At 42.1% G+C, this 72,089-nt stretch overlaps 1 protein-coding gene across 2 annotated transcripts; it reads right to left on the reverse strand.

Moving 5' to 3' along the window:
- Window positions 1-8,035: 8,035 nt before the first annotated feature.
- tox3 (TOX high mobility group box family member 3) lies at window positions 8,036-57,991 on the reverse strand. 2 transcript variants are annotated; one of them, XM_019866812.1, is made up of 7 exons: window positions 57,326-57,990; window positions 28,620-28,685; window positions 19,672-19,923; window positions 11,857-12,120; window positions 11,523-11,753; window positions 10,695-10,775; window positions 8,036-10,605 (listed from the first exon to the last, which is right to left on the reverse strand). In XM_019866812.1, the coding sequence occupies exons 1-7, from the start codon at window positions 57,425-57,427 to the stop codon at window positions 9,835-9,837; spliced, it is 1,767 nt and encodes a 588-aa protein (XP_019722371.1). In that variant the 5' UTR covers window positions 57,428-57,990; the 3' UTR covers window positions 8,036-9,834. The 2 variants fall into 2 exon arrangements, with proteins under 2 accessions (XP_019722371.1, XP_019722372.1); XM_019866813.1 differs by lacking the exon at window positions 28,620-28,685 and having other exon boundaries at window positions 57,326-57,991.
- Window positions 57,992-72,089: the final 14,098 nt, after the last annotated feature.

The following is a 72,089-nucleotide window of genomic DNA, read 5'->3' on the forward strand; positions in this document are numbered from 1 at the left end:
CTGTCCAGGTTTCACAGTGCAGCTGTTCTCTCTAAGGCTCAAAACAATCGCTCACGTGCGTCTGGAACTAGTGTGGGCTTGTGATTTGTTACGCCAGCTCGCTCATCAACCAATGCGTGCAGTGTATTTGCATGCGCTGAAATACTGACGGCCACTCATCGACAGACTCACCGGACTGACGAATGTCCACCTCTTCGTCAATCATTACCCCAATGACGAAGGGCAAAGCTCAGTGTGGCCAATTTAGCGACTTTGACACCTTATGTAGCCACTTTAAGACTCCCTGAGGCACGAGTTTTTCAAATAAGTGACTGTCAAAAACGATGGAGCGACTTTGTGTGGTTTTACTGGAGATTTATGGAGATTTCGACGCTTTTCAAAGCATGAGATATTTACCTTTCTGCATCCAGGTTAGCAAAACGACAAGGCTGATTAATTAAACCTTATTTCAACAAAAGCAAGCGCCCATCAAAAGTTTCTTCTCTCAGAGAATGGCCGCAATGACACTTCAGCACGATTTTTTTCCGCCATGCAGATGAGGTCTGCAGGCACTGTTATGGCTACTGCTCAACCTTGTCAACACTTCCGTCAATCACGTTATTTATTAATTTATTCCAGTCATTTATCTTAAAATCATATCGGATATAAAGTATCCATTAAGTATATGACACATTATTAACTTATCGTAACATGCATTATAATTCAAACAGTGCACTAAATTTAAGTTATTATTATTATCATTATTATTATTAGTAGTAGTAGTAGTAAATGGCATTTTTTAGTTACATATCATCACACAGATCTCTATTCATAAGTTTTGTATATATACACGGCGTGAGCATCTAATGGGAAATGAACATCAATATAACATCAAAAATCAATCAATTGATGTCAAGATGATGTTGAATACAGATTACGTGCTTACTAGGTGGTGTATGACTATATTTGATGTATTTTGTGTATTATTTTATATATATTAGTTTGTTTTGTTTTGTTTTTCTGCTGAGGCGATTTAAAAAAAATCTTCTGATCTTCTGTTGTCATACAATTCATATATTTCAATGCAGTGCATTCGTGGTATGATTATTATTTTAATATGATGTATTCAAATGTGTGCACATCTAAGGGCATCATAATGTATTCGAATCAGAGCACACAAAGCCCGAAGCCTGATTGCCACTGGGTTACCGTAAATTAAATTTAATAAGTTCTTTTTGAATTCAAATGCATTCATGAAACATTTAGGGGATTTCATTTTTCTTTAATTGCACTGCAAATTAGAATAACCATTTTTTAAAATCTTTTTTGCAACTCATTTGGGAAGATTTAGCTCTTTATATTTATAACTTGATGATAGTTATTCATATTTACTCTACACCTTGCCCACTGACAGCTGGGCCAGCCCCCAGACAAGACAGACAGACAGACAGACAGACAGACAGATGTAAGGTACAGTATAATCACCTAGAGGATTATACAGTAGTGTTCAAAAGTTTGAAGTCACTGAATAATGTACCATTCTTGAAAGAAAAGCACCTTGACTGGATGCTTTGACTCTATTTCTAATTACTTTAATGCCACCTTCATTGAAAAAAAAACAAAAAAAAGTATTTTTCTTTCAAAAATAATTACATCTCAAAGTGACCCCAAACTTTTGATCTCCGGTGCATGTCTACCAATCATACAGTATATAAACAAACATACATATTTTTAAATACCAGTTTTAAATAATTTTTTTCTCTCTGTACAGTATAGATTGTTTTCTTTATTTTTACTCTCTTCTCTTTATTGGATCCATTAAAAATTCAGTGTGCACTTTGAACACAATTGAATCATCACCTTGCGCAGTTTTGAAACCCTTTAAGCATCCCTCCTCCAGCGCAACAGTAAATGTTTATAGAGCATACAGAGTAAATGAGTCATTATTGCTCATCTCTAACCTTTTCCTACCCCCACCACCTTTTGTTTGGCAACAGCTGTTATCATGGATTTTTTTTCCTCCTTCTTCTTGTTCTTTCTTCTTCTTCTTCTTTCTTTTTTTTTTTTCTCGGTCAGCTGCGATTGCTGGGGGGCAAAACAGGAGCAGATGGTGTTTTGCTATGCATGAATGGAGCGTTGGAGGAGTTTGCCTTGAATAGGGGCAACTTTTCAATGGTGTCTCCGCGCCACCTGCCTCTTGTGGCACGACATGGAGGAAAAAGAGAAACGCTCGCCGGGCACCGTCCGTACGTATCGATTATCATGGCGAGTGGTGGCGTAATGGCAAGTACACCGGGCTTTGACGTAATTGGTGGTGACAGGGCGCGCTTTTGTGTAATCTATCGCCGCTGCCGCCCTTAATCAGTTGAGTTGCCATAGAAACACGTTGGCCAAGTTAATGGCTTTTATGATTACCAGTCCAAGTGAGCCGCATTAAAAGGGAAGAGATGATAAAGTACAGATGGAACGGAGGTTGTGTGCTTGTGTTGTGCATGACTGCAAGATTTGTAGATATAGGGCCAAGATGGGCGATAGTGATGTTTCTTTAATAATGAATGTGGATGCATCTTTACACTGAAGAATTACAAGGAATTTGTGATCTTTAACACAACAAAATATATTATTCAGTTGGAACAAAATACAGCGCAGTCTTACTTGTAAATGGGCGCAGTTAGAAAGGGGCGTTTGCACTGTTGTGGGGATAAACACAGCTGACTTGCTTCCTGGCCAATGCCAGCGGCTCCTGTCATTTCCTTTGAATTCAGCGCAGGAGAGGTGCGCGCAGTATTTGACGAAGCAGAAGCGGAGATGGACTTGCTGGAGTCCACGCAGGAGATCAACATATGCAAAGTAAGTTTAGAAGGAACTGCAAGATCACCACATGCAGATGAAGTGAAGTTTGCAAAGGCCATCACAGATCGCCACTATGAAGTACTAAAAAGGATGCGCTCGACTTATCCAGGCATGAAAATCAAGATTCGCTGATTTTTACGCTAAGCGCACATCTGCCAGTCTACAAAAATAGAGCGTAAAAGAATGCAGCGATGCCCGTTGTTGTCATGTTTATGAATGAATATTTGCCTGTGCCCTGATCAAATTTCCTAAAACCACGTTAGGCTACCTGCACCAGTATTCAGACGTGGTCCGAGCAAGCATAACTTAAGATTTCTCAGATTGTTGGTTAGCAAGATGTCAGCAAAACTATTTCCACAAAAAATCTAGAACGTGTGGTACACTGGCAGGTATCTGCAAAATTTGCTTTCAATGAAATGCCAAATAGAGTATATGCATCATAAAATTGTTAAATCTGAAGAGCTTCGTGCTGCTGCTTTTTTTAGTTGGATATTAATTACCGGTAGTTAAAACCCAAGACATCGCAAACAGATGAAGATTCTTGGTTTTGCGGTTTCCCACTGTGATCTGTTTCAAGCGGAAGAGAAACATGAGCAGCGCAGCCGTATTTCTTGGCCTCCATTGAGTGTGTTAATGGTGAACTACTCTGTGGAGAGTGGTGCTATTTGCTCTCATTAACAGCAGGATGAAGCATATTAGAGCACTATCAATCACCGCGCCGCTATGTTCCCACGTGGCAGCGTTGCTCTTACATTAAGCAGAAAGCTGAACACGACATCAGAGCAGTTCCATGAACTGACATGACTGTCGTCATCATCAAAATCATCAAAACTTTGACATTCGTCCTTGTTAGGTTGGAGGATCCTTTCTAGTTGGTGAAATCCAACAAGTGGGCGGTGGCATGATGATTTGCTTGCGACATACATCGAGGTTGTCCAAAGATGCATTTGAAGAAATAAAGGCTTTCTACAGACACCGCTGTAGGTGGCACGGTCAGTGCAAGAAGGAAAGTCTTTTCATTCCAAAAAGCTGAGAACGCCAGCCTAGCCAAAAAACATTTATGGCTGTAAAGCAGGTTTACAAGACAAACTAGCTAGGCATCTACCTGCAAAGAAGAACGTCACTGATGTGAACCTGGTGCTCTTGTACGCCCCCCTTTGGTGTGGCTGTGTGGCTGCCTGCCACAGTGTGGAGGAAGCGGAGACAGAATCCTGTCTGCCTCCCTTTCACACTGCTGCGTTTTATGTCATCGGCAAAAGTAAATATGGCACACAAATATCAAAGGCACTAATCTGACCATCGAAAATTAGAACGCGTATTAGAAGTGCCCAAAAATATTAAATCGGAGATGTGAACAGAGACAGAATATGTACTGTATTTGTCAATTTTCACTTCTGCAGCAGTACAGTAATTGAAACCAATAGATGGTGGCATTGCTCATTGTGCTTTTCGTGAGGGGTTGCGCAATCTCAGGTGAGGCGAACAGCTCGCTGCCGCTGTCTTGCCCATTTATTTGAACAGGAAATATGCAAATTCTGCAACTTCCAAAGGAAATCATGAATACCCTTGGAGTCAAAAAGAAAATCATGATAAAGCACAGACCAAAGAGATAATGTCGTGATACTACAGCACACTAACATAGAAAATAAATGTGTTTATTTATTTGTGTGCAGTATATATATGTATGCATTTATTCTTCACAAGCAGGTGAGGCCCTGCCTCCCCAGACCCCGCATCCCTGGTATCTGTCCGTCCAAACATGCATCTGGACAAATAATGGCCTCTCATCAATAAATACCTTACAGATAACAAATGCCTGGTCCACCAGATGCCACCGCTTTACAAAATTTGGTGGAAATCTGTTTTTGAATTTTTGGCATTATCCATCTGAATATTCCTCATAGCGGCTGCTCCTCTAACATATGCTGTGTCTCAATTTAATGCACGTTATATTGTATAATATATGATTTTGATTACATGTCCAAAACTGATTAAGAACATGTAATTTCACATCAAGATGATTTGTGTAACTACACTCCTCCACTCATCCCTCCAATAAATGCCTGGTAATTACTGCAGTTGAGTAAATAACCCCCCGGCTGCTTTTTGACAGAATAGGGTCTGTCTGTCATTGTAAGTAATACAATCACGGGATGACCTAATTATGCCCTCCCCTCTCCCCCACTCCTTGCACTGGAGAGTGAGTGCAGAGTCAGATGTGCAGGCAAAGGGATTTTCTATTTTAATGATTTATTTCACTCTTTTGTCGCTTTCCCGTCCGGCGCACACAAACAAAGCGATTTGCCACAAAAGCCCTGCTGACACTGACCATCTGACCACCAGTCCCACGCCCACCCGTTGCCCTGCTTGCTCACCGAGAAACTTCATCACAACATTGCTAACGCAGCGTTTTGTTTTGTTTTTTTGCTGCTGGGGAGGGTGCGCACAAGCCGGTTGCCCCCGTAAGTCCAAAACACTGACTGATGTGCTCTACAAATGGGACAGCTGAACACTGACATGAATAGTTGAGAAGAGAAGCTCAGGCATCCGTTAAGGGTAAGGTGTTTACTTGAGGTAAGGCATTTATTTGGCCAAAGGCTTTATTCTTAAGCTCTACCAAGAGGGGAGCTGAAGTCCGACATATTGAATATTTAACTGCAGAGGGGATCTGGCGTCCATTGGGGGTGTGGCATTTAGTAGGAGGAGGCCTGTATTTGTCCCAAGGCTTCTTTGCTCAACTGCAGAAGGAACCAGGTGTCAATTAGCGGTGAAACATTTATTTGCCCAAATACATATAGATATTTTCAAACACACACGCTTTCTACAGCTGGAACTGAGTTAAGGGAATTATAAATCGTTCCAAATACCAGACAGTGTGAGAACAAAACAGTCAGTTTTTTTTTCTCTTGAAAGCAAATAAGTTATCAGAAAAAGCCTACTAGAACATCAGAACTTGAATAGGGAGAAATGAGTAAATATGCTCACATCTCGCAGGTCTGTGTCTATGCGGCCCGCTACCAAATCGGCCGTGGCCCGGTACCGGTCCGCGGACCGGTGTTTGGGGACCCGTGCACTAAATTGTCCTTAGGTGTGAGAGTGAATGGTTGTTTGTCTGTGCGTGCCCTGCGATTGGCTGGCAACCAGTTCAGGGTGTCCCCCGCCTAACTGCCTGAAGACAGCTGGGATAGGCTCCAGCTCGCCCGTGACCCTTGTGAAGTTAAGCAGTTCGGATCATGAATGTAATTACCTCTCTGTGAAATAATAAGTTAAGGGACCAGAAGGAGCGATTAAAGATTTTAAAACATGCTTTGTTTCCGTTTGTTTGTGGATTTTTTGCAGTGAGGCACTCGGCCATTAATTGAGGAATGTGTCAATGAGAGCGGAGGAAACATTCCTCTAGCAGAACACCTTTTTTTTTTTTTGTTTCAAGGAGATTGTCATTGATAGTCCTTTATTTATTTTTTCATATCTGTGTAGTTGACTCAAATTGTGCGGAGTCAGGTATTGGGAAGGAAGTGCATTTATTCATCTGCTCAATGCTGTGTTTTGAAATGGAGCTGTAACCTTTTGATTCGGGTAGCTGTGAGATATTTGTCCACACACTGACCGGCTCGGCTCTAAGGGCTTCCAGGAGCAGCGAGGAACTCTTCCATGCATTATTTATGGGGCCTCGGCTGTGAATCCGCTCGGAATAATAATAACAGCCATTTCCCAGAGGCTCATTATTGTGTGTTTTTAAAAAGCGTGCGTTCGGTCTCCATGGACACCGGAGCACCTCCGTCCTCTCTCCCTCTCTCTCTCGATCTTGCATTGACATTCAAGTCACGTACATTGGCCCTTTTAATTTTCATCACATCATAAGACTTTTTTTGTGTGTGTATGTGTGTCTGTGCGTCTGTGTGTGTGTGTGTGTGTGTTTGCCCCTTCACCAATTATGGTGAAAGAAATTGGCCTTTTTATTTTATCCCCCCACCCCCCCGCGCGCGCGCGCGCGCACACACCCACACACACACACACACACACACACACACACACACACTCTCCATCCATCCATCCATCCATTTTCTGATCCGCTTTATCCTCACAAGGGGTGCTGGAACCTATCCCAGCCGTCTTTGGGCAGTAGGCGGGGGACACCCTGAACCAGTTGCCAGCCAATCACAGGGCACACAGAGACGAACGGGTTGATGTGTATTGTTATTATGATGATGAAGACAAGTAGCAGTTACATGCTGACCTTGTCCAGGAGAAAACACAAATGATGTCCATAAATGTGACGAAAACTTACAAAAACATTAGAATCATCAATTGTGTCAAAAAAAAAAAAAAAAAAAGAAGCAAGGTCAGCGCGGTACACTAGCGGTGAGCACATCCCTCTCAAAGACTCCGGGTTCTGGGTACTCCAGCTTCCTCCCACATTCCCAAAACATGCAACTCAGTTTCTCTCTCTCTAAACAGCCTTTTAGCACCTGAGATACTGTACAATTCCAAATTGAAAGGTTGCCTGCTCCAGGCAGATCAAGAAAAAAAACTTACCCATGCTTTTATCTCATAGTAGACTTGATTACTGCAATGGTCTTCTGACTGGACAAAGGAGCATCAAACAGCTGCAGACTGTAAAGAGATCACAACACATCACTCCAGTACCGAGGCTTTACGCTGGCTCTCAGTCAGCTGCGGAATAGATTTCATAATTCTGTTACTGTTCTATAAATCGCTGAACGGTTTTAAGTCCTGATTACATTGAAGAAATGCTAATACGAATCCAGTAGGGCTTTAAGGTCTGCAGAGTCGAGTCAATTAGTGGAGCTCGGGGGTTCAAAGCAAACGTGGCGAAGCAGCATTTAGCAGTTATGCCGCACTCAAACGCATTAAGATGCTAGCAGAAGTTAAGTCAGTTCCAAGCGTAAATGTATTTGAACATACAGTAAAAAGTATGCAAGCACACAATGTATAGAAAACACAAAGTATTACTGTGTTTGGGTTAAGTGCCTTTAAGAGGCGGGTAAGTTTCCTTACTATACGCAACATGGATAAAACCATGACTTAAAACTAAGGTACTGACCAAACTGTGATTGTTTGGGGGTTTACTGTTACCAGGTGTTGTCACTGAAAGTGGTGAAAGAGAAGTAATGCAATTAGTTTACTAATTGGAAATTTATCGCAAACATTGAAAAATGGTTAAAAAAAAAACATAACAAAATTGGGCTCCAATCACTTTCAGCAGTGTATTTATTTAGTAGCTAACAATAAGATAAAAGGCATAGTAACTCCTGAAACAAAAGGGATCCCGTCAAATAAATATTTGCGATTGATAGTTTAATTCTGAACACACACAAATATATAATACTTCATACAAAAAAAAAATATGGCTACTGTCATATTAGGTGTGATGGAATGTCTCTGGGATGCGTTGATGACTTGTCTACTTGTATGGCAAAGCGAAGGTAGAAAGAAAAACGTATTGTTGCTATTGTAACTCATAAAAACAAAGTAGAAAAAGAGCAGAAAACGCATTATGCGATATAGCAATCCACAGGTCATTTGAACAATGTTTTCATTAAAGCCTCACATATTAAAACTTTACAAGTGATATGAAAAAATGTACAACAATTTCTTTTTTGTGTGTGTTTCTGACTTACTTTAGGGTCTACAGTACAGCTGGCAAAAAAAAAAAAAAAAAAAAACCTCCAATGCCTTTTGTATTTTTAGTGAATTAATTTTCAGTTGGCTTTGGCAGTGCAGCAGCAGATCGGCTCTGCTTTATTTGTAGTATTTATTTATTCATTCTTTTTTTTTTTTTTATATTTGTTGTCACGGTAAAAATACATCACTCTCCTCCAAAGCGTCCGCCTGGTGAAATGGATTATAAAATATCCCCTTTTTTTTTGTTTGACAAAAATAAGACAATTTACTTGTTTCAACAACTGACGTGAAAAGTAATAGACGATTGGATTTTGAGGGATTAGATGGGGGCAGTAGCAGCCCCGTCTCCACAAAAAACACGTACAGCAGATAACAGCGACACTTGGACGACACGGCGGCAGAAAAATGATCTTTCGGGTCTTGAAAACGTCCTCCCAACCAGGGACCAGTCCAGTCAGTTACATGAGTCCCTTCCATTTGTCATCGCCTCTGGCCATAAATAAAGCTTTTGCATTAAATAAAAACAGTGACAGACACATGGCGTACCCATAGATATCGGAAAGACACCACAAAACAAAACGAGTACCGGCACCCCCTTACTTACGAACGTCAAACTCAGGATATATTTTGGACATGAATATTTACGAGTTTGTTAAAAAAAAAGAAATTGAATTTTGAGTTGCGTGGCTTCAGTGTTCAGCCACAAACCATGTCAGGCAGCACTATGGACTACTGGAAGAATTGCAGTGAAATGAAAAGCAAGAAGAAGAAGAACCTGTTTCATCCAAGATGTTTCAGATGAAAATTACATTTTGTCTTCCGGACAATTTTTTGAGCATCAGGATCCCGACATTGAGCTATTCTCAAAGGTTACAACGTCACTCACAAAGACAAAAAATGAGTCTGATCATTTCTTCAGACTGTGGTCGTCTACCTCGAAAGTCCTTTTCGATGTTAAAGAAAGGCACGCCGAAGAAAACGAAACGAAATCACGGAATTTGTGATTAAAATTTGTATGAGTATTTCGTAGTGACTCTTTTAAACGATTACGGTAAGCTAAGAAATACGTAGCAACAATTAAAAAAAATAACTAATGAAGACAGGAAAAATCTTCTGGAACGTAACTTGTTCGTAAGTGAGGGAGTGTCGGTCTACGCCATCCGAGCTTGGACGAAACCCCATCAACCCCTCTCTCCCTTTGGCCTCACATTTCTACGCGAGTGCATGTCCGTCTATAACAATCGACACCAGTTCTTCTTGTTACAACATTCTAAATTGTGACACACTTGTTAAGTGCAACGCTGAAAAGCAACCTGGACCGATGCTTTTATTCTAATGTCCTTGTTGGATTTTGGCTCAGAAAATGCTGACTTGGGAAAGGACCTGGGCGTGGGCCTGGATCTGGGAGGGGTGTTGCGGCGGCGGAGGGTTCTGCTGCTGGGGGGCTGGCTGGGGGCTGCCGAGCGACGCGGAGCCCACAGAATGGGGCGTGCCGGGAGAGTGATGCGGCGGCGAACACTGGGACTGGTGTTGTTGAAGATGTTGGATTTGCTGCTGATGCATCTGCTGCTGCATTTGCATGTGCTGCATTTGCAAGTGCTGCTGCTGCTGCTGCTGCTGCTGCTGCGTTTGTTGTTGTTGGTGGTGGATGTGGTGCTGTTGGAGCTGCTGCTGGAGGTGGTGCTGGAAGTGCTGATGCTGCATCTGCTGCTGGATCTGCTGGTGGTGCATCTGCTGCTGCTGCATCTGGTGGTGCTGGAGGTGCTGCTGCATTTGCTGCTGCATGGCGTGCTGCTGCTGCATGGGCGGGCTCATCTGCGACACGGCCGTGGAATGCGCCATGGTGCCGCCGGAGCCCATCTGGCCCAGCATTTGCGGCATCGCTGGGGACATGTTCTGGTGGGAAACGGTGACCGAGGTGACGATTTGACTGCCCCCGAGTCTCATCTGCAGGGGCTTGGGGGCGATGGCTCGGGGTAGGACTTGCTGAAGAGCCTGGGAGGCCGACGGCATGGAGGGGTGCTGATTGAGGGGCGAGGGCAGTACCAGGCCTGGAGAGAGGCTGGTGGAGGCCAAGGTCTGCTGCACCGACCGGATCGTCTGCGCCTCTGCGGATTCCGCTGCGGCCTGGAAGCAGGAAGAACAAGAACAAGAACAAATCAATCAATTGAGGTGTCCTCATGCAATATTTTTGAGGATTAAGAGAAATATCTCACCTTGGAGACCAGACTAGCGCGGTATGCTGCCAGGGCCTTCAAGTACTCTTTCTTGGCAGCCTCTGTTTTGCTTTTGTACACCTGCAACGACATGACAACAGATATCAATGATCAACCAGTTTTGGGCGTAAAGTTAGAAAGATGCTAAAACTCCAATTCCGCCAAACGGTACAGTTATTAATCAAGGTCTCAGAACAGACCACCTTTACCATCTATTCAAAGAGCTCTTTCTTCTGGAGCTAAACACACTTCTCTGCGACAAATTTATGTAGTTTGCAGTCTCATACGGCTGGGCGTCAACTCTTAGCGGAGCATTTGAAGGAAAAAAAAAAAAGGGTTCTTTCGAGAAAGAAAAGTCTTTGAGAAGAAACATCTGGTTCTTAAAAGAGTCTTTGCTCGGGAATGTGTTTTTCCAAAGATCTTTGAGAAGGAAAAACTACTTGCAAGTGTCTTTTAGAGGAAAATGTCGTTGAGAAGAAAGATATGGTTCTCTAAACAATCTTTGAAAAGAAAAGAGTTTCTTTCTTTGTGAAAAGAAAATATTTGGTTCCGAGAAGCTTCTGAGTGGCAACAAACCAGAAAGAGTCTTTGGGAAAGAAACAGCAGGTTCTTGAATGTACTGTGTAAAGGAGCTGTACTGCCGCCAATCAGGTTTGCGAAATACTTTAGGAAAGCGTATCAATCTATAAACAGCCAAGCAAGGAAGGGAGACTGACAAACCCAAAAAACAATTCGAATGGTCGAGGATGCGCACTGTAGATCTGAACTACCGAGCGAGATCACTGCTTTCACCGTCAATGATGACGGTTCAGAATCTGTTGGGCGTACCTGTTTCTGCTCCTCCCCGAGACCGTCCCACATGGATGCCACAATCTTGGACACTTCGCCAAAGGTGGCGTTGGGGTTCTGACCCTTGATGGCGGCCTGCGTGTCTCGGAAGAACAGGGCATATGCCGACACTGGCTTCTGAGGCTCGTTTGGATCCTTCTTCTTCTTCTTTTTGGGTGTCTTGGGCTTTTTCGTGGGATCGACGGGTGCCGGTCTCTTTTCGCCCACCACCTGCAGTGATGGAGGACGATCGATTTTGCGCAGATACGAATACATATTCGCAGATATGTCTTGAGATTCAATCTTTTTCGAATACATCTGATGACTTCCTCACCCTGTTGCCGTCATCCTGGTCATCTTCGTTGATGGAGCTGGAGGGCGACGGCGTGGCGGATTTGCTGGCCGGTGGCGATGGGGAAGTGTGGGCAATTTTGGCTCCCCCCGCGTTCAGGTTCAGCTGCGTGTTGAGATGTGACTGGTTGATGGTGGTCAGCTGATTCCGCGAGACCATCCCGTTGGGGACGCTTATGTTGCCGATGGACTTCATCAACATGGCTGGGTTAGCTGAATACTGACGGAGATGGGCCGGTCCAACATTCTGCGAGATTGACACCAAAGGAAAATAATATGGTCATGCAGTATTGATCCTCGGTTTTCATGTTGCGTCTGCATCTCTTTTCATGAGAGGAAAAGGGGGGCAAGGATGGTGGTTTTTTGTGTGGCAGTGTCACAATGCAGATTTTATAAATAACTTGGTTACAAAGCTGTGACGAATTATTGTAATGTAAGTTACAGTGACAAATCAGACAAATCTTATTTGATTTTTTTTTTTTTTTGTATTAAAAACTCATGCACTCCCAAAGACGTTTTTATATGTCTTTTCAGACTTGGTTTAGAATGGGCTGGTACTGAATGAGTTAAAATCTGCAACAAAGCTCTGAAGGAGTCCTGGTCTTGCACAAAATAGTTACTCCTGTTTATACCTAAACACATGCGTGGTACAATTGACAAGTGAAAAGGGAGACGTTTGGAAAAAAAAGTCTTGTGCAGGGAACAAGTACAACAAATGTAAGTGAAATCATGTAAGACTGAACAAGTTCTTGAAAGAGCTTGGCAAGGCACAATTTGTTCTTGAGAGTCTCGAGGAATCCCGTGCTCTTGAAAGAACGTCTTTGGTTCTTGAAAAATGATCTTTAAGAAGGAACAATCTGTTCTTGAACAGAAGATCCACATTTCCCGAGGTAGTCTTTGAGAGTAGTGTTTGCTGGAAGCCTTTAAGAAGCATCGACTGGTTCTAGAAAGAAACTTTGGACTCTAAGACAAAGCACCTGGAACTTGAAAGACTTTGTGAGCTTTAAAATGGAACAACTGTCTCCAACGTCAAGCGATTCTTGAAAGTGTTGGAGACCGAACTTGGAGAAGGAACATTTTTTTAAAATTGCCCCGTGCAAGGTGCACGTTTGCACAGGTTGGCATTGATTGCCGCTAGTTTGAAACCAGCAGCTGTCCCTGAGGGCTGCCAGATCAGAGAGCTGACATGGAACAGAGGAGGGGATGTGAGCGCAACACAAGAAGGTGATTTGTTCCTTCTGGCTGAGTCCATCTGGTATTCAGCGGCACAAACTCAATCTCCACCTAAATCAACACATCATAAAGCAATGCATGAGGCTTTATTGAACTCGCCCATCTTGCAGAAATATTGTCACACCTTTTAAGGACACAACATATTGTTGTCACTGCTCTCATCATGAATACAATTTGTGGAGCCACGGAAGGGCTCTATCTACATGTGACAGGAATGTGCTGTGAAAAAGCGTTTTGTTTTCTCACAAATGAGAAAACACACACACACACACATACGCACATGCAAGCTTGCGAGCATATTTGCATAGCCAGCTCGCTTCCAAGTGCTTTTGTCGTTACTGAAAACATGACGGGTTGCCGTTTGCGCCGTAAAAAAGACGCATGCTGAGCTCATTAGTCGCGGCCATCTGTATGGCAATGATGCAGGCCGGGCAATGGGCCGTTGCGCCCGTTTGTTTGGAATATGCTGATTACCTCAAAATGCTCCTTAAACATTGATTTTTTTTTTCCTTTCTCTTTTAAACGCTAACCAGTGCAGTGAAACCTAGAAAGTCAACTTTTAACCGGAGTTGGCAAAGTTTTAGTGCTCAAGGGCCACATTTGTTTTGGAGCCAGGTTATTTGTTGACGCCCTTAAGACAAAAAGTCATATTTATATGAAGTATTTAATTTTGGCAGTAAAATTGAGAATGGATTTAATTATTCCTAGTTAACAAATGTGTATCATAAAATGTTACATGTAAATCTAAAATACTGTATTGTATTCATTTTTTATTTATTTTAAATGATTCAACAAATCAGTTATTGAAGTAATACATTTTAATGAGTCAATTGTAGAAAAAAAAATGCAAAAGAAACAATACAGGAGTCTTCATGATGTAAATGGCAGCTCGCTGGGCCGAATTACAGAACTGTATTGATGACTAAATTCACACAGCGGGGCTTGATGCCCAACTTGGATTATTTAGTTAAATGTGATCTTCTTATGTACTCGTTGCGTTACAAAATCCAATGCAAATTTTGCCAGGTGCATATGTTGCAGCACGGTCAGTTTTCTGGTCTATTTGGGTCAAACAGGGACCAATCAATAATAATTGACACACATTTCTGGGCTGTTTTGAACCAAAAAAAAAGACAAAAAAAATGTCGTTTTGTACAAAAAAAAAAATGTTTAGTGTAAAACAACCCACACATTTGGGTCAAATTGACCCAAGTGGCAAGTTGGTCCCCTTTTGACATAATGATCATGTAGTTTCAAGTATCATGGGTGGGTCTGGAAAATAACTACCAAGATGATTGTCACATCACTCTCCTTTTATGAACTATTTGGAGATAAGAATTTTTCTGACGATTCGGGTAAAACGGACAGTTTTTTTTCCATTTTTAAACTTTGGAGGCAAATATAAAAAGGTCATGATGGCATCAGTTTGGCTCTGGAACATCCATCCATCCATTCATCCATCTGGAACAAATCATTTCTATTACAGTGGATAACTGTTGGGACAAAGTGTCTTGAAATTCCAACAAATTGGAACAGATGTACTAACTTTAGTGCATGTGCATTATTTGCATGCAGATTGGAGCGACAACAACAAAATACGGGGTTGCCTGACTGTAATCACCGCGTAACGGTAACGGCTAACGGCTAACGAATCATCTTGGCTCGCAGTCGCCTCGAGTACGCATGAATGGATGGCTGCCGATGTACGGCGCCCGCCGCCTCTCGTTTGCATTTTGATTGCGGCATTGTCAGCCCCGCAGACGAGATGTTTTGATAGTCATCGTCAATCTGCAAATGCGTCCTTATCTCTGGCTCTCAGCGGCTAAACAAGATGCAATGTCTCAAATCAATAACCGTTAATCCACTTTGTAATATTCCTCACATAACGTCGGAGAAAGGACGGCGGGGAAAAGTCGCTTATTTGATGCATTTCTGTTGCCGCGGCGCCATAAAATGAAAGCCATCTTTCTGGGCTTGGATGACACTCGCGTGATGATGTTTTTGACAAAGATATCACAAAAATAAAATCGAAAATCTGAATTGATGGAGAGTTTATGAACAGTGGCCGTGTGCGCTAAGCTGTAGGAGCACTGAAAAGAATGTTAACAAGTTCAATTTCCATTCAATCAATGGGCAGAGCTCTTGGAAATGTTCTGTGGCAGCAGAGGGCTAAAAATCATCTATATGGTAATTACGGGTGGATGAATCCCCCAGTAACTTTCGCCAGCATGAAAGGTCAGTCCTATTAAAGATTGTTTATCAGCGCTCTGCACATATTCCTTTATTGGGCTTCTAAATGGTGACATCATTTTTATTTTTAACACACACACACACACACACACACACACACACACACACACACACACACACACACACACACACACACAAACACACGGCCCCTCCCCTCCCATCTTCAGCAACTGCGCTTAAGCCAAATGAGAAAAATGGAATTGTGAGTAATGGTAAAGGCTACAATGCAAGGGAGGGGGGTGGGGGGTCTTTCAGTCCTTCAAAAGCAGAATACATTCATCGAAAAAAATATAATGTAACGATTAAACATCATGAATTATTATCGGGAGGATAACTCGATACACTGCCCATGAAGTAAAATAAGTTTCAGAAGCCACTTTCACACTTCTGGCACTGAAATGAAAATTCCAGGACAAAGTCAGCCTGCTGATTTGATCCCCTTTGGAGAATATATCAGAAGTCCCGTTCCCACTGCCTTTAAAAGCCGGTGTTTTCTATCTTTTTCCGTGTCCCTTTTTGGTATACATGGGAGCAAAATGGAAGAGGAGGAACAAAGTCGAACTGACATTTTTCCGGCTTTGGAAGTAACAACAGAAGCCCGTTTTAGACCGTCTGTAAAAGCTGATTAAGGGCATCTGATACTACCCCAGGAGGCACTTTTTTTTCACTGCGTCACTGTTCTGTACTGACCCGACAAACCGGGGGAACAAGTTGATCTGAAAAAATTCCGCCTTCTGAGGTAGTATCAGGAACCCTTTTCACACTTCCTGTAAAAAACTTTTTTTTTTAACCTTTTATCTGCGCCGCTGTATTGTGCCAACAGCACCAAAATGGAATGGAAGGAACAAGGTTGAGTTGGCAGTTTTACACCTTCAAGTAGTGTCATAAGCCTTTTTTACACAGCCTGTAAAAGCCGCCATTTTCAACCTTTTTTTTTTTTCACGTCACCCTGTTCATCAAAGTTCCATGGGGTTTTTTTTCGGCCTTTGAGTTAGTATCAGAAGCCCCTTTCACACTGCCTTTGAAAAAGCCAGCATGTTACAGCCTTTTTCCTGTGTCAACACCTTTGAATGGAATAGAGGCCATTTTCCCCCTCCTGACGTCGAATTGCAGGTCCCTTTCAAAATACCGGCGTTTAAAGGTGGTGTGAAAGGGCCTTTGCGGGGTTTTTTTCTGTACGACCAGCACAAAAACAAGTTGACATGGCAATAAGCAAACTTCTAAGGAAGTATCAGAAACCCTTTTCACATGACCGGTTAGAGTCCACATTTTTCTTGCCCTTTTTTCTTCTCATAAGCCATAACAAGGTGTGAAATCAACTTGGCAATTTTAGGCCCTTTGAGGTGGTATCAGAAGCCCATTCTACATTTTATTTTTTTAAAAATTGTATTTTGAAAGCAATTTCTGACACGGCCCCCGGAGGTGTGTATTTTTTGCTGCTTGAAAAGCGGCAAAATAAAAAGGCGGGACAAAGTCAACCCGGCATTTAGTAATGCACCAAAAGTAACAGTTTCACAATATAGATGCTACACAGGCGTATAGCGAGAAGGATAAAAAGTCATTGCCATGGCAACGCCAAATAACCCACAAAGGCCGTAATATTGGCAGACCGGCCAGGACACCTATCGTGCTATGTTAGCATCAATGCTAATGTCAAAGGAACTGTTCAGTGCCTTGGATTAATACTCTCTCTTGACAGGTGATCAGGCCAAGACGTATCCCCTCTTCTGACACCATATTCCAGTTTTCCGGTGACCCTGAACAGGATAATCCGTACAGAACACGCAGGGTGGACGGACATGACATTGGTAAACAGAGATTGCATTACAAGACAACAACTGTATGTTTGTAATCCAATCATAAAAGGACAGACTGAGGCAATTTTCTCTGTGTCCTTGCACATGTGTGGACGCGGCGAAGGCACCAGGTGTTCTTTGGAAATAGAAGCCCGGGACCCTCGCTGTGCGGTAGAGGACATGGGGGGGGGAGCAGAAACTGTGAATGTACTGAAGCTACGCTGGCAAGCTGTGGGCTCCGGTACGATTGGGTGTGAGCACAAACTCGGGTAAGGGAACACTCTGGGAAACATAAAATGAGAGTTCGGAGCTTGTTAGGAGAGCGGATTAAATAAATAATGATTTTGCATTCAGGCGTTGTATTGCCGACCCGGGGCCACATTGTGATCGTGTCGGACCATCCGAACTTCACTGACACTGGCTCGACTGGGCCAGCACCAATTTCATGAATAAATCGGATGAAATCAACACGTACTCATTTTGTTTTTGTTTTTAAATATTCAACATTCAGAATTGTATCCATTTAAAGTTATCGAGCATCAGAAATCTTTTTACTGCACTGTGAACATTTTTGGAGGAAAATGACAAATGCTTAATAGATTGTTTACCGAAAAAAAACCCATGAAAAAAAGTAACGGGAAAGAAGTATTATTTTCCTTAACGGCTTAAATAATACAATATAAAGATGCTAAATTTCTGGCAGGGCCACCGCAACTTGGCTCACGGTGGCCCCGTGTAGGCTTCACGTAGGACCCCAGGAAGCCATATGGCCGCGTGAAAACGCGCACAGCTGCAGTCATACAGCGCCTTGACCAAGTTTTCGTGTTAAAGGCACGGCTGGATGAATGCCGTACTTTCTGTTAGGGCTCCGCCAGTGCAATTTCGCATGATTTCTGGATAAAAGTGAGCAGGAAGCAAACAAGACAAATGAAAAATGTAATTGCAATATTGTGCCGTTTATTTGTTGGCCCCTGCGGCCATAATGAAGAAGTGAGCTTGTAATCATGTACATAAGCGTGTCATTCCGTTATCGGCGTGCTGACAACAATGACAAAACACCCCTCCCAGGCCCTCGTAAATCACTGTCTGCAAACTGAGAACAGCACTTATCTTGTTTCAAAAGTTACCTCTTGGAGATTTGAAAGAAAAAAAAAAGAATCAGGTGAAAGGAGTGACGATAGCCATTGTGGCAAGACTTTGGGGGAATCAATCCCATTTCAGGAGAAAATGAAGGGCCGTGGCCATTTTTCTTTTTCCTCGCGGAAGAATGTGCGATGGCCGATAACGAGCGGCAACCTACTTTCTCAGCTTTGAAATAAGAGTCCAATCAGACACATGAGCCATGCAAATGGTCTTTAAGGAGGAATAAATGCCGGGGAATCAAAATCTAATCCTCCAGCAAGTCGTGAGAATGGTCCAGAATGTAATTGTGTCAAGGTTCCTCCAGATGTACCGAGCTTAACTGACCGTGAAATGAAAATTCTTTAGGCACAGCCCTTGTGGGGCCCTCACTTACTGTATGGGATGTTTTAAAAAAGCGGCAATTATCTCGTGGGCCCCGGAGCAAGGAGGCGGGGACGGCGAGCTCTTAAGAGTTTATAGCCCTTCTCCCCTTATGGAATGTAAATAAATGCAGTGGAACCAGGAGAAATATGACTCCAAAGTCAAACGATATTTGTACTTCAAACCGTCGAAACGATGAAGACGTCAGCATCTCAAGGAGCTCAGTCGTTTGGCTTTTTTAGGGACGTCACCGCATAAAGTTATCAGCGATGACGTGTGAGACAAAAACCGAATCAAGAAAATATGGTCTTGAATGTGACATGATACGGAGGTACATAATAATTTTCGCGTGGTGACACCTCAGAGGTTTGTCAGTGATGAAAACAAGGAAAAATGTGCCCATGATAGCAGAAACGGACTTTAGTGCGACATAGGAAAGTAGTACATATCTTATGTCTTTGTCCTTAGTACAATATAGCTTAGCATACTCCTGCAAGCTTCCCTTCAACCCATTTCTGATATTTACACAGAGGAAAGACATTAAAATGGTTGACGGCAACTCAATATTATCATTATCTGGACCAATCATGTTTTTGTCCTTTTGCTTCTACTGCACTAAATGAATTTCTTTTTTTTTTTCTTTCTAATAGACAAGCAGTCTCCCGGTTGACATTTTCCATTTTTCTTTCTCAGTGCTTCTTCTACCCACCGTGGCATTTAAAAGAACACCTTTTCCCAACCAGAGACAACAATCTCACGGGCCTGCCTGCTACTACTCCGCAATTGACCGTCTCATGTTGGGGAAAAGCATTTACGTTTCGATCACCTCTTACAACCTGAGTTTTGCCTTAAACTCTACAATTTACTGTACAATGGTTTAAAAAGTGAAAAGTGACTTCCCTTGTTGCCATAGCAGCCGTTTTATCGGATGAAAAGAAGCGCACTGGGTAGTTGACGCGATGAAACAATATTTTCACTGTGTCGTTCTGGCAAAGTAGAAAGGCGGTTTTGCTCACCGCCGCTTGGCCGTTGCCGATCGAAATCCCATCCTGGTCCATCATGTTGCGCGAGATTGTGATGGACGGAAGATCCAAGCTCTGAGGGGGGAACTGAGGGATCAGGGAGCCCCTGTGCTGGGTTGGAGGCTCCGGCATGATGTGGAAAGGTGAATCCCCTTCAGACAGGCCGAGGCCGGACTCCATTTCTGGCGGAGGTGTGATGGGAGGAATCTCAAACTCCTCGTCCCCAAGGCTGGGTGTGTGAAAGGTCTGCAAGGGGAGGCAGGAGACAAAAAATTGGTTGATCCGACGGAAGTTGTTTAAGAATTGGTGGAGTGTGGTAACACAACTTCTAAGTCTTCTACGTTCACTCAAGTGTCATTTTTTTCTGAAGCTATTAATGCGCTGAAGGCATCCGAAGGGGGGAAAAAAAATGAAATGGCAATCACAGGAGAGCAAGAGCATGCACGATAAAGGCACTTATAATCTTTGGGATGCGAGATGTTAGGTTGAAGTGCACTGAAAATACACGTTACAGACTAGAAAGCTTGAAAAAAGCATTTTCAAAGATGATTACACATGACCAGGAGTATTTCTTTTTTGTTCCCCTCGCCTGCACCCTTAAATCTGCTCATCAAACAGCCTAATCCTTCTGCCTTTGGAATTAAAGCTTTCCGACACGCTTAATTTGCTTATGCGCCTTCGCCGAGATGGGAATGTTCACACACTTAGGTCTTGTTTTTATGTTGCAATGTTGCCTTAAGTCACTCTGCGGAATGGCGGTGTATTCATAAGCTCACGATGACCGCATGAACATCAAAGGACGCGCACGGTGTCAAAAGTGCTTGTCGGTCCTTTTGCAAAATAATGATTGATTGAAAAGCGACAAGAAATCTGAAGCCGTGGATCATATCCACAAAATGATTGAAGTTGGTCTAACCATCCAAAAGCAATTGGGGGTCACTTTTACAGGACGGCTTCCTTTCAGAGCATCCTTGACATGACTGTAATTGGTCTTGAAAGCCAAAATAAGGCATTTATGATAATCATGAAGGCCTCTCTTCAAACGCAGTTTAATTTTCAAAGAACTGAGATGAAATGCACCGTGGCAACCTTGCAACCATTTCACCAGGCAGAAGTCCCCAAAGATCTGGAAACATGATTTTTGGCATCATGAAACAAACGGAAATAGCCTCAGAGGTGGGTCAAAATACTACCATGGCATATCACAACGTATCAGTACATCAGCATCATACAAAATATTTCAACTTGTCACAAAACTATTCATAATCTTAGTGGACAATTCTGCAGAAACACAAACTTTTGCACCATTATCGCGGTAAGTTCTTGGACAACCTACTTTGGATCGAATACGTATAACCAATTGTTGATTAATACTGGGCTTCTAAAAAAAGAAGTCCAGCAACCAGTAGAGGCGATGTTGATTCACTTTCAGCTTTGCTGGCTTCAGAAGTAACAAAGTCCGCTTTAGGAAGTTCAACGACATTCAATATCAGCAGTATTAATCCATCCAAATAAACATTTATTCTTTGAATTTCATTTCTTTCAATTTATAAAATGTTTCACACACTTATGAATAGAATTCTCACATAAATCCTGTACAAGGGTTGCTAATGCTAATGTTTTCCAATGTTGAACGTTTGTATTACCACCTGTACCTAACATCCGTTAGCCACTACGGGCATCCAAATCAGCATCTAATAACCAATAACCATCCAGGGGCAGAAACTGTTAAGACCATTTTCATTCAGAAAACAGAGCCAGTTCACCTTCAGTTCACAGGAAGCTAAAGTCCAATTTGTCAAAATGCCAGCCTGTGGCTGCCTGTGTGCTGAATAGATGACAAGCACTTCCAGTCGGAACCGTTCGCTTGGAGCTCTCCGTAGCCATAAGCTTCAGTCCACTCAAAAAGTCCCAGCGATGCCAACATGCCAATGAAAAAAAAAATACAAATGTGTCCAAAAGTTAATAAACTCAACTGCCATAAGTCAAGAGAGAGGAAAGCTCCGGAGATCCCCCCCATCCTTGCCGCGTTCATTCATCTTTTCCGACTTCCCCTGCCGAGCCGGGTCAAGCTGTATGCTGGCGTGGAAAACTTGTGGTCTCGGTCTCATCTGTATTATATAACGCAGCCATCGAGATTTGCTTTGACAGCAAAGTGAGGCACAGCGAGGAGACGACGAAGCTTTGGGCACATTCCCAAACTAGTAGTAGCATTAATAAGCCGGTTTATGGAAGTTTTTTGTGTTTCAACATACGGGGCAGAAACAGTACAGATGACGGGGTGTGACGGAAGGTTGCATTCGGGCCGTTTTCAACGATATTTGGCACATTTAGTGAAGTGGGTTCTGGTTTGTTTGGGTTCCTATGGCAGCAAAGTAGCAAAAACTGAGTCTCTCATTACACACATTGCTGAAGTCATACTGACAGTATATTATACGTTTGTAATCACGAGGAGGTTCGCTGTTTAGTGGATATGTCACTGCAGCTTCTGTGCGAGTCAGGAGACCTCTTTTGCAGAGTTTTTCCTTCATTTTATGATGAGCCTGACATACGGCGTTTTGAGGTTACGAATGGCGCGCAATGAATCGGTTTGTGCAGAATTGTGACAGGACGCTTGTAGGAGAAGTGCTGTACTTACTGTTTTTTCAATGACTTTTATTTGTGGCCCGGTAGGGTTGCCTGAAAATTGGGCAGAACAGGATATTGGAGCCCAACAAATGGGAAGAAGGCTGGACCAGAATTGTACTCATCTATTGTCAGTGGTTTAATTTTTTTATGAACAACAAGGAAGTTGATAACATGCAGTGATGGAAACAGGCACCGGGATTACTGCTGGCCCATCTCCTCTGTACCTTAATGATGATACAAATTACAATATGCACCCGAGGCCTTCGGTGCAGTCTGATCTCATTTGAAACAAGGACTGTTGAAATATGTCTCCTGTCCATGAGGAAAGACCCTTTTTAGGATGTGTGGGGGAGGGGGAGGGATGGGTCTGATCCTACTGGACGTAGCAGGGTGTCACGGTGTTGCCGCGAGTCATTTCCAATAAAGCTTAGCTGATTCCAGACCAGGAGCAGCTCAGAGGGGGCCTGTGATCGAAGATTAAGAAACGTCTAATTTCTTTTCATCGCCGGTCTGTTTATGTATTCAGACGGCGCCGGATAGCTCAACTGAGCCAAGTGCCAAAACAACTGCTGGCACGGGGATGGAAGTGCACGTTCAGGTTAAGTGGGCAACATTGGCAGCTAGCATTAGCACTCTTGTGGATGGAAAAGGACACTTTGGAGTCCAAGAGGGCTTCAATCATCAAGGATTCTTCCTAAAAGTGTACAACAACAATGCACAACAGCCGAATATGGCATTTGATTAAATACCTGTGGGTAGGAAGTCGTACTCTAGGTCACAGAATAGTGGGCACATGGGTCATTTTCCTAGCTCACCCGCTTAGTGCCCAAATCCAACCATATATGGTCAATGCAAAGCAATACACATGAAAGAGAAATTCTGGTCAATGTAATGTGAAGGGTGAATCATGGTGACAAGCGAGGACTTGACCCCCCCCCGCCCCCAAAGTGTTGTAAATATAAATCTTAATAGTTTAAAACACAACTATGCCGCACACTACTGTATAACCCCAAAACCACTCAAACTAATTTTACATTACCCTTAAAAAGGCAATAAAAATACGTAACCTCGTCTAACACCCGGCTGATGTTAGATTCTCATACAACCCCCCCCCCCCAAAAAAAAACCCATGCTAGCTTCTCAGTCGGAGATGTATTGTGTCAACATACGGGTAATTTCTTGTTAACAAACTGCTTTGTTTGTTGCAGGTTGTATTCCTTGTTTTGACCTCGTACAATCTCAGCTTTAGCATTTATTTCCCATTTTTCTCCAACCCCACGGATCCGACTGAACAAAATGTGATGGGTCAACGTATAATGCACATTGTTTAAAAAGCAATAAGAAAATTACAACAATGCCTCCCGAAACAAACATAACAAGGTTGAATTTTTATCAGTGTATTGTTATTGTTGTTGTTATTATTATTATTATTTTTTTTTCATCAGAGTGCCTTGGGCTGCTCTTTCAGGGAGAGAGAACAAAAAGCTTTTCAGGCAGTACTCCCAGCCCTTCAATAAATGTACTAATGCGATTCACAGACGCAATAACCAAGACATGTTGAAGGCAGCAGCATGTAATTACTGAATGTAGCCGGCCTGCGAATCAATGGCAGGCAGGATTAAGGATCCAGTTTCAAATCAGCAGAAAGCCAGAGTGCAACTACTCAAATGACAACATCAGCCATCAAAAGCCCTAATCAACATTATTTCAAATTTGTAGTCCATTTCTACATATTTATAGTTCATTAGATGTCTCTAATGTGATTGGCTAAGTAAAGTGATACATCTGGGTGGAAGACAATCTTACCCGGACTGTATCTTTTACTTCGAGAGAGGCAGTCAAAGCTATTTGCCAGCGAGGGATGTATGCTTTAGCAGGCACAACCAGGTCATCTTATCTCATCCTCTAAGTGCATCAGGTAAATGATACACCGGCCGTCAAAACGCCACAGCTCATGCAAGATCACTCTATATTATATGCAACACATTGGCAGCCAACTTCGGCGGGATGGAACGCTTTATTACCTGTCCCTCAAATAAACGCCTCACATTTTCCATCAGGAAGAAAGATTAACTGCCACGAGAATTAAGCCATTTGATCGGTGTTGCTAACCCAAACTATAGGACTTATATGGCGTCTCAGAGTTGGTGAGATTGATTGGTTAGTGCAGTATTAAAAGAGACTTTTATTACCGGTAAACTGAACATCTGCCGCAATTGCTTTGGGCACTTCACGGTCTCTTTCTGTCTCTGATCGTAGATGATATCGTTCACACAAGGATATTCGGCCCCAATTTTTGGGTCCACAGCAAGCGCATTCTAGCTGTGCGCATGGGTGGAGTGTATGGGGGCTTTTTTTTTGGTATTTTTGTCGACAAGCACAGGTAGAAAGGGAGATTTTCACTATTGTGGGAGTGAAAACAGCCAACTTACTTGTTGGCCAATGAAATCAGCTACACTCCCTTTAAATTCAGTGGAGGAGAGGCATACACCGTCCTTTGACATTTGGGAAGCAGAAATAGATTCGCTGGAGTCCGTGCAGAAGATCTCAGCGTGCAAAGTACGTTTACAAGGAACTGCAAGCAAGCCTCTACTTGCAGGTTATGTAAGGTCGGCTAGGGCAACCCTTGTCCATTATTTGGGGAGATACAGTGTCTCAAATGGGCAAAGTCCTACTTTTACATATACAATGCATATTAGAGTAGCTTGAAGAAGCCTGACAATGAAGCCTTCATGCTTCGTGTCCTGAATCTCTTTACCTCCCTCTGTCTCTCGGCCCTCCTTAGTAAGGAGCAATACCATCTGTGCTCAAAACACTGGAAACAGTTGTTCCTTTTGATAAAGTGCAAATGAGTATTGCTGCCCCCCCCCACCACCCTTTCTGTAACTGAAGGAGCGATGACACCCGTTGACCAAACTCACCCTTCCAGCTCATCCCACACCCCATTTGACTGAAGTGGCTGATTGGGGAGCTCGCAGTTAAGGTCTCTCGTCATCCGGATAAACCTCTGCATAAACCCGTTTTTCTGTGCCATGCGATTATATACTACAGTTCTTTTTTTTTTTTTTTTATTGTGGGGCAGGGACAATTTCTCTCAACAATATACGGCGAGACAAATGATTGTCACGTATCAAACTTCACAACCTGGTCCGGGCTTTCGATTGATTGCTTTCACACAGGTCTCTATTCCAGCTCAGAAAATTGCTGGGTTGACTCTGTCACCCCATTCCGCGACCGGACCATAGCCACAAAAATAGCTCCACAGCCAGGAGAAAATTGTCCATTACGAGCAGTGTAAAGTATCCATGGCATCTTTTACACAGAGATCCTGCAAAATTGGCATTAAAAGATCTGTCATTTAAAAAAAATGTTTGCTCTTTGCAAAGGAACCCAGCAAAGCAGGCTTTTGACCCAACTGTGCGTGCTTTTCACACAGCGACACAGCCTCCCACAATCAGACATTTGCGCCATTCACACAAAACAGTGACCTGGTTAAAAAAAAAAAAAAAAGAGGTCAGCTTTTCACTGTGTTTTCTTTGAAGGTGGGATATGATTGGGATTACTCCATGCCTCCCACTCTTTGTCAGTGCTGGTTATACAGGACAATGTGTTGCTGTTCTGCATGAACAACACTGACATGGAATGGGCGGGGAAGAAGTCGACCCAGCAATCTTCTAGCTATGGAGGTAGTAGTAAAGGCAAAAATGAGACACCGCAAAATGTAATTTCTTAGAGGTGGCGGTTCTATGTGAATGGCACTGACATGTCATGGGGGGCGGGGACCAAGTTGACTTAGCAGTATTTCACCTTTTAAGAATGTAACAGAGAAGTAAACATGCGGCAGCTCTCAAAAGATGGGGAAAAAAAACCCATAACGCCGCCCTAATTCCATGTCAGTTTTGTTGATACGGAACAGAAACAAGAAAGAGGTTATCTTCCTGTTCCATGTAAAGTACATCGACCCACAATGGGAGGATAAAGTTGACCTGTGTGATATTCTTACTTCTTTGAGGTTAGTATCTGAGTGAAAATTAGATCTGTATTGTCCTTAAAGAACAGATTTGAGAAAAATGCTTAAAAACTGTCAGCTTTTTCCCGTGCCACTCTTTCGCGTGAATACGAGTGACACAGGATCGAGGTGGCAAAGTCAACCTCGCAGTTTTCTGGCTTTGGGCGTAGTATCAGTTTGGAAATAAGGCAGAATGCCAGAATCTGAATCAGAAACATCTTTCTTGGCTAAAAATGTTAATACACACAAAGTGTGAAGCTGTCTTTGTACCTCAGCAATCAAGCTAACATCACAAAATGTACATTTGGAACCCAAACACAAAATTACAGGTCGTCTGTAGAGCGGGAATATGGAAGGAAGTGAGATCTCTGTGTGAAAGAAGCACCAAAGCACAACACAATTTCAGATTTTATGCCAGCGGGCAGAACTGCAGAACCTCTTTTCAGCTTCTTGATTGTCTTTGAGAGGTAAGGCAGGCATGTACATTGTCGTTGTCAGTAGCAGACAATGCGAGATGTGAGCGCTAAGCTACCTGCGCTGTCTCTGGGTCTCGGGACAAACGACGAGGCACAAATGTTTCAGGCGCTAAAAATAACAGAGCAGAATGGAGTAACAGGAATTCATCCATATGAAAAGTAGAGAAGGCTTCATGGATAGTGGGCTTATTATATTGGAATTGATGCTTCGAAGTGGTGAATTATGAGTCACAAAGGAATGAAAAAGAGCTCTATTATTCATGGAATAGGGCCAATGAAAAGAATGAATTGAATGGGAATGATACTGAAGGATTACCAAGGAAGGAAAGCTATGTTTCTTCTTATTATTGTTGAAATAACACAAGATTTCAATTTGATAGACTTGTCATCACACAACCAAAAGAAACGTACTTCTAAATAAAGTCGAAATATGAAAATAGTGAAAACTACGCCTTAAAAGTCACACAAAAAAATCGAGGTTGAAGGGCCACCATGAAATCTCCCAAGGGTATAGATCATTGGGCCTCTGACTGATTAACTCCAGAAGTGCATTTTTGAAGACCACGACAACAGAAACCTGGTGATGGCAAAAAGGAAAAAAAAATATCTGAAAATGGCAAAGCAGTACATACTGTTGTTTTGGATGCTCAATTCAACATGGTTGCAACAACAACAGGAATTCAACAATCCTGGGTTATTCTCAGAAATGGTTGTCTGCCCGACGCCACAGACGTTAACCCAAATTGAGAGTCAATCTTTTTTTCCCTTTATCAATGAACGTATGGCCTGTGGATAAAGGCACTCAAGAACTAATTTCTAACCCTATCCAACCTGGTCACTCCTAAAGAAAACCTCAACATTTACATTTCCACCACCACGCTCCGCTTCCTCTCGTTTCTTCAGTGTCACTCTGTAATCTGTCCATCATGGCCAGCCTCACCACTGTCTTTTCATCCTAGCAGAGACTCTTTGATCACATAAGTCCCCTGACACAGTTTCTTTGTCTTCTGACCATGTTCACCGATGCTCTGGACTGTTGAGCCTATCACTAGTGTAAAAAGAAAGGGGCTCAGAATTGATCCCTGCAGTCCCACTTCCACCTTCAACTTCTCTGTCACACTTACAACAACACCTCACCACTGTTCTACTGCTCTCATACGTGTCCTGCGCTGTTGCAACATAGCCTTTTGCCACTTCAGACTTCCTCATGCAGTACCACAATTTCTTTCTGGGTATCCTATCCTATACCAAAAAAAACCCCACAAAAAACAATGCAGCAACTTCTGACCTTCTCTGTACTTCTCCATCAGCACTCTCACTGCAAATAATGCATGTATAGAACTCTCCCGAGGCGTAAAACCATACTTTTGCTCACCAATACTCACTTCTTTCCTGATTCTAGTCTCCGCTCGTCTTTCCTACATTTTAATTGTGCGGCTCATCAGCTTTATCTCTCAAGAGTTCCCACAACGCTTCAGATCGCACTAGTTCTTAAAAATGGGCACATGTACACTTGCATTCCTCCGGTATCTTCACACCCACGAGAATTCGACTGAACGTCTTGGTTAAAAAACAAACCAAAATAAATAAATAAAACTCCTCATTGAAGTAAAGAAGCACAGTATATGGTAGAAAGCCACAAAAAAGATCTCTAAGAACCACAAGTTTTGGTAGCAGACAGACGTTCCACCCTCAAAAAAAATTTAAAATCTACCAGGGACGTAAACGGTGAACCACGTTAAGATGGTAGGAACACCGTATCCTTAAAAATGAAATGTGCTGAGTCTATTCATTGATTAAAATTACGACTCAAAGTCATGTATACTTACATCACTAGCAGTCAGCAGGGCGCCATTCGCTTCTGACATGTTCATGTAGTTGTTGTTGTTCTGGAACTGAAAGTGGAAAAGAAACAACAAAAACACCATCAACTTGCTGCTCTGCTAAGATTGGATAGCTGTCACTCAAGCGCACACACTGGCCTTGAACCACTTTTTTTTTTTTATGAGGCCACACCGCCACTTTGGCCCCTGATGATTGTGTCAGTCGGAGGCCTGGGTTGATTCAGTGCAAGTGGAAAGTAATGAGATGCCACTCTGTCTATTCAGCGGCTTCGGCGATGACAATTAAAAGCGTTTGCATGACAAAGACAAGTATCAAGATGCACTAGCGGCTTATTAACTTCACATAACCTGTGGGCGAGTAGCGATACCACATGAGGTTGAGTGTGTTATACATATGGGGGCGCGTATGACACAGGGTAATCAGAGCGAATTAATGCGAGTGTTGGCAGTCATAGCTGTTGATCTTCGAGGAGCCCTTCTCAAACTCCCACAAGCCACGCACACCCTTCAACAGTTGGCGCACCCTCCTCCCTCTTGCACCCACCCCAAAAAAGTCCAATAAGCTTTTATCGCAAACCAATTAAACCATGCACCGCCACGACAGAGCTCATATTGGTTGGTCAAGGTGTCATTTTTAACACATGTAATTTTATGCACCCGCAAAAGGACATTCAACATTTTTTGGGACATTCCTACATTAAAATAATGGAGGCTGTAAATGCCACATGTGTGTTTCAGCGACTAAAATGAGGCACTTTGCAAAGAAATGTTTTCACAACCCCTGAAACCCCCTTCCTGACCCATGCATCGTCTGCTCGAAAAGTGGCAGCCACTTCCTTTCTTCGGGGACACAAGCGTGGTGAAAGGTTGGAACAATAGGACATAGAATGAAGAATTATGGGCTAGCAGCTGGGTCAGGCAGCACAATGCACCTCTGTGTGAAGTGGGCTCGACCCACGCAAGACTCGATTTGGGTTGGGGGTGGTGTAAGAATCGCGGGTTCTTCGTTCAACTTACGTTTCATCGGTCTTTTGTGTGTGTCTTAAAATAATGACCAGGAACTGCAGTTGATGAGAAGAAGAAGAAGAAGAAATAAAACGATGTCTTATCGGCGGGGGGTGAAACAATGGCGTGAACAAATTAAGATCAGAGCCTACGCATGAAGTGCATCCATATATTTTCCAGCCTTTTGTGCCCGTTTTTTTCCCATCTCCTTTTATTTCGAGCAGTTAGTATGCGAATGTAATTACCGAAAGGACTTGGGCTAATCAACTAGGAATGGTATCCATTAATTAGTCTGTGCCGGAGGGAGAGAGGGAGTGAGTGGAGGATGGGGTTGGGGGGCTATGTTAACAGTGTTCCGCATCAACGAGAAGTGGTTGTCGGAGCAGGTGGTTCGCAGCCTCTGGTGCCATCACCCCTAAAGATGTCCTGCTCAGACCTCGTTGAACTAGGAGTGTTGCGCATATGACACTGCCTCGCTTATCAAACTGGAAATTAACCCAAAAGAGGAACTTATCTTGGGAAGTGTTATTCTGCCACTTCGATGGCAAACTGGAGTCTCAGAGATGTCCTCTTGTCTATTCAGACAGGAGGAACATTGATCTGAATGCGGCAGCGGTAAATGGATGGCAAGAAGCAAGTAGTATCAGAAGGTCAACCTTGCAATTGCCCACTTTCTGAGACAATTCACACCTCTTTCATGCCGTCAGAAATAAAAAACCCAGCAGTTTTTCTGCCTTTTTCCATGTGCTGCTTAAAAAGTTGACCTAGAAATGTTATCTTTTTGGAGGTAGATTCAGAAGTCTCTAGCACAATGCCTGTATAAGTCGAAGGCACATTTTTCAGTTTTCCTGTCATGCTAATTTATGTAAGCCCCTCCGCACACCCCACTGGAATGGAGCATCACGAAAAAAAAAAAATTGTTAACTTACACTCTTACACTGACTGATTGATCCCTGCTTATCTACTTGATGCAACAGGAAACTGCGGCACTGGTTTTCAGGCTCCACATACTGTTAATTGAACTGTAAGACTTTTATTGAACCACAAAAACATGCAGTGATTGTCAATAACGAAGCAGGTAGCCCAAAGGGAGGAGGTGGGCGAGAATATAATATTGTGAGGCTGCCTCGACCCCTTCACTGACTGTACCCGGCGTGCTTTGTACATCGCTGGCATACATTTTCGCAACAGTCATTGACACTGCCCACTCTAAGCACGTATGAAAATATAAATTTTGTTAAGTATTGTTGTAAAACCTAATATTTGTACCCTGTGTATGCTGTATTTCTATGGCTTGGCATTGCCGCCATGGCTGTAAATCAAGTCCAACATTTTCTTGACAATAATGTGTTCATTGCACACCCACTCGTCTCAACACGGTATTTTGATTAATATTGCATTTGTAGAATATGAATTATGCAGCAAAACCCATCTGTTTTTATCCATCTCAGAGGGCAGCCATTTTGCCACTTTCTGTCGACTGAAAATGACATCACATTTCCTAAGCGCTCAGCTTGCGAACATCACTGACCAACCCCTATAACAGGTTGAGCTGTGACGGTTGTTAGGTGCAGTGACTTTTCCCCGGTGGCCGACCGTCTGTCTGTCACTCATGAAAACTAGTTGCTGGGCCCCGCTCACTGGGCAACAGTTCAGTCAGGTTTGGCCGCATTGCTGGGTGTGCGGCTGGCTTATAAAAAAAAAAAAAAAAAAGACGTGGAATGAGGGGACAAAGTCAAGCCATTTTCCACTTTATGAGTTAGTATACAGTAAGTCGCTTCCACACTGCCTGTAAAAAGCCGATATTTTTCCACCTCCCATTTTGCTGTTCTGTACAAATGTCACGAACACAAAATGGGGTGGCAAGAATCTGCAATTTTCCTTGAAGTTAGTCCCAGAAGCCCCTTTCACACTGTCTGTAGAAGCCGGATTTTTTTCTGCCTAATTTCTGTTCTGTACACAGTAAATGGCACTGAATGACATTGAAGCGAAATAGGGGATGAGGGGGCTAGAGAGGATAGGGGATGGAGTTCTGCAATGTGACAGGGGTGAAGTCGCGATAATTAAAAGGTGACGTAGGGATTAATAATCTTTTACTGGGTATTAAAAAAAAAAAAAAAGCTTACATAGGAGCATGACCAGTTAATGAAGATGGCAACTTCATGAGCACGGAAGAGTTTATACATCAGTAAGCCACGTGCCATAAACACAAAAATCAACAGACGAATACGGTTGAGTTGCACGGCAAAAGAGGGACATTGATCAGGATCGCCAAAGTGATAATTAGCGGTGTAACGTCCCCGAGGGGGTTCTGTGTTTTTATTGGCTTTCAAGGGGTTCCTCTCTGAGAAAACATCCCCTGCCACCTGCATCAATCTTCGCCACAAAAAGCTGTTTCGTGTCCCCGAGAAGAAGGGGCCGTAAGACCTCAGTGGAGGTTGGGATTGTTTTTCCCAATTCATTTTTTTCAACGAGGAGGAGGAGGCGCTTGGTGTTCTTGGAGTCCAATGCCAGATGAAATTAAGTGTGATTGGAAGTGGTTGTGCAGCTGACGGTAAATTGGGTCAGGGCAGACAATGAAGGCTCTGTAATTAAAAATGATGGGACGAATGAATAGGCGTCTCCATGTATGTAGAATGGAAAGCATTCTGTTCGATCGAACTTAGCTTGTAGCAGACGTGTGCACGTTTTCAGCATGACGTCTCTGATCCAGAGGTGAAAGGACACTTTGATTCTCTCCTCTTTCATCTACAACTGCTTCAAACAACAAAGCGTAGGCAGAAAAAAGTGGTTGAGATTGCACGACTGTCTGTGTCTTTGTGTGTTGGGTTGTACTATTGTGTTATTTTATGTTAACTGTTCTGTTGATGGCGGCGCGGGTACCCGCAGCGGCTCCTCTCTCTCCTGTGGTGAGAGGAAAGAAATTTGATCTGTGCTGTATGTTGCACATTGAGCATATTTGACAATAAAAGCTGACTTGACTTGAAGTGATTTTTATTGCTTCGACTTTTTAATTGTTCATTACTGGAATCAACGTCTGTCTTACCCAACCTGTATTGAGCCAACCCACATATTTTTACACACGAAAAAAAAAAATCTCAAGGTACACCAACAATTTTCTGCATGTGATATGCAAGTTGAATATTGCACTCTCGATATTATTGCTTTTTTTTTTTTTAATGACAAGTAAAAACTTTCTTTAAACATCTTTGCAACCATTTGCCACCTTTAGGGAACCCTGACGAACACCCCAAATTTGCTATGCGAACAAGCATTCACTGCCCAGGTAAAAGATTAATGGGATGATTAGCCTCCGGTGTGGGAGTGTGTTGAGAGTGATTGTTTTCCCTGCCAATCTGCAAATGTAAATGATGAACCTGTTCAATACTTAACACGCGCTCATGTGTTACTGACCCTGTGATCGTGACTTGAAACAGAATGATGCCTAAGCAGGAAACAACCTGCAGTTGGCGCCGTTGCCAGACACAAACGGAGGAGCAACTGGATGTGTTGAGTGCTTGTATAACTTGTCCGAAATGTCAATAGCCAGAATAGAAATTACAAGGGAAAGAATTTGCAACTACAACGTAGTTGAAATAACAGAAGATAACAGCTAGCCGAGCTTCTTCAGTTTCTTGTTCTCCTACTCCAACTCTTTCTTCTGCTTTGTTGTTCCCCCGAGAGAAACACTGAGGAAAGTCGATTTATTTTACATCGCCGCTTCTTAAACTCATTCGGCTGAAATGTCAAGAGGCAACCTTACGTGCATTCAATAAAAATGCATGACTCTTTTAATAGAAAACGGTCGCTTGTGTCAGATACGGTTGATGAAATTCAGCAGCATAAAGGGAAATCCGCACAGTGTTGATATTCCTCTTTGAGCACAAAGCCAATTCCTGCAATAAGAGAGTATTAAGAGCTCTACACAGATGCCGAGCTCCATGTGAACAGACAACAGCGTCTGTCGCATGAAATCACGTCTATTTTCTTTTGTCTGTGTCAATTTTGAGATGTTTTCTTCCCTTTTCTCACCTCTTCTTTAAATCCCAGTGCAGGAATATTTGTGTGAAAGAAAGAAAGTCCAGTGGGAAATAAGGCATTTTGCAGCTATTATCCCGCACAAAATTATTTCAACCTTTGGGGTGAACACAATATTGCGCCGATATAACCCCACCTCACCCTAAATCCGATGGAGTAACCACACATCAGCAAACATGAGCGAGGAACGTTAAGCTCTGACGCTGAGGACCATCACTGTCTGCATGCGTTCATGTCATCTGAACATCAAATATGGGGTTGTATATTGTGTACGCGAGATAAAATGTCACAGAAAACACGGTGTGGCTTCTTAGAACTTTTATATTAGCTTTAGCAGTTTTTCAAAAGGGCACAATAAAAAAAAAAAAAAACCAACAAAATAAAACAAAACAGTTTAGCTAGCTTAGCTTTAGCTTGGAAACCACTAAACTACTTCAACTCAACTAATTCAACTCCCTGATTTCCACCATCACCTAAACTGCTGACAAGCGATTTTATAGCTGAGCCAAGGCTTCCGGAACGTGACACTTATGCTAATATGACTGCAGTATAGGGACGGCAGTTTAAAACACACACTATGGGATTCCTTACAATTTCCTTTAGAGCTCGACCCAACGTGTCAGTGCCTCCCATTCGGGAAAACTCTGAAACATCAAGGCGTAAACTTCCGATACACGTATCTTTGTTATTATCTGAAATGTTTCGGTATGAGAAATATTGCACTTAACATTACTATTGCGCACCTTTATAACCAGCATTTACCAAACGTTTTAAGCCACATACCTTACAGATATGTCTGTCAATTCATTACTGTATATGTTTTTATGTTCAATAAACAATAAACAAACAAACAATATTTCTCTCTTCCTCTCACACACACACACACACACACACACACACACACACACACACTAAAAAGATAAAACTAACTTCACTAAATTTAGTACAGCAAAACATAAAAATGCTCTTTTAATTTGTAAACAGGACCTCATATTAGTCCTGTAACTGCTGAGAAAGCAAAACAACGTATTTTGAACAGGTGATTTGATGAATAGCCAGCCACGAAATGGGTGGTTGTTCACTCATAAAAGAAGGAAACAAAAAAGAGAGTGTACTAGAAAGGAAGGAAACACTATTATTTGGGAGTTGCCTGTATGCTATGATGTCACGCTATTTAAATAGCCAACGCAGCTATCGTCACCCCGCCGACAAACCGCAGGATTTAACTGACACAAATCACTTGGCGCCAGCGCGGATTTAAGAACACGTTTCAAATAAAACAGCCAACCTTGTTACATGGGGAGGAAAGAAAAATCCCGGTGGTGATACACTACCAGATTTCATCTCCCAAATCTGCGTTCGTCTCCAAGCTCATTCCGCGTAAACACTGTGCAGCTGCTTCTGTGTTGCCCTCACAGGGCCCATTCACGCCCAGCGGGCTACCGCGGATGCAGTGCTGAGCTGACACGTATGGATGTATCTCCTCATATGTGTGCGTATGTGTGGAGGGGCTACGTTTGGTAAAGCAAGTCTACAGAACAGCACGTCTGCACAGTGGGCCGCCGCTGAATCAATAGTTAATTCAGTTTAAAGCTAAAATCATTACTCCCCTGGCCCAGCACTGTCTTCCACTATTAGAGAAGGAGCAACGCCAAAAGGGGAAGTTGGTTCTGAGTGTTACTGAATGTCATTTCAGTCGTGGGGCTTGGACTCGAAACGACGATGGTTTAAGTTCAGTTCTGGTCTTATCGTATCGAGCGAGCGTCATCGCAGCCTATAGGCGGTAAATCCACTTGGGGGCCAGGTGTCAATGAAATCCACTCCTTTGATACGTCAGAGCAAGCTCAACTAACAAAATAAATGCATTTTTAAGGGAATTATTCTTTATGACAGTGTTGAAGGTATGCTATTGTTCGCTTCACTATATTCCTTGGGGCTGAATTTAAATTCACTAGACACGGTAGACTTGATTGATGAGATAAACGAATGGTGGAGAGAGAGTATTTGTAAGATATTTTCCGTTTCATTTAACTCAGAGTAAATACATTTTGACAAACTGCCGCTTGTCTTTACTTCCTGGGGGTGTAACGATGACACCCGGTTACTGGGTAGAATTTTCAGTCGGATATTCAAATACCAAAATATAAATAAACGTACAATGGAAAACGACAGAGGCAGAACAGGTGGTGGTGTGACATTTTAAGCATTTGATAACGAAACAGAATACTAGGACATATGGAGAAAGACCGTCTAACAATACTTACAGGCATATATTCTTTATCCTCTGCAAACTAATACTCAGCATACTGAGAAGCCAAGAGAGGAACTGAGCCTCCAGTATGTTGTATCAAAATGTCGGTCTGATACTGCTTTTACTTAATTGAAGTATGATATTACAAATGTTTTGTTACCGAGTCCCACTGTACTGTATCTCATTTAAAAAAAAAAAAAAATTACAAAAATGTCTTGTCATTTGGGGTATGCTGGAATGAATTAATGGCACTTCCATTCATTTCAATACCTAAAAATGACTCCAGAGGCGAGTGTTTTTAGTTATGAAGCTAAGAAACAAACAAGAAACAAGTTATGAAGTTAAGAAACAAATTGAACTCATATTTCAAGACACCACTGTACAACAGCAGTGCTTTATTGTTGTAAAAGGGGAACTATACACACTATTCTTACTCAAAAATTGTTCATGTTTTAATTTCAATGGCATTCAAGGGTACACATGGTTGTCATGTTTAACTTTCATTCGGATTTTGAAGGGACTCCTTGAAACATCTCTTCCCTGTAAGGGTTTGCTGGATTCAAAACCTATGCATGTATTGTAGGAAGCCAGCAAAAAAAAAAAAGCATAACAGACATCCCAAGTCAATTTAATTCTCAGACTAACGTTTTGTGCTGTTTGCACGTGTCATGAATAACAGCTGTTCAATCACCAGGGTTTTTGGAAACCTTAAAGGCAAGTTATGGTTCAATTCCCCAATTGTTTGACTTACAAGATTCTACTGACTGTTGTTGGCATGGCTGACTCGTTAACTATCAGCGTTGTTTGTGCTGGCCCTGTTGCCTGAGCTCAGTATGTCAACACTGCGGTGGTGTAGGTCAACATCCAACATCCCTTTTGTTCCGTGCTGCCTCCCATCCTTTAGATGAGGCCATCCTACAAAAAAGCTACCAGCTAAATGGGGCGCCATCTTTGATCTTGCGGGGTGCTCAGCCATTGGCCGGCGGCCACAAAAGAAGCTTAGGAGATGAAGAGGGTCTCAGAAATATGGTGTAGCCTTGTCACAATGGCTGCTGCAAGTGCAAGAACACTGAAGCTCAAGTGGCAGTGTCAGGAGAAGCCCGACGGTGGGCTCTTGTCGCAGATTGAGCCCCCGCGTCGACTTCAGGCTTTTTGTTTCTAGAAGCTTTGAAGAAACTCCAAGATGCTCTCAGTGTATTTGGACTAAGCTGACTTGGCTGTGAGTTTGAGCGGAGCTCAACGTCAACCGTGGGCCAACTAATTAGTAGGGGTGTCACAATATTCACAAGACTGCGGTATCAAAAGTGCCTCGATACCATTGTGGTTTTATATCGGAATAAGCGGTTGGCCGTCGGCGGTAGGTACATCGTTCCGCAGCGCCCCCACAGTGCTGCTACAGGTGATCTCTGATGCGTGCCTCGAGTTTAGCACTGTTGCTAGGTTTAACCGCTGAAGAAGGTCACTCAAAGGAGGCGCTTGTTCTTCGCCTTTCGTCCTGGGACACTCACTTTTTGACTGATATAGCCGATTGTAGTTTACCCATCCACAGCTTGCAACCTTTTGTGAATATTTAGTGGTGGTTCCCGTTTCAAAGTAAGAATTTGAACTGACAGGCATCTCTCAATGACATAATTTCCAAAATAGCTGACAGGAAGAGGAGAGGCTTAAGCAAAACTTTCCTGAAATAAAATTTCTCCAAACTGCGAAAAGTTCTGCGAAAAAAAAAAAAAAAATCAATTAGTTGCTTAAATTAAGCAGTAGTTCAAAATATTTAGAGGAGTTTCCCACATAATTAAAAGAAAAAAAAACATTGTTAATGGTTTAGTCAAATGCTATATTGGAAACAGGACTTCTGCTTTTAAGTGGGACTAATGGTGACCCCAGTTGTACTCCTGCTGTTTCACTGGGCAGCAAGTTATGGATTCAGATAAAGCTCCAATTGCTGGAGCAACACACACACACACACACACACACACACACACACACACACACACACACACACACACACACACACACGCGAGGATGTCCAAAGTAAGAATTTGAACTGACAGGCATCTCTCAATGACATAATTTCCAAAATAGCTGACAGGAAGAGGAGAGGCTTAAGCAAAACTTTCCTGAAATAAAATTTCTCCAAACTGCGAAAAGTTCTGCAAAAAAAAAAAAAATCAATTAGTTGCTTAAATTAAGCAGTAGTTCAAAATATTTAGAGGAGTTTCCCACATAATTAAAAGAAAAAAAAATCATTGTTAATGGTTTAGTCAAATGCTATATTGGAAACAGGACTTCTGCTTTTAAGTGGGACTAATGGTGACCCCAGTTGTACTCCTGCTGTTTCACTGGGCAGCAAGTTATGGATTCAGATAAAGCTCCAATTGCTGGAGCAACACACACACACACACACACACACACACACACACACACACACACACACACACACACACACACAAGTGCTGGCATGTTGGTCTCTCCCCACTCTGCTATTATTGGCTAGTACACCTTTTATAACAGGTTTACAGAATGTGAAATCGACACATTCCACTAGTCTCAAAGCCTGCAATGCAGGAAGTAGTGAAGAAGCAAGATTTTTGTCAACCTATTTTTAGTATGTGCTCATTTGGGATGCAAAGTCATGTTCAATCCAGTTAAACTTGTTTCGTATGAAGTGGGCTGCTGTGTTTGCTTTGAAGCACCATTAAGGGTACAGGGTGGAAAGAAAAAAAAACCCACACAGAATATCAATAAAAGCATTCCGTTCTCATCTGTTTCTCTTTCCTTTAGTGAGACAAAGCCCTGGTGCCGCCCGTGTCCTCACTGGTATTCAAAGCATAAACCTGCAGCAAACATAAACACGACCAGTTGTTCAATCTCAATAAATCTGAAACACACAAACTGCTGAGTGACGACTCGTATATCAGTCTCTTATATAGCGCCGGGCTCGACTGTATTAAACAAATTGCTCGGGCCTGCAGTTGGAAAAGAGAAGCAATATGGAGAGAGCAGAGGTTATTGTCTAATTTAAATCCTGGCAGCGTTCCCAGAGCTGCGCCACATTCCAATTTGTGGCTGTGTTGCTTGGCACTCCCCGACAGAGGTCCGGCACTGCAAATACTCTCGGGCCGCTCTCCAGAAATGTGTCTTCCAAAAACTGACAATCTACAAGTTGGCAGGGAAGGAACGGCAACAGCCGGGGAAAATTAAAGTGAAATTACGACTATGTACAAAATGCAGATTGTGTGACACAACTTTTTCCTGCAAGTGGCTGGAAAACATCATCGCCGCATCGTTCCAGTCAGTAACACCTTGATAAAATTCCAAATGTTTTGTAATTACCGTTTTAATTTTTTTTCTCATCATAAATTCTGGAACCGCCGCATGTCAAAAATGTTTTTCCGTGGAACCTGTCCTCAGCTTGTATTCTTTCTGAAGCACCAAAGTTCTGGCTCATAGGAAAGTAGTAGTTGGCATCATGGAAGGATGCAGAGGTAATAATACATCGCGACTGTTCTAAGTGTGACTGACTATTGACTAAGCATCCCATCATTATTCACAACATTTCTGTTGTCTTAAGACATTCAAAGAAGATTTCTTTGGGTCTTGTGTGGAAAATTGCCTTTGTTTACTGATGTTTACTGTTTCTAATGCCAAACCAGTTTTAAATAAAGAGGATTGGTTTCTTTCAGTTTTTTTTGTTGTAATTTTCAATGCCTGTATCTGTGTGTGTGTGTGTTTTTTAATTGTTGCACCACTGTAATAATACAAACGTATGAAAAATTTGGTCATGGTCGTCATGTAATTTGTATGCTGCTTCATATTAACATCACCAAGTTGCATAATTTAAAAAAAAAAACTGAAAACAACATCTGTGAACATGGCAACAGTCGCAGAATGGCTGAGTGTGCTTTTAGAGGCAATTAGCTTTTTCAAACAGTTCCACAGATGAACAGACTATTTTGCGTTCATCTGAGAGACTGACCGCACACTCAGACATGATTAGCAAACCTGACACACAAAGTTGCAGATATTTTTCCGCCTCTAACAAGGAGCCATTAGGCTAAGCATCTCTTTCTTTTTGTTTCGTGCAGTTATTCAAACTCCCAAATGGTTTCCCTTTGCTTTGAAAACCTATAAACAAATCAAAGGACCTGACTGTAATGGGAACACTTTTACGTTAAAGGAGACAATCTTACACGTCTGCTATGACATATGCTGTCCCATGGAAATCACTTCCCCCAGTTGGGAGCCCTATTCTCACATTATTGCAAACACAATCTCGGGTTTCTCACATGGCCATGTGAGCTTACACGTGCAGCTTGCGAGGTAATGTGATTTTGGTGGAGGTGGTGAGGGGGAGAAATTGTAAAGACAGACAGAGAGAGTATCCCGCAACATGATGGAAGAACAGAGTGTCTTTATTCGGATGGAAGTTTCCAATAAATGAATAGAATACCATGTTAGATGATACCGATGATTTGAGACTTTTACATTGGATTTACAGTGTGGGTACTTTTTTTGTTATTAGCATTTGAGAATTATTTAAAGTACTATGTAAAGAAAATAAACACCATATTTTCCGCACAATAAGCTGCTCCGGAGTATAAGGCGCACCTTTCAATGAACGGCCTATCTTAAAATTGTTTTCATATATAGGCCGCGCTGCACTGTATTATGGAGCTACGTTCAATGGAACACAATACAAAACAATACAGTTTTATTTATGTAGAGCTTTCACAACCGCTGCTGCTGTAACAAAGCGCTTTACAGAACATTTAAAATATTACATCCAAGAAATCAGACTCTTAATCCATATATAAGGCGGATCGGATTATAAGGCACACTGTCGGCTTTTGAGAAAATGGAAGGCCTTTGGGTGCGCCCTATAGTGCTGAAAATACGGTATAGGGAGAACATTATATAATTAGAAATAGTCTGTCTCTCTACAGCACCTATTGAGGCTGTAGTAGCTCTGTTTGTAAAGAGGGACTGCTGGAATGGTCGGGATTAAATCACTTCCGATAAAATTTGAACTAATCTTGTAGTATCAACAGAAGAAAACATGATGCCGTGGGGTTAAGAACCTGCCTAGTAGACGGGGGATTCTGAGTTTCACTCCAAGAAGTCCCTTTTGAAGCTCCCGTATCTCCCTCTGTCAAAACTTGAGGTTGGAAGAGACTACATGCAGATCTCCGGATCGCGCGCTGCATTATATGTAAGCGACCCTCCTCTGCTTCCAACTTTTCTTTTAGAAGTACCACGAAGCAATGTACAAGGCTGCGATTTGGACCATTTCAACCACTGCAAAATTTTCCTTTTAAATTTAATCGAAGCGTTTGATATTGCACGGACCACCCTCTGCTGGGACATGACAGTTGCGATTATTTTTTTACTGATGTTTTGCTCTGTGTGTGCAGTGAGGGGGATGTGCGTCTAACGCCGGGACATAAGGATGACACAGGTCGGATATTTGCGGTCATTTTTGTTTAAAATCCTGGCTCAATTTGGAACAGATCTTTCTGCTCGGCCCACCTTATGCCTCGTGTTGCAATATTTCAAGACTATGCTGCGTGCTATGGCTTCAGACTCGGTTTGAAGGGACTGTCGACAAAACAAGAGATCCTCTTTAAATGCCAGGAGTGATCCCAATTTCAGCATTTCAGTTTACATTTGTTTGAACTGCTATTGGCTTGCCTGGTTCAAGTATCCGTCTAGTCAACAAGAGATCCTGGGTTTGAATACCAGCAATAATTTTTGAGGCCACATTAGTCTTGTTTCTGAGCAAGTTTCAGTTTAAATTTGGTCTGAACGGCTCATGTCGTTGCAGCAACACACGATGTGGCTCTGTGACTAAAGTTGGTCAAAATGGGAGCTCGTTCCGTAAGGACTCATCTTTTAGCTGGAGGGTGAAAGTGTCTCACAATCTGATAAGCATTGACCGTGATATGAGTACCTAACAATGTTAAATCGGGTCTCCATATTACGTCAAATTGCTGTCAAAGCCACAGTCAGGACAAATTCCAGATTCAACATGGTTTCAAATTACACCCTCCATTTGCTCAACCCACCCTGCACTTTGACCTGTTACTGTATGGTAAGCCTTTAAGCACCATTTTTTTCCCAATATATATTCACTTTTGTGATTTCAAAAGGTTGTAGCTTGAAAAATGTTTCGAAGGCATACTGGAAATGTTGCTTGGTGCACTTTTGCTAGTTTGGCGCTTCAAGGGTTAAGAATGTAGCGTGGCAATGTGGAGCCTGTCTACTAAACAGCGAAAGCAGGGTTTGAATCCCAGCAGCAACTTTTGTGGCACCAGAAGCCTTGTCTTTGGCTTCAGCGCCGCGGAGGGAAAAGACAAAGCAGCAACAATTAAGCAAAGACATCTTTGAAATCATTCCATGAATACATTTTAAGGTGTTTTATTTTTATAACTTAGAACTTCCATCTTTTCAGCCCTGATACAGGTAATATTTTGGAATCCGATAATTAGGCCGACGGGGTATATGGTCAGACGGTATCCTAAGAGACAAAACTGAACTGGAAATGAAATGACATAATGGAACGCGAGAACACACTGCAACACTAACAAGCTTGTGGTAAACCACTATTCCTCCATTGATTTCTCCATTGATTGGATCAAGCATGTAATTAATCCCGGGGACTTGAGCTTGTCACGCCACAACTGACACAGTGAGCACAATTAAATTAGTGATTATGAACAAAGACCATTTGCTGCACGGCCGCAAACAGGACCATCATTATATAAATTGCCCTGCTTCTTCTGCTATTACAGCACATTGAAACAACCTTGTATGTTCTGTTGTACGTCCATCCCCCTCCTCCCAGCAGTATTGATTTCCTCCTCCATCTACACCTCCCTGTTAGTGCCCCCCCCCTCCTCTGCCCATCCCCCTTGTTTCTGCACTGCAAGTAGCTTTAAAAGAAAGGGGTTCATTGACATTTTCTGTACTTGAGCCTTGACCCGCATTGTTGGACTAGAAGGTGAGTTTCGCTGCTCAAATAGATGAGGTCAGCCAGCTCACGCTTTATGGACTTCACTTTTTATTTACACCGATGAGAGAATTTTGTCAATCCTTCCTAAGACGGTGCAAACGCTTTCAGCCAGGTGCATGGTCAAGAAGCCCCGGAAGCCAAACGGCACTAAGCCAATTAATCGATGTAAAAACAATGGGAAAATCTCTTAATTCAACATGGGGCAAGCAGGGGGGGGTTGCGTCTAGCCAGAGAAGCTTTGAGACAGCTTTCCCACTCTCAGTTTGTCATCAACTCAATTACCAGCAGCCAAAAGGGCAGACTCACCGGAAGCATTGGAACAGTCAATCTTTTTCTTTGTGAAATCTGATCGAACCGATGACCATGCTGACTGACAGGACTGATGCTCGCAACATCCCAAATAGTTGGGTGCTAAACTGCATATTCACATTGTGTGTGTGTGCCAAATTCATCAGTTTGCATAAATTCCTGACACAATGTGCAAACGTATTTTGTGGCAATTGAGCACATTTGGCAGATGCAATTCTGATTGTGCGCTGATAACAGATCAGCTTCCACATCAAGTTCACGTATTTATTTGTGCATCCTTGCTTCAAATAATGTGATAAGTCAGGCAAAGAATATTTGACTTTCTGCTGATAATGAGCCAGTTCACATTACATTATGTTTGGTGATGAAACAGCAGTATATAGGTCACTCCGGTCGTTGTCCACTGAAAAGTTGACATGCTCATATTGTATTGTGTTTTTTTCCTGTATTTATGTTGTGACCCCAGACAAACCAGTGTCACCTCAGAAATGTCATACAAACTGAAAGATCGAGGACAAGAATCGCCCAGAGGATGGCCAGCGTGGCCTCTGACATCCAATGCACTTCGTAAGCATGATAAGGAAAAGTGTCTCTGAAAAACACAAATAAGTAGAAACGCTATGGTTTAACACCATCCATTCTTGGAATGCTTGTCAACCGTGGATTTGTTGGCAATCTGAAAAAATGTTTCCTCATAGGAGAAAATGGAACTAAAAATATTTCGTTTCAAGGTTGGAAACATTCCTAGATGGTGCGAATTTGAAAAGATCCTGTTATTATGAGATGTTCAAAGTCAAAAACAGGCGATAAAATTCAACACTGATTCAAAATTTTATAGACTTCCGTAGCATTATTTCACTACAAATCAAAGTAGATAGACAGGAAACCATGTAGAATTATGACTACATTCTGTAACGGCATGTACAAAGCAATGCAAACAGTAAACTGTGATAATAACGTCTAATAATTCCTTTTAATCCTGTTTAGGTAATAAGGAGATTAATACAGTATGTCAATCCTGTTTTTTGGCATGTTCTCCAGACCGAGAAGGCAACACAATGCTGCAAAAATGCTTCCCTGTCATTTCAAATTGAATTCACGGAACACAAAAGAAATAACAGTCTGCTATCCTGAAAGAAAGAAATGAATAAAATAAGGCACTTATGCTCTGGGGTGTGATTTGTCATTATAATTCAGTGCTCGCTCACCTACACTTAAAACATGATCCTTCTGGATTTTAATTAAGCACCAAGGTAGCTCCCAAGGGGCTCCGACTTGGCAAAGGAAACCACTTTGATTTACTACTTTGTTGTTTCTACTTGAAGCTCGCCTCTTATGAGAGTGCTGCGCTGATAAATGAAAGAGCCTGAGCCATTTTCACTCTAATTTGTTAATTAGTTCCCGTCAGTTCTTCTGAAAATAAAATCAAAACGTGTGAATACCTATTGAACATGCGAGTGTCAGGCTGACTGTAACCAGCTACTGTATTGTACATTTGCGACAAGAATCTGATGCCAAGTGTGCGGAACACCAGGAAAATATTTTACGTACATTAATTGCAGCACGAAACTACATAATTATAACTGATGGCACGTCAAGTGTGTAGCAGAGTTTCCAGACACAATTAAGCAATACATTTATCTATCTACCTATCCAGCACCCCTAATAAAGCTAGCTAGCTAGCTAGCTCTAGTAGTGGTGCATTTCATAGAGTGGACTCTTATATGATATCATAATGTTTTGCAGAGAGAAAATATCAAGATACGGCGATTATGCACCAGTTAAATGATAAGTTGAAATCATGACACAATAAAACACATCTTCATTTGTCCTTTAGCTAGCATTCTCGGGCAACAGTATCAACACCTGATGTTGCTATGTCAGGGGTGAACCTAAATGTTGATATTTTGATGTCTCAAATTATCTTTTCTGAGACATTATCACCAAAGGTATGAGACTGAATTTTTCCAATATATCTGTTGTCATACATTACTGTCGTCACAATACTATCTGGAAATGGTATTTTCCCACCCTTGGTAGTGATATTGAACCCTGAGAGTTAACAACGCAATATACTGTACTGCAATAGCCCTGTTTTGTTTTACCACTGCAGCCAAAACTAACAGTGTTGTATCTGTCTCTCATTATAACATATTATGGACCGAGGCCAGTCATGGATATGGAACATATTTAATATAATCCAGGTGTTCAATACTTAGCTGTTTTAACAGGCCACATTCCCTGGAATAACTCTCGCAACACAATGTGCTTCTGATTACTGCTGTCCAATTTGGTTCTGTTGTTAATCTCCAAACAGATGTGCCTGCAATGTAGTTTCTAAGCTCTTTTCTCAGGACGGTCAGCTGGTAGAACTTCAATTCTTTTGCTCAGACAACTTTTGGGAAGAAACAAGACCAGCCTCAAGGTGAAGCACACGCAAGATCGTCAACACCTGAACAGAACACATCTGACAGTCATGTTCCCAGAAGCAAACGGACTCTCCCAGTTACAGAGAGCGCTTAGCTCCGATTAGCTGGTGGAGCTGCTGAAGGTCACCACTGTGGAGCGGAGCGGCCAGCAGCAAGTCTTCATAAAACCATGCGGCGTATCATTATTTTCAAAGTGTTTCATTATGGATGGTTAACCTTGGCTAACTTTGACCTAACGCTGTAATCAGCTGCCAGTAATGCCTTCCAAACGGGGCAATCAGGCCGCCCCGCTCCTTGTTTATCAGCCAGGAAAATACATCAAATGTACAATTTTATTGCCTGTACAGGTTTTAGGAAAGTTATCTTAAATGAAAAAAATAAAAAATAAAAGGGGAAAAGAAACATGCCGTTGAGGGCATACAGTGCCAATGTTGAAACCTTCATCTGTTATCCTGCCTCATGAAAAAGTTCAGCTGCCAAAAGAAACAACCAGGACATGCTGCGAACTCTCAAAAATATCAGAAGTTGAATCAAGAATTTCATGAAACCCATTTGGAGCATAATTTTAGTTGATGTTTCAGGGACTGAGACTCCAAGCTGCACTTTACTTTGGCAAGTAATGTCACGAGATGAAACACCTACGTAAAATATGACATTCCATTGACATGTTACTGAAAGGGAGGACTATGTAATAAGAGATTGTTAGCTGGACGAAAAATTTGATTCTGGCTTCGAGACGACTTTGAGGAAGTGTATCAAATTTTGTTTCGGATATAATCATTTATTTTGAGTTTTCACTGCTACAGTCCACATTCAATGGGACCAAGAAAGAACCTAAAGGATATTTTTCCGAACCGACAAGTCAGAATGACAAATTTCGGATTGATCAGCAAAAGGTAATTGGCCCTTCCGTCTCTGCTGTTTTAACCCCCATCAGATTTATTTGTTTTAATCACTCACACTAAACTGTGTGGGCTTCAATTTTCGGGAAAATCCAAAGCTCATTTAAGCGGTCGTAAAGAGCGCTGCACTGTTAGTGGAATGACTTACAAAGCGCATGCTGATGATGCAATTAACTTGACTTGCAACTACAGCAACATTAATGTAAAATTAATTTACTGGTGTCGAACAACAAGGCTCATACATGCAGTTGTGCTGGAAAAAAAGCACTTCCTTGAGGAGAGATGTTCGGTTTACTTGTGTTTAATCCCTAGCTTTTTAATGACTGATTGCACTTGTGGCAAAATGCATTGTCACCAGCAACCCGAGAACAGTGTAATCACAATTTTGATCATTTCAATCACCATGATTGTCAAGCACAACACTAATGCTGCGGTCAGCGGTGGTCTACTAAATGAGAGAGCATTGTGCGGAAGCTATTTATTTTTATCATTCCTTGAAAACACGGGCCGTCGTCTTCTGGCAAACCAAAGGTTGACGACATCTCTCAAGCCTTCTCCACGACCAATCAAACCAAAAATCACCAAACTTTCACATTGGTGTAATAGTTGGAATTGAGCGTACATCGATTAACCATGCCTGGAGAATGAAACGCACAATGCTACTTTTGTGTAGCGACAGAACTAACCAAATGTGACGGATGCCGGCGTGAGCTGCGCGAGCGTACGTTCGTCAAACCTTGCTCATCGGAGCCTTCAAAGTGACCCTCATGAGTATGGATGGATTGGAGGGTAAATTTTGTCTTTGGCACTGTGATTGACTGGCGACCAGTCTAGGGTGTTGGCTACCTTTTGCCCTAAGTCAGGTAGGATATGCATAAGATGCATTTTGTGGCATTTTGGAAAAGTTCTCTTCAAATAGATAATATTCTGTTGTTGAAGATGCTTGTTTCGACAACAACTGCATTTTGGAGAGGTGATCATGCAAATTTTCGAAAACATTTGTTGAAGGCAAATGAAAAAACAGCAACCCGAGTGCTGCTTAAAGCAAAATCAGCTTTTGGAATCGGCAGGGTGGGCTAACGACATTGTTATGCATAGAAATGTCTGTGTTTTCAGGTATTTTTTGCAGCACCGTGTGGAAGTACTTTGTTAAAAAGAACTTGCAAAACTTTTCAAAAACACAAAGAAAAAGAAAAAAACTCCAATTCTTCCATGATCGTTTTTGTGCCTTCGGAATGTCAATGGTCTACTGTGCTCATCAATATTTAATTTGAGGTGGCAACACAATGAACAACTTGCTTTAACATAATAACAGCCACACTATCTTTTCATCTCTGTGATAAAAAAGAAAAAAAAAAAGCTCTATGTTCTGCCGTGCACCCATTTGTCCATTAAAATGAGAGCATTTTTATTTAAAGCTAATATTGAAGCTCTTTGTCCGATGGCTCTGAGAGATATTTGCACACCTGCTGCTTTTGTCAGTCCTTTTGAGTGCAGCCCGGTAACACATTGCATTATGGGAATGTGTCATGTGAGGGGAAGGGGGGAGAGAGGGGGGGGTTGTGTTGTGCAGATAAATCATACGCAACACACACCTGCAGCCCAGAAGGATGAAATTCTAACCCTGTTGTTGGAAACGAACCTTCTATATATTTTTAAACTGGTTTCGACAGGGAATGTTTATATTCCCCCCCAACATGATATTACGCATCTATCTTGATTAGAAGCTGAATTGAAGATTACCAGCAGAAACATTTGAAGGAACGCAAGAAATCCAAGCAAGAGAATTGAGAGGGGATGGTATTTATCATTGGGGGGGCAGGGGGGATATTAAATCAAGCATGTCAAGTTAAAAGACAACTATTTTAATACGACCCATGAGCCCATTAAGCGGATTGGATATTAGAGCTATGAAACATAGTCGTACTGCCCCAACTGGAAAGCCTTAAAAATGGATGTTTTCTAACCACTGTCGGGACACAACACTGATTGAATCAGCCAACAAATGATTGACTGCTCTATTGAGAAGCGTTTCTTTACTCGGGATAAAAGCAACTGGGCAGTGAATATTCTTCCCTCCTTTTAATAGGATCAATGCTACCAAAGATGTGGCAAGTCCGATTAAATCAATGTATAATTACAGTAAATATACAGTATATGCTTTGACAGAAGGTTTGTTTCCCCTCGACCCTATGAGATGAAGTGACCCAAATCAGTGACCTTTCATGTTGCTATGCAGCACTTTGGTCAAGACTCTCATCGAAAGAATCTTAAATGTCGCACATCCTTCTCTCTGTCCTGCTGACATCTGACTTCTAGGAAGACCCACAGGTAAGGTTAACAATGTTCATACAGATATCAGTTCCTACTCAGGGATGGTGTGAATCTGAGTGGGAATTCGCGCTGGAGCATATGATGATACACATCGCGAAGGTGAGAAATGATCAATCGTGTCACTTTTATACGATCGTGCCTAGCGTCGCCGTCCACCCGCAAAGTCACCTGAGGTTGAATACAAGCAGGAAGAAGACAGCAAGCAGAAGGTTGAAACGAGAGGCAGATCAAGTATAAAGTCAAGTCAAGCACAACTTTATTGTCAAATAAAGTTGTACTTGACTTGACAGATGCTTTCATCTGTCAATTTTAGGCAACACTAGGTGGTAAGATGAACAAAACGAGAGGGACGTGAATCAGATTACATGGCCATCATACATTCCAGACGTACGGTGCAATTGTAAATCTAACAGCTCACGAAAATTAATGGGTGAATCCAAATAACGAATGACGAATTGTGCCACCAAAACACACAAAAAAAAAAATCGCATAACTGAGAATCACTGATCATTAAGTTGTTGCCATAATTGAACGTCCATAGACTGAGATATGTCAAGATCAAAACTTTGAGGTGAAAGAGTCCAAGGCAGTTGGAAACCAAGATTTAGACGAACTGAGACCAAGTCAAGACCAATACTTTGATGAATTGAGACAGAGTCAAAGATAAATACAGATTGAGACAAAGTCAAGACAGAGAATTTGACAAGTTGAGACCACGTCATGCCCGTAATCCTCCTAAGGATAAGCGGAACAGGTCATGGATTGATGATCTTGATCAAGTAATACACTGTCTGAAACGGGAAAGGATTTATATTGCTGATTACAGCTCCAATTTGAAAATTGGCAACGAACCACCGCAAACTGACATTCACAGTCAGTGCATGAAATACATCATCGAATCAGTACCGCATTTTCACGACCAAAAGGCGCACTTAAAAGTCTTAAATTTTCTCCAAAATAGACGGCGTGCCTAATAATGCGGGTCACCTTGTGTATGCACCGCATTACAAAATCTGTGAATGCTGTTGTGTGACTTCGATGACTGACTGATGTGCCGACACGCTGTCAGAGGAAAAGCAGGTGTAAACTGAGGACTGCAGGCAGATGTTGAAGCGAGAAGAGTGGGCTAAAGAGGACGCTAAAGGTACGCCCCCCCCCGTAAGTGTGTATAGTATATGGTACGTGCATTTTGCAAAAACAGCATCACGAAAATGTAAAAGGCAAATTGAATCATCATTAAAAAGTGTAATGTTCTGTTTTACATTAAATAAAGACGCTTTCTTGGAGATTTGAATCCTTCATTCTGCCGCTCTGCTGGCCTCACTTGGCTTCTATTACTGACTGTTCTCTCAGCAATTTTGAAATACTACAAAAATATTGCCGACAAACACATCCAGCCCAACCACATCACCAAAATGGACCAGGTGCCGCTCACTTTCGAGATCCTGGTGAACCGCACGGGAGAGAAGAAGGGGGCCAGCACTGTAACGAGACATTCAACAGTGCGCGTGAAGTCGGCTTTGACATGGATTTGAGGTGAATGATTGATCAAAAAAATGGTGTGAGTCCATTGTTAAATACTTCAATAAAGTACAACCAAACTCAGTTTTGCTCCCTCTGCCTGTTGAAAAACATAGCCTAGCATGCATACATGCTACCGTATTGTTAAAGCTAGCATACCTTTTAACATTCTTACGTCCAATAATACAATGTGTCTTGCATATGTGTTAAATACAGAAATAGCCCTCGTAACTGACAGTACGCTTTTTAATACGGTGTGCCGGATGGTCGTGAAAATACGGTACTTCCCTGTCTTTAATCCTAAAAACATTTTTTTTTTATTTGGGCTCGGTGTTATCGAATGCACTGTGGTGAGAGGAAACTGAGTCCATGGTTGCCAACTTAACAACCGCATATCTACATCTTACAAGCACACAACAGAGAGATAAGGGGCATATTATGAGCTGCGGACTGAATGCACAGCTGCAGGTTCACACGGACGCTCGGGCGCTAATAGCACTGAGTCAACATGTGCAAACATCATTTAGGGGCTTTAAAATTGGATTTAAGGAAGTGTTTGAAACAAGAGAAAAAGAACGATTTTATTGCTTGATCATTTTTAACTGGTGGTGTGCGCTCTCATTTCATGCTGAGTAAACATCAAAGTAGTCGTAATGAGGTTTTTGTTTTTGGGGGGGGGGGTTTGACAACACGCAATGTCAGAACTAAAGAGCGGTTTGGTTGTTGCACTGTTGCAGTTCAATGTTTGTTTTTTTATCAGATCCTTTTTCAAATCTACCATGTGAGACAAATTCACATTTCACAACTGAAATATTGTTTTTAGAAAAAGTACAAAGAGTACAATGTTTCAGAAAATATTAAATGTTACCAAGAAGCTCGAACTCTGAACAGATTTTTAGGTCATATTAAGGAAACTAGTTCACTTGAAATGTGGGAGCAAACCCACTGCAAATTGAGTTATCCACTGTAATATCCAAAAGTGTACAGCATCTTAATGTAGATCAGCACCAAATGTTCCATGTACCACCACTGTGCAACTATTCCTTGAAATGTCGTAATTCTGCAGACTAACAACTCACTAATTTCACAAAATTAATTGGGCTGCCTTTTCGGGATCCCAAAATATTGTTTACACTTGTATGACAGTTAAGAATCTTAACATGCCCATTTAGCAGTGTTGACGCCTCTAAACGTCCTGTGCTGTGCAAGAAGATGAAGTATATGATGGTACTGTGCAGTTGACAGTTTTTAACATCATTGAGAAGTCAGTCGGCAACATCATTCTCAAATAAGGGAGCTCAATGAGAGAGTGCTGTGGCAATGACGATGCACTAAAAATAAACCTTCTCTCATCTCAGTGGGGAAATTGGGTGTTTAATAAATCTGGCAAACTACAGTTCCTGACAGGCTACAATTAAAAGGCTGTAAGAAAAAAAAACTGCATCAGCTATTCACGTCTTGTACAATTACACATTTTACACGCACCCTGGAGTCCTATCTGTCAACTGTGGGGCTTGAAAAAACAGCTTGTGAGGTCACACACACACACACACACACATACACACACACGTAAACACACTCTTCCTGGGCACACAGTTTAAGTTGTGTTTGGATATGTTTAGAATGTGTGTGATGAAATGGCACCAGCTGTGTACACTAGAGGGATGCACAAGGCCCAAGAGTAGAGGCGAAGCTTTAACCCTTTCCTTGCACACTGTGGAGAAGGCGGGACAAAGGGCACAATGGGACTGGGAAGGAGGGGGGAGAGAGCTTTTCCAACTCTTCAGTGTCAGGATCAGTTTCTTTTAACAGACCTAGTAAATGCCTCAGGTAATTACAGCTACAGCTCCCTTCAATTGACTTTTTTGTTTTTTAAAGCGCAATGAGTGATTCAAGAGGATCATAGGTGGCTTAAAAAAGAAACACAAATAAAAAGGCAGAATTGTAAAAGTGGACTTTGCGCATGTAATGTTGTAGGCCACCAAGAACATATAAACGGATTCAATTACCAGCCAGAATACCGCTGGAGGAGAGCGGCACCAAATATAATAGATATAGCTTTTACAAAATGATGCCCATACAACTACAAGAAACATACCAGATGGAACGAACACATTCATCAAAATGAGTTATGGTCAAAAAAAAAAAAAACAACAACAACAAAAACAGTCAAACAGAAGAAGGGTCTGCTGTACCAACCTCTTGGCATAGAAAGAGATTGTATTCAAGAGGAGAGTGAGAGGCAAGAAATTGAGTGCTGTGGTGGAGACTGCTGGAGTATAATACTGCCCAGCCACAGGGGAAGCTACGGTATGCTCAATTATCCTCAAATTCTACAATGACACATTTTATTCGACAGGCGGTGCAAAAATGGAGAGCTGCAGCTAAGTAGAGACTGGCGTGTAATACTTCAGCATCTAGAGAAAAATGACAGCAACAGAGTAACATATTAACTTGTGGGGTTTTCTTTCTCTCTCTCTTTCTCATTTAATGCTGGCTATATGCATGTGTTACTGTGGAGCTGCAATTTTATTTGAGAGAAGACTGAAGGACACACGTTGGAGATGGTGCAGGATAGTTTTTCAATGTCCAGAACTGTGGCACAGCAACAGGGCAAATTAGCATATAGTATTTTATTATTTGTAGCAACGGCAACTCAAATGTTACAATATGACAATTTTATTTGAAGGAAGATAAAGGGCAGCAATAAAGCAGTCTGCTGCGGAAAAGTGGAGACTGGAACATAAAACAACACTTGGGAGTCCAGTATGAAGACACGGTAACAAGGTTAGCTAACATTAGGACGGTATGTGTGTTTGTCATTTTTAGCCACATATTCCGAAATGTTACAATAAATGATATGCCAATTTTTATCCAGATACTGAGGACAGAAAGACAAGAGACCGCCGCAGCAAACTGCATTACCCAGGGCTAATTTACAGCAACAGCGTAAGCTAACGCTAGCCTGTGTGTTCATATTGATCATTTCTAGCCATGTACACACAAATGCTACACTGGTGTAATGACTTTTCTATTTTGCGAATGTTTTTCCTTTCATCCCCACCCTGACACACAAATGTTGTTACACATCTGCCCATATGTTTTAGCACTGGTGGAATTCCTGTTCGTTTGAGTATTAGCACCAGAGCAGGTGAAGAGTTTGCAAGAACATCTGTTGGTAATTTCAATCTCTCTGCGCCTGGAGGCAATGAAATCCCACACTAAATGGATACTGTATCTGAAACATTATTAAGAAAAAAAAAAAAAGAGGGAGGCAGACCAGATGGTCGTAAATATGAGGGATACACTGGGTCTCTTTCATGAAAGCATTGAGGTTGATCACATTCTGCTTTTACAAATACCAAAAAGCCAGACAAACCCAAATAGCTCCTCGACTTGTGCTCGGTGCTGAGACTTGCACGCGTAACCGCATAACCTTCGCTGTCTCACATCATGTGCATTATATGGAATCGGACAAATAAACGCTGGATGCCTGGAAATAAACTCCACTGTGCTTGTGTAAAGGTTTTCCAAACAATGGAAGCAGATATGTTACTGACTGCAACCTTGTGGTGCTTCACGTGATCGCAAGTGGCAATATGAAAATGCTGAGTCACCAATGCAATGAGCAATCCGTGAAGAGCAATAATGTGAACACCCAACAGTAAATATAGCCGAATAAATCTGCGTACACCGGAACATCTGATGTCAATCTGTTTTTTTTTCCTCTAAATATTCCAAATAGAGGATGGAAGTTTGGCTAAAATGTGTTAAGGAAGAAAGACATTCGGCACTTAGTAGTTACATTGACATGCAGTCAATCAATAACCCTTTCAAAACCTGCATGTTGGCAATATTCGGGTTTTGAAAGGTAATGTAAACGTGGGCAAAAACCCAAATATGCTCAAATTCAGGTTTTAAAAAACCTGAATAAGACCCCTGCGTTACCTCTTGGGACAGTAAACTCTTGGAATATTCTCAAGTCCCATTTTTTAAACTGGTGTTGAACTGATCGAACTCCAAACGTTTGAACGGCCAAAGTTTCCCCAAACATGTTTTTTCAGCAAATTCTAAATTGTACTACTTAATCCTACATTCAGCTTCATAGATTCAAACAAATTATGACGTTCACTTGTTCAACTGAAAGCATTTTTCGGAAACATTCTTCTGTGTCAAGCTGCAGCTTGTTCCTCTTCCATCTCATCTCTATTCGTCATGACTCCAGCACCTAATTAATGTCAATCGTTAAGATTTTTCTGTCATTAAAAAAAAAAAAAAAAAAAGAACATCTCATGTCTCAAAAACTGCCTCTGTTATTTTTTTTCTCTTTTTTCTGTTACTCCAGATCCTGCCAGGGTGTATTAATAGATTTAATAGAGCAATGCATAACACCAAGCGCTTGGCAAACTGAGAAATGAACCGAAGGACAGTTGGAAAAATGCATGCAAAAAAAGAGAATGTGTCCACCATGCAAACGGTAGTCATTAGCATGAAACGCTTGCTTTGTGCTTGTTCGAAACCCACCCCGCCCCCCACACCCCATCTCCCTTTCCATCCTACTGCAACTGGTGGAGATATAGGATAGGCCTCCTTTTGCAATTTGTGGCCAATTAAACGTTACAGATGATTACACTTGCCCTGAGGAATTTGGAGCAAACGAAGACCAAGAAATCAAGTCGAATCAAAGAAGCGTTCTCTCGGGGCTGATGAAGACATGATGAAATTGGGCACATATGACAAGTTGGCCACAATGGAGCTGATGAAACTGTACAACAAAGCCGGCAACTTTTTTTTTTTCCTTTTTTTGGCAGCGGCAGAGGCCAAATAGACCTGATAACCTAGCAGGAGGGGAAGCATTGCTTAGACTTTACTACAACAGAAAAAACAGTTGTGGGATTGTTTTTCTGTCAGTGATGTATCACCACGAGTACAACACTGACATCATACCACCCAAAAAAAAAAAATGTTGGGCTTGCATAACATTCTCGCTCTAGTAAACATACCACAACTCCCTGGTGCTGCTTAACAAGCATGAGGTGAGGTGACGCTTGGAAATATAGTCATGTAAGTGGAGAGCATCACATGGTCTCTTACAGTCTGCACTTGAAAGTAGCAAATGCAGCCAGTGAAGAATGTTGGTTTATTAAATCCGTATTTTGGATGTGGTGTGGCACATCATAATCAATTGTGTGACTGTAAAGAATTTGGTTTGTCGTTTGGATATTGAAGCGCACTACTTGGCTGTGACCAGCAGAGACACTGTTGATTCACTCGCAACTTTTATGGACTCAAGAAGAAGGAACATGACATCAGTTAAGGCCCCCTTTACATTGCCGCTTAGGCTCCAGCATTATTCTGCTTGCACGGAAACAGGAGCTCAGAACGTTGCTTTGAACCTGACAATACCTGCTTCTGGATCTGGCAGGTCAACAATGCAAATAAATATGTAAAAATTATCGTCTGCTTCTTTAGAAGCATATTTGGTCCCATAAAAAAGGGTACATTTTTCAGTCACAATTTACAGCCCCACTAACTAAAAACATCAAATAGCTAATGGGTTTTCAAAGTTTATGTTCTATATACATCCTTTGTTTACAACAGAGTACCGTTCCCTGACTGGCGACACAACACAATGTTTCATCTAAATCTGAACGGCCATGCAGTAGCTTACGCTTACGCAGCGGTAAAGTCACAATTACAGTAAACTACAGTAACAAAATACCTTTTGTTCCACCGCTGACGTTTGACGCAGTCATACATGTCCCCGTGTGTTGCAGGGTGTTTTTTTCAGTTTTTTTATTCGAAGAGGAGTTTTACAAAAAGTTTGCACTTTAACTCTCCACGGCTGCTTAAAGTCTGGCAAAGCATTTGAAGCAAGCAACTGAGAGGTCATGCTAAAAAAAAAAAGCATTTTTTTTAAAAATACCGTGCAAATTTACCAGTGATGTAACCTGAATGTGTACGCAAATCGGAATGTCACCGACCTACACTAAGTTACGGTGAAAAACACGTCGATGTCATAAATAGAAATGAAACACATGACAAACAGTAAGTATAGTGTTAACGTCTTGTGCCACAGGGCGACATATGACGCCGCTGCACTTTGACATGTCTCAGTATATGTCATAAATCGAGGACACCCCTCCTCCCCCCTGTATTCTTAATTATTTGTTTTGACAAATTGAGTTTTCTGAAAAAAACACAACAACTCAAAAATTTTAGGGGGCTGATTTAAGGTTGTTTTTCTTTGTTGTTGTTATTTTTAAGAGCTGCTTAAACCTGTGCAAAATAGTTGAATCAACTGTGGCTTCGGTTCAGTGAACTACTATATTTTGAAAAACGTACTCCAGGAAAGATAGCGAAACAAATCATTTCTGAACAACGATTTCACATTTTCAAACATTTGGACGAGATTCAATAGTTGCAATACAATTCAATATTCAATGCTTGTCGATGAAAAAAACTGCAGTACATGTACCACTACTTCTGCAACAACTACTACGGGAGTGATTTGCCTTCTTTCATTATGGTTGATGGAATTCATGGCATGACTTCAAATGCAAGGTTGACAAAACTATTGCATTGCAAGTGAAGATATTAATTTGTTTATTTAAACTGGGTTGCAGATTACAAAGTGATGTGTTGTTTCTGACTTTGTGATTCACGTTTGTATCAATATCTGCACGCCACTTGTGCTCTTGGCCCCAATTCGTGATGTCCGATGGCAATTAACACGCAGCACTAAAGTCTGCTAAAAGTTTTCTTCCGAGTGGCAGGTGAGTCCGGTGACGTTTGATGAAAATCAGAGAAGGAAAACCTCCGCGTTTAAATCCGTTTTCAAGTGGTGCACTCTCGCGTTCGGGTCATTCTCATCGCCAAACAAGCGCCCTCACCTTGTTGAAGTTGTAGTATCCCAAACAGTGGGAGAAATCCAGGTTGGCTGGTTCTCCGGGAATAGCATTTCCACCGGCATTGGGGTAAAAACGTACATCCATGGCAAAAGGCGGGAGGGGGGTTCGCGCTGCTGTGGCGCACCGGGGCACAGCGTGCTTTTCTCGGCTTGACAATCCAAAGAGCACTGCGGAGCCTGGTAGTGATCTTGATGGTGGTCGTAGAGGTTAAAAGTCAAAATAGTAGTTGGAAGCAGTAGACGTGGAAGTTTGGGTTATCCCTCTTCTACGCGCAAGGACTCCCTGCAGGAAAGCTGTAAGAAGGTGCCCCTCATGGAGCGCCAGCGGCCGAGCATGTACACGCAGCTGCTGGATACAAAAGACCGGCAGGGAGCGAGCGAGCGAGTGGGTGAGTGAGCGAGCGAGGCTCGAGTGAGCGTGGGTCCACCTCCCCCTCCTACTTCTTCTCCAGCTCCTTCTCACACGCACTGATTTAAAAGTTAAAAGTTAGTCCACGCGAGTTGAAAAGACTTAGCGGAGGAAGTATCCGAGCTGAATTGTGCTGGGGCAACACGGACACGCGGTGCGTGGAAATGATGTCTGCTTGTTGGTAAAGACTTGAGCTCTGACTGCTCACGCCAGAGGAAAACAAGGTAAAGTGTACCGAGGAGACCATACTCGGCAAGACACGCCCACACATCATAGCAGGATGCTAATACGTATAAAATGACGTAGAAATCACATTTTGTCGCTATATATATATATGTGTGTGTGTGTGTGTGTGTTAATTAGAAGTCTCCCTCTCTATCTCCTTGCGAACTTCTCGAACAAGAAGGCTGAATTTAGAGTTTTTTTTAGTTTTAGTGAAGTTATTCACAGTCAGACCTTTTCAAAGCCGTGTTCCGCATGTTGCCAGCGTTTTCGAGACTTCTGACTGCTCTTTCATGACCCACAGAATATTGTGTTCTGTGACAATATACAGGACCTACAAAAATAGAGCAGACGTTTCTTTCACTAGGGGGAAAAAACTTGGTTTCTAGATTTTTCCGTTCCTTATTAAACAGCAGGAGAACGTGGGTTGGGTTTACACACACACACACACACACACACACACACACACACACACACACACACACACACACACACACACACAGCACTTTTTCTCTGTAACCCGAACTTTTTGTGAAAATAAACATGTCAAGCAGAACAATGACTTTGACGGTCATATAGCTTTTGTGACACCTCAAACTACAAAGAACAAAACCAAAACAGAAGAAGAGCTTTTGATGGCAAAATAATTTATTGACAGAATTACAACCATCAAGTGACTGACTCACCACATGCCTCGTGGGTGGCTTTCTTACATGGTGTTCATCAGTCACTCCTTGGACTGTATCATTTTATTTTCCCCTTAGAATCACATCACACACTTTCTGTTAAAGGGATCATTCGGTCGGGATGGTCCATTTTTCACGAACAAGCTCAATTTATGTTTTTTTTATGCATTTTTCATGTCATCATTTTATTTTGGAAGAATCTATAAAAATCGAACGCCTTGAATAACGCCCATTTTCAATGAGGAATGTGGCCACGCCCCCCTCCCCATCCCTTCATATCTTGGTGAGTCACAAGAGGGTTCGGAGACTGTCCATTGGAAATATGTTGGTAATGCCGTGAATATGATGGGAATCAATCCCCGTCCCCCCCAGCATGTTTGTGGAAATCTGTACTTTGACCCAATTCGACCTCTGAAAATATCCCAAAAAGATGTCTTTAGTGGCGAGTTTTTGTTCTTGTAGGCTACTGAGCAGTGTCATATAACTGCTATTGCTTTGTTCTTTTTGTAATTGTCAGCGACAATCAGGTTCCATTTCATTGACGTAACCACAATCCGAGCTGACGGTAACAATTAATCTCTCTGCCTATGCTAATATTTCCATTCACACACACACACAAGTCGTTAAACAAAAATGTTCCGCAAACATTTGTAATACATTGTGTAAAGAAATAGGTTACTCCTCGGAGGAATAACATATTTTTCTTTCCTGGGTGTTTTAATAAATAGGTCGCCGCTTTTTGACAGCAGTGTAATCTAACATTTGATGTCGGATGAAAGTGATAAAACAGAAAACATACGCCGGCTTCATTTTTAACACAGCCAGTCGGCAGCTCGCGAGAGAAGTTAACATAGCAGACTACATCTTCGCTCAGTGCTCCTTCTCGTCAAATGATTGGACTCAGATGCTGGATTTACACCCTGCTACTTCTTACCGTGTGCTGTTATTCAAACAGGACCTTTCCTGTGCGGTTGTCACATTTGGCTCTGGGCAAAAGAGGTGTGAATAAACATGGAAATCAATGGCGTCGGCCTTGAGTGTGACACATGAGCAGAGCGTTTGTGTTTGTTTTCTGTTTGTCTGCGAAATGTCACAAAGTGTGTCTGTACAGACAAAAACGACAAATCTCTTGGAAATCCTCCCATATTGTATTTATGGAAGACCTGTGACTCTGCGTTTCCGCTGGAAGCTTTTATCACTGCTTTTCACAAATTTGTTAAGCGATGCACGTCCTTCCACATTCCTGATGGAATTGACGCACCCTCTCTACCTCACGTGCTTTCATCGAAGTAAAAAAAAACAAACAAACAAACAAGCGCTTTTATTACTGTTATATTTATTTCGGTCTTTGCCTCACAATTTTAGCAATGCACCTCTTTCAATTCCGTGTCACAGTTGGCTCAACTCCCCTCTGCCTCACAAACCTATAATAAAAGCAAATATATATTTCATTTTTTTTCAGGCCACACACTCTGTGGGGTCTTGAAACACCTTTGCATTATGCCTTCATCAATAAAAGTAAGAATGCTTTATTGTTTATATGTTTTACTTCTAGCAGTGGTTCACATTGCTTTCCCTGTAGAACATGTGAGAATGGATTTAAAAAAACAAACAAAGTGAGCTGTGTCCCATGACTTGAATCAAATCGGCATTGCTCTTTTGTTCTTTAAATGACGACTTAAAGTTAGTTTTGTATTGCACTATGAGCAGTGGTAAACTTATTGTTACACTTGGAAATTTACATATTTAAAACGAACATTTTGGGCTCTATTATCATAAGGGGGCAGACTTGGCGTGAAAATGGGCACATCTTGATAAGTCGTCCTTTGTTTTATGTGTCGCTTGGCAGAAAACATCTGCTGGGAATGGCATAAAATAACTTCACGCCTCTTTTAAAATGAATTGTTGAATATTTGCCACACTGATGCTTATTGTTAATTGTGTCGAGTTCACTGTCACCGCAAAGCACTCATATACCAAGACTGTACTTGCAAATCAAAGAAGAAAAAAAAAACCACATGTAGAACCACATCGACCCATTCATTTTCCGATCAGCTTGTCCTCACAACGGTCGCAGGGGGTGCTGGAGCCTGTCGCAGCCGTCTTCGGGCAGTAGGCCGGGGACACCCTGAACCGGTTGCCAGCCAATCGCAGGGCACACACAGACGAACAACCATCTGCGCTCAAACTCACACCGAGGGACAATTTGGAGTGTTCAATCAGCCTGCCATGCATGATTTTGGAATGTGGGAGGAAACCGGAATACCCGGAGAAAACCCATGCAGGCACGGGGGGAACATGCAAACTCCACACAGGAAGCCTGGAGCTGGAATCGAACCCGGTACCTCTGCAACTCCATTGCAATGTCACCATAGTATCCATTTTGCAAATATGAATGTCATTCAGTCAAATCAGCCGGTCAATGATGCTCTTCCTTCAAATGAACTCAACGTCAAAGTTTTGTCGTCTTACTGAGTACATTGTACGAGCTTGTACAGCTTATGACAGAGAGAAGCCACTGAAAGCGAGCACGGTGTGCGTTGGCATGTTTGTAATCAATGTGGTACAGCGCGCCGCCGTGCTCGAGGAAGATAATCCCCCATTTGAACACTCTCCAGCCTCCCTGCTCGGGAGATGGTCAACAATCCGAAAGTGTCGCCAAGAAATGCGCTTTGTAATTATGGAATCATTGATGTTGGCCTTCATGCAAAACGTGTTCCCGTTTGATATCGTTTTTTTCCCCCTTCCATCCGCATGCATAAACTAGCAGTGTTACACTTGCAGGTACGCCTACCCAATCAAATCCCATTCAAGTGACACATAAAACATCCCACACCGTCTCCCTCACTGCACACATCAGATAAGCAAGCTTCCACTCTCTGCCTGCTTATTGGATGTTGTGTTGGCCACATGACACAATCATTGTGTGTCTTTTTATTTATTTATTTTTTTGCGCACCGTATTCCATGTGTTTTTTTTTTTTTTTTTTTTTTTTTTTTTTTTTTTTTTTTTTTTTTTTTTTTTTTTTTATTGTTGTTCAGCAGTGCAACCAGGCGGTGGGATTCATTTCCTTTTTCTCTCTTCTGCTTTTTGGGGAAAAGCAAAGATGAGTTATGCTTCTCCACCATATGTCATTTCCTCCCCGGCCTGGCAACACTGCGGCGACATGAAAACAAATTTTCATCATCCGCTGGCTCCTGCTCGGCTGCAATTAAAGCATTGCAGTGTGGTTAGGCCCACTTACAAAAAATGGAATGAACGCAAAAAAAAAGATTCATTAGCCTTATAATCTTTTCTTCACAGTTAGCATGTAGCGCTTGTTGATTCCAACTGACACTTCATAAATTGCTCTTCAAACAAAGACAGGAAAGTCAATTTGATGCTGGTTTTATTCATGAAGCCACACAATAAACAGGATTATTATGTTTTTTTTTTTTTTGTTGTTTTTTTTTTAAAGACTAAGCTCAAATCTAAACAATATGGCTTTGGCTAAAATTTGGACCACCACCATAGGGAAACAAAAGTTTGTTTTACATGTTGCACAGCACAGCTACAGTGGAACCTCCGAAGTCGAACACAATCCCGTGACGTTGATCCGCCAAAGTTGGAATAATGAGTCATATCGTTACCGATCTTTATTATCTGTACATGCACTAAATATTTTAAGTAACGCTCCTTCGAGGTATGCAGAGGTGCAACGCCTCAAAGATGCGTGATCACAAACATAGACTCACAAATGGAACAGACTATGACGCACAACACAATATGAACAATAAAATGTTTGAAATATCCCCTTTATTCTTTCTTATCGGAATATTGTGGCGTTTGCTATGTTGTACAAGAGACCCCAACAGAGTCTCAAATTGCGCATCCATAGCTGATTTCTGCTTCTTGCCAAGTTTGCTGAATCTCACAAGCGAAGCCAACATCTTGCTTTGGTGAAGTCTGACATGACGTCACTCACGTCGACGGATCAACATTATCGTGCGCGTCACACTCTTCCACAAAAACACGGATGGGGCCCAACAAGATTGAAGACATGCCATTTCTCGTTGGATGGCGAAAACTCCATTTAACTTTACTTTGCTGACTTCGCGGAAGAAATGTGACGTCTCGCGCGGCTGCGCTCGTATATTTTGTTTTGATTGCAAAGTCTACGACGTAAATGGCGTTTAAGGTTTCCAATGTATCTTCCATTAATATAAAATCCTGCTGTGGATTCTCATCTTTTTACTGCGCTTTCCACCAACATATTGATCCACAAGGGGGAAATTTCTAACGTTAGAAGTTATTGCAGTCATAAAGAAGTTTAATGACTTTTTCGAGAATCACAAACATAGACTCACAAATGGAACAGACTATGACGCACAACACAATATGAACAATAAAATGTTTGAAATATCCTCTTTATTCTTTCTTATCGGAATATTGTAGAGTTTGCTATGTTGTACAAGAGACCCCAACCGAGTCTCAAATTGCGCATCCATAGCTGATTTCTGCTTCTTGCCAAGTTTGCTGAATCTCACGAGCGAAGCCAACATCTTGCTTTGCTGAAGTCTGAGTGACGTCACTCACGTCGACGGATCAACATTATCGTGCGCGTCACACTCTTCCACAAAAACACGGACGGGGCCCAAAACAAGATTGAGGACATGCCATTTCTAGTTGGATGGCGAAAACTCCATTTTACTTTACTTTGCTGACTTCTCGGAAGAAATGTGACGTCTCGCGCGGCTGCGCTCGTATATTTTGTTTTGATTGCAAAGTCTACGACGTTAATGGCATTTAAGGTTTCCAATGTATCTTCCATTAATATAAAATCCTGCTGTGGATTCTCATCTTTTTACTGCGCTTTCCACCAACATATTGATCCACAAGGGGGAAATTTCTAACGTTAGAAGTTATTGCAGTCATAAAGAAGTTTAATGACTTTTTCGAGACAATAACGTTGGCGCTTCTTGTCAGTATTAATATAAAACGTTCAATGGCCTTTTAAATGGGAGGTCACCTAAAATCAATGCGCAGGAAATGTAAGTTAACCCTCCGTTTAATTCTCGGGCATAGCAATAATATTCCAGCGCCAATTAGTTTAAAGGAGACATTATTCTTATTATGATTGGTATCATTTTCATCCATCCATCCATCCATTTTTTGATCCGCTTTATCCTCACAAGGGTCGCGGGCGTGCTGGAGCCCATCCCAGCTGTCTTCAAGCAGTGGGCGGGGGACACCCTGAACCGGTTGCCAGCCAGTCGCAGGGCACAAATAGACGAACAACCATCTGCGCTCACATTCATACCTAGAGACAATTTTGAGTGTTCAATCAGCCTGCCATGCATGATTTTGGAATGTGGGAGGAAACTGGAGTACCCGGAGAAAACCCACACAGGCACGGGGAGAACATGCAATCTCCACACAGAAAGACCGGAGCTGGAATCGAACCCACGACCCTGCACTGTAAGGTTGACGCGCTAACCAACCGACCAGCAGGCCGCCCTAGGTAATATTTTTATTATTCTTCAAAGCAGTTCCCAGGTGTCCGAATAACACGTACGTGACATTCGTTGCTGAAAATATTCAAAGGATGAATAATTACAAGACTTTTAACATCCACTTGTGTTGGTCTCGTTCAAATCACACATTTTTGGGGGCGTCAAGTGGGAGGAGGTTGCTGGTTTTGTCTCTTATAAATGCAAACTATGGCTTTCATCAACTATGAAATTTGGTATATTGTTGTTGATTTAGCAATTTTTCTGATCCCTGAAGCACTTCTTTTTCAAGCAAAAAGTAATGAGCTACTGATCTCGCAATTTTTGTTGTGATAATGAAGACTTCAAGAGACTCTGAGACTCCCTCCGCAACAGGAGGAAGTCGGACCATCGAAAATATACGTGGTGGTTATTTTCACACTGAACGAATGGGCAGGCACTCCCAAGACCCAACGATCTTGACACAAGCACTTCAAAAGTCCATTTTCGTATTTTCCCTTTCATCACCCTGAAGTGCGAACTCGCTTTGCAATTATGCGAAATGAAACATGATGAGGTACACGTCGGTTAAGCTGAGCAGACAATTCCTACGGAAGAAAAAAAAAAAAACTCCCTCAATTTAAACCGCTTGATGCTTCATGAAGGTTCTACCATGATGTCAGCTTGCCCTTTGGTTTTCTTGTTGGTTTCATCCCGAGTATGAATGCGGTCTTTGAATGCGAAACCCAAAGAGGGTCTTCAAGGGATTTCGTTGTGCTGCCATCACATTCTTTCCATATTGCCCTTCGGTGGCCAATAAGGAGCAAGGACTGCACAATGACAAATGTGCGGGACACTTCATTACATTACTCCCAATTAAATATCTGTCCTCAGCCACGTTAGTCATCTCCGTGTTCGCCATTCATACTAATTAGTGCTCGTCTTGCACGCCGCGCGCTGGAAAGAGGACATTTCAATATCCTATTAAGCCATTTCAAGATAGAGCTCTTGATTGGCATTCACTTTAAATGCGGCGGAGGAATGAATTAGGTTTGCCGCTTGGCGTTTTCTTTTCGCGAGTCGAGTTCAAGTCGTGTTATTACACACGGAATAATCAATTCTGCTTCCATCTGATTTTAAACCGGCTTCTTCGTCGTCAAAGTGCAGCTGTTTGGAGTCATTCGTCGAAAATTAAAGAGTGTACGTTTGGCGGCGTAAAAATCAGAACCGCCGCATTGAGCGAGCGATTTGGATACACGTCTTCATTCCGCGTGGCAGTTTTGGTGTCCGGGAAAGGACTGTGTGAAATTTTAATGATTTGCTGATTTAAAGCGGTGTAAAGTGGCTCCTCTGAGCTGTCGTTCGCTCTCGGAACGTAAATGAAAAGCACATGCGCGTACACACGCACACACGCAGAGTCTCTGAAAGTCTTCAATATTTATTCCATTGCCACCAAGCATTAATTACCTTCCATTTTGACAGGACATCTGTTATTGCAGAAACGTTGGCTCGAGAGAAAACATATGCGTCTCCTGCGGTTGTGTACGCACTCTAAATGGTGCCGTGTAATGAGTTTTTAGTAATGAAATTTCAATGTAGGATGATGAATAAGCTCTCAGCGAGAACAAAGTCAATTATTCTGCAAGCAAACATTTCTTTGTGTGCTTAATAGGAAAAAAAAATAAAGGGAAGGATTTGTTTTTACACGAGGAGCTTGAGAAAGCATATTGAGATCACCAAGTGGTATGTTTTCAATCCTGGCCGAATGCTCTTTCAAGGGGGGGGGCACAAAGTGGACGTCTCTTTACCTTAGCCGGGACGCGTATGTTGCCCAGCCTCGGACGAAAGTGTGCTTGTTTGAAAGCAGTACAGCGTTGGGCCGATTTCTCCCTCCAGTCTCTTCTCTTTAGCAAGTAAAAGGCACGCTCCATTAAAGTCTGGAGATTAACTTGCTCTGTCGAAAACCGTCCACTTTTTTGCCCCTGATGAACTCCTCCCTTTGTTTTGGCAGTGTGCTTTGCGGGGCCATTATCTCGCTGCACAAAGAAGACTTTTCCACTCATTTTGACGGTCAGATCGGTGTCACCTTCAGTCTGAATGCAATCTTCGGAGCCAAAACTGAGCAGAGACATTCGGCGCTATTTATTGTTTCAATAACAACACCCGTCGGACACACTCTATCATGAGTTCCAATACTTTTGCTCCCGAATTGTTCAAATGAAAGCTGCGAATCTCTTTGAGGTGTCAAACCTAAATGCAAAAATAAAGGAATTGGCCTCAGCGGGGTCCACCACTTTTTTGAGGGGTGTGTCGACGTGATGTCATCATCACAGCGCATTAGCGCACAAGAAACGTCGGCAAAGCAGCTTGAACAAGTCCTTGTTTATGCCTCATACGTTTTCTGTAATCACAGTAATGACGCCGACGCCTCTGTAGTATCAAAGACAGGTTATTCTATTTGATCCACTGTGGCCCGGCTCACTAATGCCTGTCACCGGCCATATTCCTGTGTTTATATCATGGGAGGAGGACTCCTCATGCATATGTAATGCCCTCCAGCGCAACTGAACACTCAGCATGAAATGAAATAGTGCTCCGCTTAGACAAATCTAAATCTGCATATGGCCCGTTGCATACAAATGTATACGGGCGGAAAAACCTGCAGGCTCCTTCAAAACCAGTCCGATATCAGATATTAAGGACTAGCTTGTTGTGTGGTGTTGAACGTGCTCACTTGATATCTGTTGTGTTTCTCTCTTTGCGTGGCAATAAAATACACATTTTAGATAGGCAGGGGAGGGGGGGGAAAATGACATTTTGCCAATGCACATTTACAGACAATCGTGTTTCTTGGCTGGCAATCACATCAGGCTCTGAGCATCGAGACAGACACTATGAACACAGTGCACTTTTCCCAGCTACATTAAAATAACTGCATTTTCTCTTCCATGCTCCAATAACTGAAGAAAGGAGCTTGATTTGTTTTCCCCCATGGCTGCAAATCTCATTTTTATAGCGGCCCGATAATATGTGCAAACCAATTCCAAATCCACTTTTCCAGTCTACTTTTCCATTATCACAATAAAATTGGGGCTCTTTTTTTCTTTTTTTTTTTCTATTTCACAACGGCTGAATGTTGAAACACATTAAAACGGCTCGGAGAATAGCCCTGCCCTCTTGAACGTTGTCTTTTGAATTAAATGTCAACAAAGGTGTAAAACTAAATGTAACCTCATCTCTGGCGGAATATAAATGTGTCACTGTTCTGATAGAGATGAGATGTCCGACGCAGAGAGAGTGGGGCTCATCTGCGTGCTCATAAATTAATAAGAGAGGGTGTCTGCACTTGAGTGACACATCTTTGATTTGCAGCAAACAGTTCATTTCAATCCGTGCTATAACTCCTCACGGCATCTTGCTTCCCCTCAAAGTCATTTGGGGAGGGAAGTAATATGCCAACATCTAATAAGCGAAACTTATTTGCTAATGCAAGGCGAAGCGGAATCGTGGCGACGTAGCGTCATTTAAATCAACCTCATTTAACGAGTCAAAACAAATTGCTGATGGCGCCGATGATAATATTTCAATAATGTCAGTGATTTCTGCTGCTTAATTATGCCGGAATGCATGCAAATCTATTCAGGGTCACACTACGCATTATTTTTCACAATTTAAATTTAGCATTGCCCAGGTATCTTAATAACACGTATGTGATTTTCTTTTTTTTTTTTCTTCAAAATCCCCCCAAGGATCAAGAATGACATTACAATTCACCCATTTTCTCGCTTGGAGCCTGTTTAGACAGACCAGTATTGTCTCACGCAAATAAGCCACTGCTCAGTTGACTGCTAACCGATGACAAGTACCGCTTATGTTGCCATGACGATTTTATGAGCGACTACAAGCTCAGAGTGAGAAGGAAAAAGTGACCGGAAAAGTTTGAAGATGGATTGTATTTTCACTCGTGGAGGCAGCTTGGGCTGCCTTGCTCAATGGGTCAATGCTAAAGGTGCCCGAGCTCTAGGGGGTGCCACAAAATCACGAGGAAAAACAGTATATTAAAGCTAGCTATTACTATTAACGCTTACAAATGTAAACAAACAGAAATTAATATGACCACAATTGTTACTATTTAAGCCATAGTGAAGAGAGTGTGACGTTAGCTTTTGAAAGACAAGTTATTTTTTTAGCTGTGCGTGCTTCTGACCTGTCAACGCTATGACACGGAGTGCAGAGGCCACTTTGTGAAGTGGATAACACGGGAGATGCTAGAATGATTAGATTTGAATTCAAACGTCAAGAACGACTGTTTTTGATACCACCGGCAAAAGAGAATGACAACATGCAACTCAAGGACAAGAGACACAACTTTATCCATCACTAGCTTAACAATAGAACTCGCCGATATCGTCAAACATGAAATAATCTGCATGTCAGTTATGGATTGAATTGGTAACACATTAAAATGATAGATACAACGGAAAACTACGGTGTACATTAAGTACGATTGTGAGGGTGTTAGCATGTGTCGGTTTGACTCATGGCTGTGCTACGTCAACGCGCGCACCGTATTCGATTAACGTCACGGAACTTCACGAAGAACCAATGTAGCGGGAATTTGACATTTAACAGTGTGAACTTGTATCTTATAATTAACTGTCAACTTGTATCATTGTATCAGCTCATCATGCTATCTGTAAGTGTTGCTATGCAAGTTCATTGCTATGCTAGGATGTAATTTTCCTGTACGTCAGGCTTTGACCCCTCCCAAGAAGATAAAGATGGTATAACAGGGGACATTAATACATTTCAGCAAACACATAGGCACCAAAATCAATGTGTGTGTTGCTCAGAATTTGATGATTAAATATGTTGACTGACATATACAGTATCTTTCAAAAGTGAATCATCACAGTTACATCACGACTACACTGGTAGCTGCAAACACATTGAAATTAAAAACAAAAAAAAACTCGCATAAGTATATACAGTATAAATTTGATTTCATTCTCTGAGTTGTTTTTCATTTGTCAGTGAAAATAAATGTTATTATCACTCCAATATCATTTGGAAATGATCAATTTTATATGTCTTGACTTCCATCTTGCTGATAACAAACAGGCTCATGACACCCGATGACATGCTTTACATTCAGTCAGACTCGATTTGCTTGATTTTTGGCCACAACTTGGAACTCGCTTGCAAATAATTTTTACTTCAAGTTATTTTAAGGTCAGGTTACTTCACATTGTGAATTTAATCGCCTGACACGGCTCAGTGTCGACGAATAGAAGCCTCGACCCCTTTTACCATCTCTCTTGGAAAGCTGTCATTTCCATTAGTGTAGAGCCGCCAGTGCTCTGACAAACTCTCTCAACTCGCTTCGATTGGACATGCATTGGACTGTGTCCTTAAAGTCTTCATAAATGACAGCACTTTCTGAGGCACGATTGGCTTCGCAGTGCTGGTGAAAGCAATCGGTACACTGTGTGTACTGTCGAGTGGGCAAGCTTCTCTATCATTGCCATTTGGAATACTTCTTCACAATTAGGCGTCAAAACCTGAGCAGGTTCATGTAGATTTTACATAAATGGAACAAATGATAGAGTACGTAGTTAGCGGAGTTAAACCAAGAACTGGATGGATGAGCAAATGGATGGTTGATGCATGGATGGATGACAGACATTGTTTCCACTTTCATAAGCAGTTTTTTTTTTCAATTTGCCGCCATGTGCGCTCTGATTGGAAAAAAGTAAGGCAGCCTCAATAACAATGAAGCACGAATATTAATTAATCCACAACCAAACGTTCTAAGAATGGAATTATGGTTAGTTCAATTCAACTCATAGGATTATTCCCGCATTGTCACGTTAGCAATGATCTTGCATCCCCTCAGTTACCTTAGCATTCCATGCTGAGAGCATTGAACAAAATGCTGTTGTCTCAGACCAAACTAACAGGCGACGTGAAATTCTATGAAAGAGAGGAGAGAGGAAAAATGGGAGTGAGATTGAACAGAGATGAAGAGCATGGGATGAAATGTTCTCACAGACAATCCATTTACTCCCCCCGCAACACACCTTGGAGATATTGAGAACCATAACAATGCAGCCGGTGCCGTTTGGGTTGCTGCTACACAGCACATAATTGCCCTGCTCTTGTTATATTTTCTATCCGGGCAACATCAATCTCTGTTGCAGCTCTTGTCAGAGCTGTCGGGAGGCTGGAGGAGTGAAGTCAGATCTCCTCTGTTGGGCTTTGGGGAAAGTGGCAGAGCGAGGATGGGGCACCATGCAAGCGGCTCACCTTAAACACTTGCTCCATCCTCTTAACATCGCACGTTACCATATGCTGACAATAACAAAGTGCACGATAAATATATCCATGTATGAATGTTAGGCGTCCCAGACCCTAATACACATTGAGATGCCACAAGATGGCGCTAAAACCCAGTCTAAATAGGAAAGTAGTACAGTTCTTGCATCAAGGAAGTAGGCTGAAGTGATACAGCTCGAGCGAGAGACAAACATTGTATGTTGGTGAGGGCTAAGTTTAACCTGGGTTGCTAGTCGAAGTTACAGAGAGTCTTCGACTCATGTGTATGTAGAGCTGGTGGGCACATGGGGTACTGATGGGGTCCATCAGTGACTAGTTAGAAAACTTTAGTACTTGTTCACAACATACAAGCACACTTTAATTCACCTGAAAGACAAAGTGTTTTGGTGCTGCTGTTTGGGTTAGCAAATGACATTGACTCAAACATCTCATAGCTCCCATGGAACACACACTCACGGTCATTAAAGGGGAAATACAGAAAACTGACTTTTGAATTGCTTGTGCACCAACGGGCTGGTTTCAGCAAGACAAGAAATAGGGTATGTGAAGTGACAAAAGCATGTTTTTAAAATGCCTGTGTATAGTTTTAAATTTTGTGCCTGTATGTGTGTTTTTTTGGGGGGGGGGGTGCATAATAGAATCCTCCAAAACACCATCTTTACATTCTATACTATGCATGAACCCCATTTATGACTTTCTCGCATTCTCTCTTTGTAAATGTTTGGTTAGCAACAGAGTTCAAATCAGTATTTAAAGTCTATGGGGAAAAAAAAAAAAAAACTACCTTCATTTTCCTGAAACCTCAAGCATTTATTAGTCTGAAGTGAATGATGTACCGGGCAACTAATTGAGGCATGGCATCTATTAGAAGGGTGGTCATCATATCAGGAAATGAAATCAGTTTATCTTTTCTATTTTCCAGTCATTCTTTACTGCTACCTTTGCTTTTGTACTTGCCCTTGAGAGTATTTTTACACTCGGCGGTTGCTGCATTTACATAAGCAAACGCACATCTGAATACTTTTTCCATCTGTGCATATTTGCATGTGCGGCTCAGCTCATAAAGCGCAACCTTGAGAGTGAGCACAGACTAATAACTGTTTGCAAACACCTCTCGCAAGTTGTTTTTCTTTTTTTTTTGCGACGAGAAAAGATGGTTTGAGGGCGAGCGAGGCAATATTTCAGCGGGCCAAAGAGGTGCAGCCAATCTGCCTTTGGAGTGGAAAAGGCAGCGGTGTTTTATAATGGAAGAAATTCAATGTGACATGTAGAGAATGAATTGCTCAGTCAAGCAGAAATATCCCTTGTTCTAATGGCTTGGGACACTCACTGGCATGTACTCTCCTCCTCCTCCTCCTCCTCCTTTTTACTCGTCCCCCACCCCCACTCTTCTCTCTATCTCGCTCCCCTTTTCAGCAGCACAATCACAACACGCTGTCGTCTGCAGTGGATAAGAACATAAACAGTCAGACTGCAGAAATATAGAGCGAGACGCCGAGGGAGTACGGCATCTATCTATTGAAAGGAAAACATGCTCAGATGTGAACTTGGATAGCGCATTAGTAGTGATAAATGCTGATACAGAGTGGACCTAATGTATTTTCCACAAATAGCGGCACCATCCCT

Source organism: Hippocampus comes, unplaced genomic scaffold (assembly GCF_001891065.2).
Source record: "Hippocampus comes isolate QL1 unplaced genomic scaffold, H_comes_QL1_v1.1 scaffold82, whole genome shotgun sequence".
Taxonomy (NCBI): domain Eukaryota; kingdom Metazoa; phylum Chordata; class Actinopteri; order Syngnathiformes; family Syngnathidae; genus Hippocampus; species Hippocampus comes.

Excerpts from the sequence above, each read along its gene's own strand:
- tox3 (XM_019866812.1), bottom strand. The coding sequence starts at position 57,427 with ATGGATGTACGTTTTTACCCCAATGCCGGTGGAAATGCTATTCCCGGA. Across the intron at positions 11,754-11,856 it reads ACCAGGATGACGGCAACAGG|GTGGTGGGCGAAAAGAGACC; the intron begins GTGAGGAAGTCA and ends CCATCACTGCAG. Across the intron at positions 10,776-11,522 it reads TCGGGGAGGAGCAGAAACAG|GTGTACAAAAGCAAAACAGA; the intron begins GTACGCCCAACA and ends ATGTCGTTGCAG.